At 40.5% G+C, this 72,089-nt stretch overlaps 1 long non-coding RNA gene across 2 annotated transcripts; it reads right to left on the reverse strand.

Moving 5' to 3' along the window:
- Positions 1-777: 777 nt before the first annotated feature.
- LOC137167505 (uncharacterized) lies at positions 778-30,196 on the reverse strand. 2 transcript variants are annotated; one of them, XR_010924126.1, is made up of 4 exons: positions 30,072-30,196; positions 28,962-29,022; positions 17,705-17,949; positions 16,931-17,065 (listed from the first exon to the last, which is right to left on the reverse strand). It is a non-coding gene; the product is annotated as an uncharacterized lncRNA (long non-coding RNA). The 2 variants fall into 2 exon arrangements; XR_010924125.1 differs by lacking the exons at positions 16,931-17,065; positions 17,705-17,949 and adding an exon at positions 778-1,070.
- Positions 30,197-72,089: the final 41,893 nt, after the last annotated feature.

Here is a 72,089-nt window from a genome sequence, read left to right on the forward strand (position 1 = left end):
GAGCAGAGACAGGCAACCTACTAGAATTTGGTCTCCGCTCCTTTCAAAAGTACTCAGCCTGACAGATAATTTTAAATTTGATTTAGAGAAAGCATATAGGTCCCTGGCTCCTAAGCTGCCCTCACATGCCAAACCCTGTGCACTGATTGCCAAATTTCTCAGATTTACTGTAAAATTAAAAACACCACCAACTCACGGAAAAAGAATTGTTTTTGGGGATGCCACAAAAGAAGAATGATTTTACAAGATTTTGCCAAAGATGTGGGTAAACAGTTATCAAGCCTTTAGAAGAGAAAGGGAACATGTCGAGCAGCAAGGGCTCCAAATATTTTATACAATTTCTAGCTCAGTTTTATGTCAAGGTTGGTGCGGAAGTGCATGTTTCAAAAGTCACAACAAACAGAATATTTTTTAAATAGCTTGCAGCAAACTGAGTGCCTTTTCTGTTTTATTTCTAGTTTTTGTCTGCCCTAACTGCATTTATGAACTTATCCAATCACTGTGACTAATTAACTTATTTATTTGGGCTCTCTCTTCTGCCTCATGCTTATACTTTATTAACTTTTGGGACACATATCAATTCTTAACAAATGGCTGAATGTGAAGCACCATAGCAGGAGAGTTAAGGGAACACCTGATCCAAAACTGATCTCAGGGGAGTGTACTGACGCTGGAAAGGATGTATTTAAATTGTGTATTAGCAATATTAAGTGTCTTTGCGCCTATATTTGTGCTAGGAAATTAATTAAACATTTCACAACATCCCTAACTGGACAGATCAACATGAAACATTTATTTGTGATCATACAAGGCCTGTGTTAGTTCAGCACTGACATATGCAAAAGAGACCACCAGGGGATGGTGCAGCTCTCTGCTGCTCTTTAGAAATGTGAGGGTTCCAATACCACTTTTTAAAATTGTTGCCAATGGGAGATCCTGCTGTGCTGCCACACTTTACTGCTGAAGATCCTCAAAGCGTGGCAACTTGACACCCTATGTGCTGGAAGTGCAAGAGATGGTTCTCCTCCATGCAAGACACCATGGAAAGCTGCACAGGAGCTGATCAACCTCTATGGAACAAAGGAGACCAATCTGGGTTGATGAGCTATTTGGACAATGATTTCTGCTCTCTTTATCACCTCCTATTTCCTCTCTCTCACCTTGACCCTTTATCTATAGCGCCAACATTTCTCCACCCCCTCCCTCCACCACCACTTTCTCTCTTTCACCACTGCTCTCCCTCCACCACCACTTTCCTAGTCTCTTTCCCCTTGTTGCCTCATCCCACCCCACAATGAACTCTCTCTCTCTCAACTTCTTCAGCCTCTCCCCTTTCCCAGCCTCAACACCATCTGTATGCTCAAACCGAGTACATAAACATAAAGTATGATGTTAATACAGAAGAGTCAATCATTCAATAGGATTGTTTGCTGTGATCTTTGGTGCAGTAATTTACAATTTGGGGGAGCAGTTGGAGCTCCCCTTTGTTAGCTAAATGTTTATTTAATATGCTGAATGGAACCCAAATGTTCTGGTGTTGGGTTTGGCAAACAGAAACAATTGCAAATTAGGAGCTAATACACAGGCACATCTTTGACCTAACAGATTAGGAAATATTTCATTTGTGGATGATGTGCTCCTTTTTTACCTCCTTATATAGTCACCGCTTTGAGGTATGGAAAAATAGGATGCCTATTAAAATAATAATAAAATAAATAATGGATAGGGGTGGAGCTCACATCCTGGATAACGTCTCCTCCACACAACTCTTATGCAATTTATGATGGGTTTAGTTTTGTTTATAGTGTTAAGGTGTTTTGTAATTGTTGCCTTTTCATTGTAATCTACTAGGCTTGGTATTAAGTTAAGACGTTATATGTACGTTAGGTGCTTTTATTTTAACTTGTCTTTTGTGCTCTTCTCCTCCCCCTTTCAAGAGCCCTCTCCTTCCTATTCCCTGGAATGTTGGCATATAGCAAAAATCTGGTAAGGTAATTCATAACCTATGGAATAAGTGTCAGACATTTTGTTCAGAGACTCCCTCATCCCCATAGGTTTCCGTGTGGTGAGTAGGAAGGGATATAATAAAGCAAATGACACAAGCAATCCATCACCTTCATTTCTAAGGCTACACATACAAAAATAATTTTGAATATAGCCACATGATCCTGAATTTGAATGTTATCTCCTGAAAAAAAAAAAGAAAGTCTCAACACTCCAATTAAAAGAATAAGTGGACACTCATCATTAAAGAAAGGTCAAAGGCAGGTGTAGTGCTTTTGCAAGAGAGACACTTGACTGCAAATAAGGCTGCTAAATTAGAACATGACTAGGTAGGAAAAGCAGTGTCTTTGCTGCTTTTCATCCAGAGAAGTAGCTGTCCTCTTCCATAAAAACACTGGCAGTAACAGGCTCAGAGTCAATTTCAGACAATCAGGGCAGATTTTTAATCCTTAAAGTCACTATAAATGGATCAGACCCTATTCTTGCTAATATGTATGGGCCTAACTTTGATGATCCTGAAACCTTAGTTGTTTTCTTAATACATTATATTACATGGAGAACCTCATATCTGTACTGTAATTGCTCGAGACAAACATACCCTCAACATCTTCTAGAAGCTGAAAGCATATTTCAGAAATTATAACCTGTGCACGGGTCAAGAAGAGAAAATAGGATAGCCCTTAAGAAAAAAGAAGAAAGCTTGAGTTGTCTTATGCCACAGCCTCATCTCCAGCTACGCTGCGATCCCTGATTAATTGTAGATTTGAATTCAATCAGCTGCACTTTGTACAGGCTGAGTTGGCCCTATTTTGCCTCAGACAGGGTTTCTGGGAATTGGGTGAAAAAGCTGGCAAGTTGCTGGCATACTTGCTAAAACAAAATATCTCTGCATGTAGAATCCTGGACATCCATCATAAACATGCTAAATTATGTACATCAGCTAAAGATATTAGGCGTTCTTTAATTTCTGTACAGATCTGTACAAATTGGACACAAACCCTCCACAGACGCTTTGGATCAATTTTCAAAAAAAAAAAAAATTACATTACTTCAAATTACTGCAGCCCAGTATAGAAACCTTGACATGCCCCAATTGAGGATGATTTAATTGAGGCAATTAAGAATATGAAAGTGGAGAAAGCTCCTGAAGCCAGATAATTTTCCAAGTGAATTCTATAGACACTTCCTTGACCTTCTGTCTGACTAGATGCTTAAAATGTTTAGTGAGTCACTCCTAGAGGGAACCTTTCCTCCTATATTAAGGGAAACTCTAATATCAGTTATTCCTAAACCAGCAAGAGATGCCACACTATATTCCAATTATAGGCCAATTTCAGTTAATACTGATGTCAAAACATTAGCAAACGTTCTGGCAATGAAGTGGAGAAAGTTTGGGGTTCTATCATACACCCAAATCAAGTCAGGTTTGTCAGAGGTCATCACGATATTGATATTACAGAACTGAAATAAGATGACCCCGACTCACAAGCCCTATTAACTTCAAATGCAGAAAAAACTTTTGATAGAGTGGGCTGGAGATGTGTTTTTCGCCCTACAAAAAATTGGATTTGAACCCGTATTTAGTTTCTGTGTCCAACCATTACCTCACCTATCAGCTCACAGCAAAACCTACAATATGACCTCCGATACCTTCAGTCTCCTCCAGGGTACTACACAAGGGTGGCCCACTGTCTCCATTATGGTTTGATTTTGCTATTGAGCCCATGGCAATAGCTATATGGGCTCATCCAGATATCCGAGCCAGAGTTTGGTTCCAAGGAATATAAATTGGTATTATATGCAGACAATGCCTTTTTCTACATCTCCTATTCTAGTCTTCCTATAGATAATTCAAAAATTCAACACAATACCTGCTTCCACAATAAACTGGGAAAGACTGGAACTTTTGGAAATCTCCTGTTGTCACTTAGCAGGGCTTTTTCCTTGGTGGAATTTCCATAGGCTAACTGATGCAATCAAGTACCAAGAAACAACTAACTAATTAGTGAAGAGAAATTTAGATCCTGTACAGTCTCAAATAACTAGTGATACAAATAGGGGGCATCCTTTTTCCCTGATCCTGTGGGGATGGGTTAATACAATAAAAACGAATGTTCTGCCTAAGCTCCTCTATATTCTAAGCAGGCTACCTATGTATATTCCTCCACCTTATTTTTAGAAAATTTTAAAATGTTAGTAGAGCCTTTCTGCTGGGTCCTGGTCAACACCCACAACTATCAATTAAAAAAAATCCAACTCTCCATAGCCAAGGGGAAGAGGGGGAGTTTGACTTCTAGACTTACAAAATTACTATTATGCTTTTAGCATATCACAGATGTCAAATTGGTTCTAGCATATCACCACACTTATACCCACATGGGTGAATAGGTTTTAATACACCCAATTCCCCTTTCACGTCTTCTCTTTTTTGTCCAATGGAGAAAAATAAGGTGCCTATAGCAGTAGCCATGTAAAGAGAATGAGCTGACCTAGATAAGATATAATAATTTCATCCTCACTGTCATACAAAAGCACTTACCTACTTATGGTAACCCAGACTTGCAAATTGGGGGGAAAAACATGTAATGACTGAACGATAGTATTATATGGATTTCCTAACAGGTTAGGAATAAAGTATTTGTTCCTTTCCTAACACTAAAGCAACAATATGACATGACATCCCCAGTTGAGTGGCAATACTTACCGCTCAAACACTTGCTAACATTTCAATTTGGTCTGGGTTCTCTAGGCCTGCCACAGGCCTCAGAGCTACTGAGAACCTTGGAACCTCAGGCACTCATCAACTATGTATGCTTTGCTAATGAAGAGGAGCTCCATTGGTCTGGAGTTCTTGGTACAAGCATGGAAGGGGAAGTTATCACAGCCCTTAAAAGAACCCAAGTGGCAGAGCATATCATGGAACATTAAAGATGTATCCGTTGATCTCAAGCTATGCCTGATGACACCAAAAACATACGCAAAATGCATTGGTCATGCAAGATGGGGGCCTTATCCTCTGATATTTGTTGGCTCTGTGATAAAGAAAAAGGAACACTGATGCATATACTATGGGACTGTCCAATATTCAGGCAGCTGTGGAAAGAGGTGGACACGAGTGAAAATAGGGTTTGGCTTCAACAACCAAACACCATCTGAAAATTATATTCAAGATTATGTACTTACTATGCTGGGTGCAACTTCACCACAGTGATTTTGGTTCTTGAGGGCTGCAATTACCACCAACCATATGATTTTACAAAAATGGAGGAGTAGGCCTATGCCTAGAATAGAGCAGTGGAAGCCGGAGTCATCGGAGTTAGCAGTCAAAAAAAGAATAGGTTATTGACAGAGCATTTATATCAGTGGTTCTCAATTTTTTTTGTATTGGTGACACCTTTCACATAGCAAGCCTCTGAGTGCGACACCCCCCTCACTCCTGTGGGTGCCCGGCCCTGGTGGGCACCTGAACCTGGCCACCATGGGCCCCTTCTCTCCCTTTGCCCCTAACCCCAGTAGGCTCCCCACTCCCCCTTCTCCTGTGCCCACCTGGGGAAATAGACCTGCAGGCACAGAGGAGCTGGTTTTGCTGCTTGCTCCCCCTTTGAAAGCGGCTTCTCCACATACCCTTAGAGGCGTCTGAGGGGGTGTAGCGAGGAGCAACGCCAGGGCTCCCTGCATCCAGGTCACTTTCCCCACCTGGACTGCCTAAGGGTAGGGCAGAGAGCAGCAGCTCCTGATGCTCGCCTCATAGCACAGCCCAGGTGGGGAAAGTGACCTGGATGCACGGAGCCCTGGCATTGCTTCTCACTTGCCCCAACACACACACAGTCCCTGGGGGAGGGGCACCATTTAGATATGGCAGAGGATGGCATTTGCCCTATTCTGATTTTTCATAACAGCTGGGAGGGACTACCCCCTTCCCTCCCCTCCCCAGCCAGGACTCAGAGCAATGCAATTATTTTGCTTGCTCCTCTTTCCCCCCCCCCTTCCCTCCCCGGTCTAGTCTTTGCTCAGCCAATAGGAATGCAGCATGTGGCAGAGCCAATAGCAGGGCTGGGAGCCTCACAGCACTTTTCAATCTTGAAAAAACAGGCTCAGCAGGATCAGTGCTTAGTCTGAAGATGTTGCAGATTTCAACATGATCTGCCCCCAGCTTCACATGGGCATGTTAAAAAGGCAGGAGCAAGCTCCTTGACCTTGTGACACCAATAGACAGCACAATAGCAGCAGCCTAGGCATATTCAAATGAATTATCCTCACAGACAGCCCAGCTTCGGAAGATTCAGGCTGCAAGAGCAGCACTGAAGAATGACCACCTGGAATCTTTCCCTGCTGTGAAGAAAGAAGTAAATGCTGTCACCACAAATATTGTTTAAATTACACTTAAAACTTTCCCATTTTTTCCAATGCTCTAATTTTTTAGTGAATATCAGTACTCCAGTGTGGCCATTTATTCTGCTATTTAATTCCATAGTGAGAATCTTTTCATTTCCTACAATGGGCTTTGGTTGGGTCAGGTCACCAGGTAGGTCCACATAGGCTGTTACACACAAATGCTGTGAATGCCTTGATCTTACCAAATCGCCCCAGGGTTGCATAGGGTTCTAGAAACTTTTTCCCAGAATACCTTCTGAGGAGTTGCTGGTCCTTTGTATGTGCAGATACAATCTCCTGCTACCCTCAAGCAGCCATTGTAGCTGTGTGTGGTGTGCTGTATGTCCTTGTCCTGGTAAGTAATCTTAGCTCCTCTTGTCTTGTACTTACTCTTTAATATTTCTGAGGGGGCCAGAGTCTCAAACTTGTGTATCACAGTGAATTTCATTGATGTTTGATGTTTACTCTCTCAAATCCTTACAGCTACACACTAGAAACTTCCTTTCAACTTAATCCTTTTTATTTATCATAATTATTTGTATAAAACCTTCAGTGCACATAAGCCCAAGCCTATATGAAAAATTTATAAGATTTGGCTGCCAAAATTTGTTCATTATAGATCCACGCTGCTAACATCCATGATTTAAATTACACTCTAGATCAGCGGTGGCCAACCAGTGAGACACAAAGAGCTGCAGTTATTTTGCCCTCAGGCAGCACATCAATTTCACTCCCCCTCCTCTCTCTACCCACCACCAACAGTTCCAGGACAGTTCCCACTGATCTGTCAATTTCGCCAGCAGCTCATCAATTTCACTCCACCTCTTTTCCAGGGCAAAGAGCCGCATTGGCCACCCCTGCTCTAGATAGTGATTTTTAAGAGTTTTTTTTTTTTTTAAGTTTGGTATCTCAGCTATTTTTGAGCCATCATTAATTTCACCCCCTCCTTCGTTTGTTAATTAATGCACATACTTTCTACTACTACTACTTACCCCCTTGACAAACTTTTAAATGTTCATCTTAACCCTGTAGTTTAGCGTCAGCTCACTTATGTTAGTGGTGAAAGATGACCAATTTACAACACAACCTGAAAATTTCTTTCATGATGGAAAGATCTCCAAAAATATCATGCCCAAGAATAATCTAGACATCATGCAGCTATTGGGCTGGCCCTGCATATAATGGAAGCCACTTCAAACCAGGAGATGATGACTCTTAGTTCCAGCACCTATGATTTTTTTTTTTAAGTTATAAAACCATAGATTACAAAAAAAAAGTCAAAACCTTTTGAAAAAGGCTATGTATCTGACTGCAAGTAGTTCTTAGACCAAGATTCCTGTGCAGTGTTTGCAACCCAAATATCGGAGCACTTACTAGGACACTGAAAGTGAAATGAATTACAAGTAGAAGAACTGATTTTTCCCCATTGTCTACACTTAGAGAAATGCAGAAAGTAAAGCGCATAAGTAGTTACCAACTACATTAAACGTTTTAAAATTCTTTCATTTGTACTGGCCAGTGTCGTCGTCATCTGTCTAGTCAGATTCGGGATTGGGAATTTTTTGCTGCATTATCTCCCAATTGTTCTAAATTTACAAATAAACTTAAAATATGGCTTAATTGGGGTATATTTTTCTTCTTTATATAGGAATTAGATACAGGGATCCTGTCAGCTAAATTGCTAACTTATTAGTTGCAAAAAACCCTAGAGTCTTCAGGTGCCTAAGTGGTCCCTGGGATCATGGTTAAAGTTGCCCCTCCTCCCAAAATCTGAAATGGTGCTTCTGGGGAGAGGGGCTCAGAGGAACGTGGGAGGGGTGGCTGAGCAGTATCTGTGTATCACCACTTGTCCCCTCCCCCCATGTTCCTCCGACTGGAGGAAGCAGCCAGGTTCACAGCCCCACGCCCTGGCCGGGATCGGGGCTCACAGCCCATGACCTCCACATAACCACCCCCATTTGAGAACCAAATGATTTATATAAATTTGAATAAATTTAGACCCCGTTGCTTGATACATTTGGATAAAGGATGCTGATATACTTGAAGTAATGTCAGACTTCTAGTCCAGCTGCCTTCTCTGCTTCTTCCCTCCCTCTTTTCAGCTTCCCTACACCCCCACTCCCAGTACCCTCCTCCTTTCCTTTACTGTGTATTTGTGTGTGGGCACAATCTTTTAGAGGGGTCTCTGAATGTAATAAGGGATGTTCTGTTCGGGAAGCTGCAATCCAGCCTTGAAGACTACAATTTTCATGGTGCCCTGGGGAAGAGAGAGAGAGAGACTTCCACTTCCAGGGGTGAGGGAAGCCTTATTTTAGATGCATAGGCAGCATGTGGTGGGTTCAATTTTTGTGGGGAGCCGAGATTGTTATTGAGCCCCTGGTCAGGGGACAGGAGACTGCTTTCTGGAGCTCTGTCCAAGCCAGAAGCTTCTGCAAAGCTCCTGCTAAATAGCTAGAAGCTGCAGATAAGAAACTGCTCAGGCTTTGACCAAGCAGGGAGCCAAGGAGGCTACTACAAGGATGATTTGGAGCCAAGGCAAAGACTCTGGCTGTGACCAGAAGTGACTGAGGTTGGCCTGCAGTAAAGGCAGTGAGTACCAACCATCTTTTTAGTTTGGAAAAGTGTTTTCAAGGGAAGGGGGAGAGCCACATGACAAAGTGCTTTCCTTGAGTCTGAGAAAAGAAGAAAGGGTCTTATTGTCTAACCAGGATCCAGGGTTACTGTCCTCTGGTTATAACAATACCCACCTTCAGAGGGGTTATGCATCTTGGACTGATCCCAAGTTAGAATCATTCTGCCCCTTGTTGCCCTGGCTGGACTATTTTACTGGACCAACAGTGTGCTGTCACCAGCTTCAAGATTTTCAAGCATGCCCACGCAAGCATCTAGAGTTCTGAAATTCAGAGGAGTACACACACAGGTGAGTTGATTGCAGACAGTGTAAATGTGAATTGGTTAAGTTTTATTTACTACTGTAAACAGTAAGTATTAATTTAGTGATGTGCCCTCTACAGTTCTAAAGTAATTTTGATAGATTAATTAATCTGAGCTTGTTATATCATGTTTTTCTAAATAGTTAAGTAAAGGTGTGTTAAGTCTAATCTAAGAACATATTGTTTATGACCAGTACTTTTTGTATCACTGCATAAATGAGCCCAGGTTTATTCCTGGAGGCTCCCAAGGCCTGCCAGTCAGAGTGTACAAGGCTGAGCAGATCGAGGCACTACCAAGATGAATTTCCTTACAAATAAAAGGACTGCAGTAGAGGGGTGTATGAGTTATCCCAGCTATCCAACGTAAGGACTGTGATACCCAGATCTCCTTTACTGACAACAACATCAAGTGCCTGGGCACAGAGGTGAACTTTGCCTGCTATTGAGAAATCCAGAAAGGAAAGAGGGGTTACTTATCTTTATTTATTTTAATTGCTATTCCCCCACCCTAAATGTTATGTCCTTGTAATATTGTCTGGTTTTGTATTGTCTGGTCTTCTAGCTTTGACAAGCTGTAAAGGTCTGTAATTGCATAATTTTATTAGATATCCTGTGAAATGTGCAGTATATACACGCTCTAAGTCATTTCCCCTTATTGTGTTTTTGTTTATTTCTTTATGAAGATTAATTTTAAAAAACCACCAAAAAAAGAGGGTTTTTTCTGTAAGATATGCTCCAGAAATGATTTTGGGAAAGTTCTATGGCCCGTGCTATACACGAGGTCAGACGAGATGTTCACAATGGTCCCTTCTGGTCTTGCAATCCATTAATCATTTTGACATCCTGTTTATGAATACATATTTAGAAATGGAGATCTGGAATAGTCTCTTATTTGGGATGTGAGATGTCCAGCAAGTTGTATGCTAAGCCCTGCAGGAAAACTCCAACCCCTCCCTAAAAGGACATACTGCAAGGACGAGGAAATATACCTGTTCTCTTATATTATTAAATCCTCAAACCACTCTTCTGGATCTCAAAAGAGTACCGCTTTGCTCGTGAAGGGCAGTAAATCAAAGAAGAAAGTCAAATGGCAATGATAACTTGCACTGCATGAGTGCTGCCCAGTCACTAGAATACTAGAAGCGCTGCTTCACTAAGAATGAGAAAATAAAATGAATAAAATAAATTTAACTGCATCCTTATGTGCACTTACAACAGAATCTTTCTTCTAGATGAAGGGTCCACACAAAACCAGTTGCTCCTGGTCATAGACTATGAAGTGCATTTTCCATTACTCGGCTAGCAGCAAACAGAAGCAGCAATACTAGAAGAGCCTAGGAACTGCAACTCAGGACTGACAAGCACTTTCAAAAGTACCCACAATTGATGAGCACATGTGCAGTATCTAAAACATTTAAAGAATCACTGATCTCCCCTCATTCCAGAATCCTACTGAAATCAAGTGAAATGCACAAATAGGCATTGTAAATTTAAAATGCTCTTAGCTAAAACACAGAACTTCAACTTCATTGAAAAAACAGCACCGTTTTAGAATTTGTCATTTCAGACGCATTTAACTTGAGTCTCCTTTTCTGCAATGGGAACTAATCTTGCAGAACCCTATTGTTCAGATACCAACTTTTTTTTTTTTTTTTTTTTAAAAAGGTTGCTGTGAGAAATTAACATGAAAAAAGTCTTGCCCTCAGTATTATATATTTTAGAACATAACTAATCTCTTTTCAGCCTCATATACATGTACTGACAAGTCACCAAATCCTTTCCCCCTTTTCTCACACAAAATATTCAAAATGTGAATGAAATTCAGCATTAGGATTTTCACACATCAAATTAGAAAGCTAATTCTCTACCTTAAGAAGCTGCTTGACTATACTTAGGAAACTGCTACCTAGCTTTATTTTAAACTCTAACACAATAAAATAATCTGGACTGTGTCAAACTATGCATACTTCATATAGTTTCACTCAACCCTAGGAGTAGTCACTTCAAATTAAAATTGAAATAGACTTGTTATAGTCTAGCTTTTTGTAACTGTTATGATTAATTTACATAACACTTCAAGGTATGCACACAAGCTGTGTTACATCCACTTACTTTGTCAGAGGTGACCTACACTGGACAAATTGAACAATCCAACAGCACAGTCCTAATAATTATAAATACAGGTGAATCAAAATCATTAGCCAAAAAGTGAAAACAAGTATGAGAAAAATTTGAGGCTTAGACCATCTTTTTATTCTGTGTTTGCATCTCAGACAATGGGGTCCTAGTCTATAACTGGGGCTCAGACAATATAGCAATACAAATAATTAATAAGTCATAATAGTATTAATAAAAGAACTCTGATTGGGGGCATTAAGGTGAACTGCAATACAGATTAATTTGAAGGGTGGTAGGGACACAGGGATCACTGCAAAGGAAGCAGACAACTCACTGGGAGAGGAAATGGTTCATATTTCTTAAGCTGCCTCCTTTGGCAGATTCAGGAATGGCACCAATAGGCTTTAATATCAGGTGTGTCCAGGAAAGATGGGTCAGTTTTCTACAGTATCTTTGGGTTGGGAAACAGGAATGTCACACAACCCTTTCTCCAAAACTGGAGAGTGATGGTAAATCCATACAAAAGTACTCCCAATTTAGAAAAAAAATTAAATATCAGCCAGGGTAGTCATCTTAGAAACTACAAAAGGGGGGCGGGGGAGGAAACAAGTTCTCATTGCAGGCCAAAAACAAGTAAGACCATCACCAATAGCTATAATAAAAAGGTGACTGCAAGTGGTCCTTTTGGTCAACTGCACATAAAGAGAGATAGGTAGGAAATATAGGATGGCCTCATGGATGGGAAGGGCAGTCTGGGAGGGTCCTCGCAGTTGGAGAATGTCCAGGTGCTTGTGGTGCATATCCTGGACCTCCTTCACTGGGAGGCTAAGATCCCCCGCCACCTGTTGAAGCAATTTGTTGTACTGCTTATTGTTATCAGGAGGGATGGAAGAAGATGGAATCAGTGCCTCATCCAGCCATGAGGCAGCACCAGTGGGGATTGGCAGAACCACCTCTTCCTTCCCTTCTTCCTAAGCTAAGAAGAGTGCGGTCCAGACCGGGGATGGTCAATACGATGCCACCAACTGTGTGCCACAATCCTAGTATGTGTCTCAGGGAGGTCAATGGAGCTAAGTGTAAGCATCTCTGGGCAGCAGTGGACCCCATGTGTACCAGTACCACAACTTCTCACAACAGGGTTGTGAGCCAGAGGATAAGGTGGTCTGCACCTGGGATCCAGACTGTGAGACTAAGTAGGTGAGAAGGGGGCACCTGGCTCTGAGAAGCCCTCTGCCACAGATGATGGGTCCGGCAGTGGTGGAGCCAATGATACCAGTGGGTTGAGGCGAATGGAAGGAGTGTGCCTCTCTAGGAGACGCAACAGAGGTTCATCTGCCGGAGAAGAAGGACTGAGGTGCTTGGGGGACCTGAAAGTAGCTATGAACCCAGGTATGGCAACAGCAGCTCTGCAGTGGGCAGCAGCAGTTCCAGGTGGCAGACCTGAAGGGCCCGGTAGTGTCAACAGTGCCAGTAGCACAAACAGCAGACATGGTGATGGAATGGTGACTGCGGCTGGTGGTGGCACTGGAGGATCCTTATGCTCCATCCGGGGCTTCTTGAGAGCTGGAGCAGACAGGTCAATGCATGACTTCTCACCCGACGTGCTCCATCTCATGGAGGCAATGCTGCATTTAGGAGTAGTCTTGGACGGGGATCTACCCTTATGCCCATGCTTATTATGCTTATCGCAGGACTAGTCAAGGTGTCCAGGTACTGATAGATCTGGCACCTGGGGGAAGACAGAGGGGCACTCACCAGCAGTGACGGATCCGTTCCAGAAGTTTGATGGTCCCGGATCTGGCTGCGTATGTGGGAAAATAGCCTTTTCAATCAAGAAAATATGGAGACAAAGTTCCCTAACTTCCTGCATTCAGGGTGGGAACGATCAGCAAATGGTGCAGTGGGTGACAATATGGGCTTCGCCAAGGCAGTATAGACACTGTTGGTGCTCGTCACTCTCAGGCGAGCATGGGCATAAAACAGTTTTTGAAGCCAACTTGCTGGAGCATAAACCCCAAGAAGGGAGGTCTCCCCAATTGGGGAAGAATTCCGAAAGCATACTCAACTACCTACAACACACATACTATAACAACAAGAAAAACACTAACTATATACAAGAAGAATGGACAACCAACTCTCTTAGCTAGCTAAGAGCCTGGAGAAACAGGGGTTCCAGTGAGAGAGAACTGGAGTGTCATCAACCAGCAGGGCTTCTTATAGTCTCAGCTGAGGACAGGAGGATGATGCACAATGCACAAGCAGGTCAATAAACACTGCTACTGTTCTGGCTCTGGCGTATGGTGCACACCCACGTTTGGAATCCATATAGGAATCAGCACTCGAAGAACCCAGCTATTACAGATGACAGAAGTAAGCATAAAGTAGTCATGCCACATATCTGAAGGCAAAAAATTAATTTAAATCCTTCAGCACCTTGCGTATAGTACCTATAAAATACAGTAACCCTTCCACAGGGAATTTCAATTTTTTTGGTTTTTAATCGGAAAGCAGAATAAAACCAGATTTTGAAATATTGAAAATCTCCATAACATAGAATTACCTTTCTCCACAGAGCTGTAATATTAAAACAGTATGCTGGTAATCAGCAGCATTACAAAGCATTATCTAGAGTTTTTATTATTAATCCTAAATTACCCTGTTCAAATCTTTGGGATAAGAAGTAAGGGAGGAAAAAATAATAGTTAACTTCTGAATGGTGAATTAGGATTGAAAGACTAGTATCTGACTCCCTGAGAATAGTCTCAAGAAACTGCAAGAGTAGACATCTTGCATTAAAAGCCTGATCACACACAAAGCAAGGCTTAAGGGCAATCTTTTTTTACTGGTACTTTCTGCCAATAGGTATTATAAAGAAGATGGTTCTCTAAAAAGCATAATCAGTATGATTATTTCTGATTGTGTGAAATGAGTTTGGTTTAATAGAAATAAGTATAGGCACTGTAATAAGCAATGGAAAAAATATAGTCCATGCTCCAAAAGTGAAATATATATAGCTAATTTTAAAAGTGTACACACCAAGAAACATGTTCAGTGAGAAATTTCTTGGTGTGTACACTTTTAAAATTAGCTATATATATATTTCACTTTCGGAGCATCGACTATATTTTCCCTCTCTTCTCTGTTAAATAGCAACTTATGCAATAAGACCAAATCAGCAATATGTCACATCATTGAAAACTGCAGAGAGCACATTCACTCATTCACTGATCATGTGCTTCACTGACTACTTAAGAGCATTTGATACAGTACAACATGACTGTCTTTGAAAGATATTGGCAGACCTGGGGATTCCAAAGCATCTGACTGAACTCATTACAATTCTCTACCACGCCCAACAGACCACGGTGTTAACAGGTGACAAAAGTGGTTTTTCCATTGGGTAGGATGAGACACAAAGGTGTATTTTGTCCCCATGCTCTAACTTATACACAGAAATTATAATAAAAAAGCCTTGGAAGATTTTGACAAAGTGGAAGGAGCTAGGATTTCATTTCGTGGACACCTCTTGACCAGCCTCAGATATGCTGATGACACAATGCTCTTTGCTGCAACCACCACTGCAATGGAACAAACAGAGTCTGTAAAAACCATTACGGAGGACTATTTATGAATGCATCGAAAACAAAATGCATGAACGTCGACACAACGACTAACAAAAGCAGGAGGCATCAGGACATCACAATTAACAGACAAACTGTAGAGGTTGTAGATGAATGTATCTATCTGAGATCATGTATATCCAACCAAGAAGGCTGTTCCAAAGAAATCAAAAGATGACTAGGAATGGTTCACTCAACTATGGCTCCATTAAGAAAGTGTGGAAAAACCATGGTATCTCAAAACGGACAAAGACGCAACTAGTAAAAAGCCTAATTGTTCCCATAGTGATTTATGAGTATGAACTGTGGAAAATTAATGCTGCTGACAAAAAGAAAACTAAAGCTTTTGAAATTTGCTGTTGGTAAAAATTCTTGCATATCTCCTGAACAGAAACCCTCCCCCAATGTCTTATTAGAAATATTGTTTGAGAGAAGCAGATCCTGGTGTCAGAAAACAACTGACAATCTTATGTACTTAGGTCATTGTCACATTCTGGGGTGCAATCCAGACCAGTGAGGAATTGTGTCTGACCTGCCCTGCAACCTTGGGTGCCTCACAATGGTTTGCTGTTGTAACTCCCACCCATGGCCACTCACAGCCAGCCTAACAGCATGCTGGGCACACCCTGAATGTCTCTATATAACTTCAGCCCTGGTCCAGCAACTCTGACCACAGCAACCTGTCAGCAACATTCTAATCACACTCTGGCTTCCACCAGCCATGGTTACTACTTGCAGGGTGACCCCAACACACACCTGGGTCCCAGATTTTTCCCCAAAACATGTGTTCTGGACAGTTCAGATAGTAAAAGGTCCATTGCCCCTTTTAAAGGGTCAATATTCAACAGTTTGACACTTTAAACTGTATTGTTGGGTAACTCCAGCTAAACACACAATACTGGATTAGTTTACATTAAAAACAAAACAAGTTTATTTAACTACAAAGAGACGGGTTTTAGGTGAGTACAAGTATAAGGTATTAAAACCAAAAATAGCTACAAGAAAAATGATAAAGTGCTTTCTAGTAGCTAGACTTGGTTCAAAGTAAAATATTTACTACAGGTTCCCAACAACCTGACTGACCAAATTCTCAGGTCAGAATCTCCCCTCAGAGTTAAAGGGCTGGTTCCTTTATCATCTTAGGTGACAGACAGGTAATCTGAGGTGTTTTTGCCCTTCACTTTTATAGTCCAGTCACCCTCTGAAATGCATTTTCCTGAGGAATACCACTAAATAAAGTTCATTCCAGCTGTGAGGAAGGAGACCTGCAATCTTGTGGTGAAAGAGGTTCCATATGGTTGTCTGCTAAAATGCAGATCCAAATGTTCCTGCCCCACCTCGTCGCCAGAGAATGGCCACTTGACAGATGATTGCCAATCAGCTTTGACAACTTCTGACTAGAGGCATCATGTTGTCCTTTGTCTTTGAGAAACAGGTTTACCACTTCCCCAGATTGGTCTGGCAAACATTTTACTCATAATTTCAGCTTCTATTCATAACTCTTAATATGCATTTTGTACATACATTCCCCAAGAACATTAATGTTTTAGTGCGTTAATTTTTAAATAATACTCACTATTAAATAATAGTTTGCACAAAGATTACTACAATATGTGTAGGGTATGAATAAAGGGGTGCTTTTGGTCACAGTCACATTAGGTGCAGAGATGGAAATAACCTTGAGAGAGGTGTTATGGAACAGGTGGTGTAGGATCATCATAGTAGGGGATAACCAATGAGGAAATGGATGGATATTACATGACAGAGATCACTAGATGGCCAGTTACTGACTGATCAAAGTTAACAATAGATCATGAAGACATCCAAAAATTCTGCTATTCACCGATATTCAGACATGAATAAAAGGATTTTACTTAATTAACCAATCTAATAATTTTACTTCTGATGCGGAATATGCAAAAGACTCATTGAAAGTAATCTTCATCTTTTATTTTGAAGGTTTGCCTTTCTCCTCCTAGGCCATACTGCAGCAGGTAACTCTTCATATAAAACTGGCTTCAAACAAACAGAGAATTTACTGTAGGGAATAATCCTTAACTGACAGAAGAACGGACCAGATGACCCAGTATAGATGGTCTATTTTTCATGTAATCTCTCATTTTTATAGTTCAGTCATAATTGAGGTGGTTTGGAGTAATATAACTATATAGTCATATACAGAAAAGTTAAGAAAAAACATGCTGCATTGTGGCACTTAATACTTTGTCAGCAATATTAAACAAACAATCCTGGCATGTGCCACACAAGGTCCCTTTTGTACTAATCCAGCAGCACAAAGGATTAAAGCTACCTTGAATCAAGAAAATACTATTTTGATGGTAAAATCTTCAGGGTAGGGACTCTCCAAATTCTGTATTTGTATGCTACCTACGACAATCTTTGTTAGGGTCATTATGTAGTACAGCAATACAAATATATAAAAGTAGTATACAGGAATACTTGGCAGATGGGGTTTGGAAAAGACAAAGTCTAAGATTCCCCTCTTTAGAACCTTTATGCCCCAACTCCTCCCTTTTTGTGACCTGGATGATCTTCCACCTGCAATCAGAACAGGGAAGCTTCTCCCTCAAAACCCCAGCCTAGCCCTTGCCCCTACTCCCTTACTTCAGAGAGTAGTAGTTCTTTCATCCTCACCCATTATTGGAGCTGTTGTCACAACCAGAGTTTTCTCCCTCTTCCTCTCCTAATGCCATCCAATCAGACAGAAGGGGAATTACTGTGCTGCAAGTTCTGAACAGGCATCCATCAGTTGGTCTCTGTGGTTACAACTGCTTTCTGTTCTTTTCAAATGGAGAACTAATAGTTCAATAGATCCAGTTTTAATTCCACAATCTGTTTGCCAAATGAAGTCAGCTGGAACATTTGTCATGAAATTTCCTCTAGGGTTGGTAGACAGAAAACAGAAATCTACTGGTAAACCACAGTAGTTGTAATAGCTCTTTACAAGCCCTAAATTAGATACATTTGTCAGGATGTACTCTTCTGATGATGTACCTAAACAAGAAATGGGTAGCTGTCCCTTAGACATTCAAAGTAATATGCACAATATTTCTAACTTGGGAAGGGGAAGGATGCTGCATAATGGCTTTCTTAGCTGCAACAGAGCTGCTAACTGGCAAAAATAAAATGCTTGTGGAAAGCAGGTATCATTCTGATCACGGATAGAACACCAATGCAAAGAGCAAAATATTGCCCAGCTGTAAATAGTGTTTTTAATGGGACTAGGACTGTATTTATGTGGTTCTTCAGAAGAATGTAATGTAATCATGAATCATTAGGTAGTCTCGTTTTGAATTTGTCAACCTGATAGAATGATTACTCCCAAATATTAAAATACGTAATACCAGGTCATGGACAGTCATGAGACATTGATTGCACTGTTAAGCTTTAGAACAAGTTATATGAACATACTACAATCAGTGTGAGTGCGCCATGTTAGACTTCAGTGCTTTAATTTAAGTTTATTTTCTTCAGCACTGTAGTCTACTGCTAGCCTTTGAACAAAATTTATACACGGTTAACATTTAACCATTTCTGAGTGCTGTATTATATTAGCATAAAAATTCAGTATATCATTATAAAAAGCAATACAATAGATTACAAGCGAGTTTCAACCACAGAGCTCTTAAAGCCTTTATCAGTACAGTGAACGTATGTGTTAATGACTTCAGTACAGTTCCTAGAATTCTTGCTCTAACTAGTAGTTTCTAACTAAGAGAGAAAAAGTAAAATAAAGCCTCTAAGAGCGCTCTTGAATTCCATCTTCTGAAGAGTCTTTATGAATGCTCTATTTAATTTATAGTGTTCATATGATGTGATATTAAGTACTATACTTTCTGTACTATATGAGGAAAATAATTTGTTGCATCTGCTGCAATCAATGCAAAGCATTCAAGATAACTTTTTAAAAAAAAATCCATTTAAGCTCATCTTCAAATTCACTACTATATCCATGCCACATTATTCAGTGAGATTGCACATGATGTTTTTTGTTTTGGATCTATAATTAGCAATGCTGAATCAATTGTACTATTTCCTGAGCTTTGTCATTTTCACCCAAACTGAATCTGATGTTCAGCTTAAAATAAGGAATAGCATAAATGATTTTTAAAATAATTTTTCTGATCGTCTGTAAAAACTAACACTGCATGAAAATGTTTTCATTGAGTAAGGGAATACTTACAGACAAGGCTTGAACTTATGCCCCATCTATCTGGCACAGACCCAGCTGTGCAAACTGATCCTAGAGATGCTTAATGCAAGGTTGAGATTTATCTGCTGATACAGAAGCTTCCTTGCATTCAAACACAACACCTGCTGTATAATCCTGTCACTTCTGGTAACCATTTCATTTTATTTCTGGTTTATAGAACATATGGCATAGAATAAAGGCGATATTTTCCTGAACTAAATGTATTCTTACATAAAAAGACAGACATTAAACAGTAGGACCATGGTGAATGGGACCAGTCATCTCCACAGGTGAAGAAGTAGGTGGCCTGAAGATGTTTGTGCTAATCTGCCCCGGAAGATAGAAGGCTGGATCCTCAAATAACGTGTATCAGCAAACTCACAGTGAAGTCAATGGAGCTATGCCTATTCAACACTAGCTAGTGATCTGGTCCACTGGAACGTTCAAAGAAAAGGAAGTTTTCTAAAGCCAGAGGCTGAACAATTATTAAAGAAAGGAAGCTAATAGTAGATGTCCATAGCTAATCAAGCAAAACCAGGGTGATTGTGGGCAAAAAGTAATTTGAATGGGGACATCCAGGAGTACTTCTCAGCAAACTCTGAATTACAAAGTAAACACTTCTAATATGAAATACATTGTAAGAACAAGATTTTAGCAGATATGGGATGTCTAGCAGTCAGTGGGAAATTATATTCTGTTAAAGGAATACTGTTAAATTAAATATCAGGGATTTTTTTTAAATTTCTATTTTCAAACAGCACCTGAGATTTATATTAACCAAAAAAATTACAAAACAATTATTATTCAGATGGTTTATTTTGTGGATTAGACAACATTTTGTGTATAGTCAGTTTCAGTCTCCCCCTAAAGTTAATTTAGGATTCAGTTATGCAAACACACACTTAAGTACCTAACTAGTCCTGTTGATGTCAATGGGACTACAACTTATATAAAGTCACGCATGTGCATGAGTGTTTGCAAAATCAGATAGTTAGTTTTCCCAGGTTATGCAAGTTTTTCTAAGCAGCAATCAGAAACAAAACATATTTTTATAGTCTCTATGAAATATGTAATGTCCCTTTCTACAATGTGAGACTCTGTCTAGAACAACTACTATGGGCTACCAGGAATTTGGGAAGAACAAAAGGAAACAAAATAGTTGGTTCTGATGAAGCCAATGATTGGTCACTTTAACTAGGGAGTTCAAGCAGAGGGAAAGTCATTGGTTCAAACTGTTAAATAAACAGGAGTAAAAAGTGAGTCCCTCCCCACACACATACACACACACACACACACCCACAGCCCTTCCTTGCAACTAAAAAAGATGATTGAACCATTTTTAATACTTTTTAAAAGAAGTTTTAATCTTGGGGCAGATATCAAATTAGAAAAATTTCAACTGAACACTGAATATTTCAGAAAGTAACTAAAAACAAAAGCTTGGAATAGAATCACTTCCTTAAACTTAATTACAGTAGTCACTGCCACTCCAGCCATGATCAACAAGTGTTCTTTGTATAGAGAAACTTTATTAAAAATGGAATTTACTGGAACATCAATATTACATATGCTGAGAGTGATGTGAAAGGCACTGCATGCTACTTAAATGGACCTTAATTGAGATTGTGTGTACTGTACAGCAAATATGAAAAACAAATATTCTAAAATAACTACTGCCACTTCATTATTACAACTGAAACTGGCTTCTTGTTGTAAGAAACATTTTCCAACACCAGCACGACCACATTTCTCCCAAAGGATACTAATTGCTCTGAAACGGCATATCTGTGGGTACTATAAACTGGGTAGGATGATACTGAAGGCATTTATCAGATTAAAAAGTACTAATTTATGGCTGCTATACATCGTATGAGTATGCCTAGATGAGAACTCTCACAATGCCTTCATGGGTACAGTTAAAGGTGTGTTGTCCCAGCAGTTTAATACAATTGATACTGGTGACAGTTGTTTGGGAAGGACTGGTGTGCTGTTATCTTTTTAGCATTATTTCAGTTGGAGCTGTCTCAGGCCAGTAGGGGAAACTGAATGCGGCCATGCAGGATCTTAAATAGCTGTGAATATTGCTTTTAGGTTACTGTACTACTTTTAGATGAAGGGGACACCCAAGTCACAAGTTGTAAATAAGTTGCACAATATAGATAATTACTACATAATTTCTAAAGCAAACACAGGAACAACTGGAATATACATAGTAAATAAAGTGGGAGGAAGGCATCTGAACACACTTTTGACACGTCTTGATAATGTTCACTGAGAAAGTTTGATAGCAGCTGATGAAGTATAAGCGCAGAACTTGCATTTAACAAGACAACTCAGGAATCACAGGGTAAGTGTTTCATGTGATGATGTGATGTTTTCTTAAAGAATCAATTAAATGATTTGATTAATTTTGGAATTGTTAAAATAGGATGTCAGTTCAGCATTCCTTCCACCTAGAAACAACGTATCCCAGAAGAAATCTAAACAGTTCTGAGAAATTAGATTTACGCATCTGCATGATTGATTTTTGTGCAAGAACAAAAACAAATCCCATCTGAACTAAAAGTAAAGGCCCCTAATGAACACCATGCCTGAAATATGGCTATGTTAGACTCCAGTAATTTTGAGAAACAAAACAAGGGTAATTTTAAGAATAGGACAAATATTTTGCTACTTGGTCTATCAGTCATAATAAGGGTTATATACAGTTCTGGAAGCTCCATATCTACCTCTAAGTGCATGGGAAAACAAGCAGAGTAGGGTGAAGGAGGAACTGTAAGCAGCATGTTCTCCTGGAGAAACAACTGTTACTTATCCTATGGTAACTGGGTTCTTGAAGATATTATAATCACTATGGATCCCACTGTAGGTGGGCAGGTGTCTCATTCATGTGAACCCCCCTTTAAAAAAAAAAAAAAAAAAAAAAAAAAGGGAGTAGTGTATCAGTGCAGCACAAGCAACCTGTGCCTTTGTCATGCTCCCACACAGAAAGCCTGTGTTTTAAGGACTCCAAAAGCAGGGAACAAAGAGCAGGTCATGGGATATCCACTGACTATTACATCTCAAAGAACTAGTTACAGTAGGGTAAATAACCATTCATTCTTCAAGTATGTCTCGGTGTGGTTACCCTGGATTCCAGTCTAAGTGAGTGGCAAACAGTACCCTCTTTGGAGGATGGGAATGAAGAGTTTCAGTAGCATTAGTCAAACAACAATTGAAGTACCACTCTCCTGAACTTGGCATCATTTCTGGCTGATACATCAAGGGTTTAATGTTTGTCAGGTGGGTTGATTGCCCCACATTGCAGATCTTGTAGATCTTAGATATTGACATGTTTCTTAAGCAGGTTGGCAGTGCTGCCTGTGCTTTGCCATTCACAGGAAAAGGTTTGCCATGTTCATGGCAGCAAGTGGAAATACACGCTGTGACCCATTTTACAGATTCTCTGACACAAAATGGCTTGGCCTTTTGATAGTCTGGATATGGTAACAAAGAGATGAGGAGACAGTCTCTAGGTATGTCTACACAAACAAGAAAAACCCACGCTGGCCTGTGCCAGATGACTTGGGATCAGGCTGTTTCTTTGCGGTGTAGAATTCCAGGTTCAGGCTAGGACTCTGAGGGATACGTAGACATACCCTAAAATGCTTTGCCCTGTTAATTTAACAGAGCAAGGCTCTGGAAATGTCCAAAATATGTAGCTTCTCTCCCAGTGTTATGTGTGGATTCAGGCAGAAGACTGGTAGGTTGATTGATTGATTGAAGTTAAATTCCAACACCACCTTAGGAGATGACTTTAGGGTCTTGCCTCAGCACATCCTTGTCCCTGTGAAAAGTTGTGGAGGTCAGTTCATGAGGCCTTAGAGTTCACTGACCATCTACTCTGAAGAAACAGATTCCAGAAAAAAAAAAATCTGGAGATTCAGACGATTTACTGATCAAAATGACAACATCTCAAAAGGAAGCTCCATGAGCTTTAGGAGAACCATACTGAAGTCCCAAATGGGAGTCAGGTATCTAGCATTTGAGCAAGTATGCAGGAAGCCCTTGAGGAACTTGGTCAGAGTCTGGTGGGAGAAGAATCAGGACAATTGTGCTGCTTGCCAATACTGCTACTAGCTGGACCTTGAAAGAACTAAATGCCAATAAAGTATGTTTCAAGTGCAGCATAGAGTTTAGGACTGTTGGTATTGGGGCCTCTCTACTTACTCCAGATTGTACTGAACTACCCATATGGGGAACCTTTTGCATTTTGAGGAGTACATCTTCATAGTAGATGGTCTTCTGCTCTACATGAGAATGTCAAACTTCTTGGGAGCAGTTTCTTCTGCCAGTAGTGCTCAACCAACCAAACATCCATAACTTCAAATGTAATGACTGTGGGACTGGGTGCATAATCTGACCATGATCCTGTGTTATTGTGTATGGGAACACTTGGAGAAGGATCTGAGGTCAACTGGACATTTACAATAAAGTCCCATAGTCAGAATTGCCTCAGCCAGTAAGGAACCATCAGGATCAGAATGGCCTTGTCCTGTCTGAAGTTTGGGTGTTTGGTGTTACCCCTGTGCTGAACATGTATACAGAGGTAGTCCCCAGTTGATGGAATATTGGATCTATGCTGGGACAGTGCAACCACTCACAGTTGGTTACAGCATATCCACTTTAGAAGTCCACCTGGTTGTTGCTGGATCCTAGGAGATGCACACCCAAAGGAGTTACCCCATAGGAATGAGTCCATATTCCTAGCCTGATGACTTCCTGGCAAAGGGGATAGTTTATGTAACTCATTGAGAATTGGTTGTTCTTCAAGATCTGCATGTTCAAGATGTAGGCATTTTTCCCTATCTGGTGTTGGTGGTCTGGCCAGGGATGTCCTGGGGGACTGAAACCTCTTCTATTCCTTGGAATGGGATGGAGATCAGATCCTGGAACTCTGCAAAGGCAGACCTCAGTTAACCCAACTGGAATACCATATGAATACAGCCAGTTTGTCTGATATTGGCCTGTCTAAAGTCATTCCTGGTGCTGTTGCGGCTGAGCCCTGTACAGATAGCTCCTGCTCTTTCCAGTCTCACCCATGGATCTCAGATGAGAGGGTTCTCTACACAAAGGAAACAAGAATGTGTAACCCGGGATGGACAAGAGCAGTAAATTTCCTCTAGAGGCAACACAAATACCGGTAACTGTCTCATTACCATAGTCATTCTAGAGTCTTCCAGGGACACATCCAGTGATATCAGAGACTGCACTGGTGGAGTCAATGTTGGGGAAGTCTCTCTAGGAGTTATGATGGAAGGCAGCTCCTTGTCATTAGCCCTCAATTCCATTTGGCTTTCTCCCTAGAGTCCTTGTATAGTCTTTCCTGATGGGTAGACATTGAACTTTGTCTCAAGCCTCTTGATCCTCCAGGCAGATCTCTCAGTGCCAGACTTTGGTACTGGAGATATTGGTGCTGGCTGTAGTACCAATGGTGTCTGCTTTGGCACTGTGCCTTTGTTCAGTGCTGAAGTCTTTGACACGTTGGTGTTGGTCATTGCTTGCCTGTTGGATGGAGCACTCACAGATGTTCTTGTGTCTGGCATCTGGTGGACTCTGTTGCCCATCTCGTTCGTGTCTGAAGATATCTTCACTGATTTTTCTAGCAAGTGAAGCACCAGTCAAGAATCCCACAACTTCCAAGTCCACAAGGAGAATGATGAGTAAGTATATAGAGCATCTATCTGGTATATGACACTTGTCTAAGCAAAAGAGGCATTTGTGACATTGTCTTCCTTTCAGGGATTAGCCCATAGTCTTCCATAGGAAAGTACCCTGTACTGGAGTGATGTACAGATGTTGACCATCAGAAATCAGTCCAGACAAGCCAAGTTCAATCACTGCAGATTTCTACAAGTGAAGAAGAGTTTTGCAGTATTCTGAAAAGTTTTAGCTGCAGCTAAAGAGTAGCAGGTCAGACACCCACTACATTGTATCTCACTGCGAGAGGAAACTGAGGGAGGATCATAGCTGTTGTGCCCTTGATGCCCTCATATAGCAGCATGAGTAGACAAAGGGCACATAGGTGGCCCTGAGGGATGTTGCTATTCAAAAAACTCCGATGCATCTACAGTGAGATTCTCCACACTGACACATACTTGAAGACGTTAATATTGATTGTGGAAATGCTAACTCCAAATGCTTTCTCTGATTCCTACATAGGGAACAGGGAGAATGCAAATGGAGTACGACAGGCAGTAAGAACCAAGACTAGCAGCTTAGCTATATTGCCATGGCTGAAGGAGAAGGGGCTGGAGATGAGTGCAGAAGTAGAGTAGCATTACACAATTGTCCAGGGATCCATAGAGTTGGGAATCCAGATTTCCAAGGAACTCTGGCCTACTATTCATTTTCTGGGTTTGACCCGTTGAACCAAGAAGAAAAAAGTGCAGATTCTATAAAGGCTTGTATTAATATGTCTCTTTTAGAAAGCTTTTGTGGAGACCTCGATTATGAATCATGTGGCTAAAAACTAATCAGTTGACACAAAAACCCACACAATACTGTAATGTGGAAGCACAAAAATAATCATAATGTGGAAGTTGAATTAGATAAGACAGGACTCAGTCCAACAGACAGGCAAACTTGTTCCACTTAAGTTTTGAATTTATTCAAGCATAGTGTGTTTGGATAGTTCAGTTTAAACATTATTGGGTTTTTGGTCTGCTTCAAGAGTTGCTAAGACAAAAAGTGTTTAATCTATTTATATTTATAAGGTGCCTATCACCTGGATATCTATGCAACTAAATGCTAAGAGGGAGAGAAAAAAAATGGAACAAAAATTGGGTAAAAAGGTAGCAGATGGTGGAAAGATTCTCTGAAGAAAAATAGACAGACCACCTGACATGTGCCAGCCTGGTTGCTGTGGAAGACAGCCTTTACCTAGAATAAAAAATAAGCTAAGTTATCTAATAAGGGAGAAAAATATAGGCTTAAAATACAGAAAAAGGAAAGAGGTTGCAGCTATGAACTAGTTTTGCACCCTAAAGCAGTGGTACTCAAACTCCATAAGGTTCCCTAACCCTTGCTCAACATGAAGAAGAATTGCATCTTTTAAGGCTAACATTTTAAAGAAATTAACTCTGGTTTCCATTATCCACAACAATACCAAATTTCTCCTTATGAAATCCAGATCACCTAAAATTTCATCCAAAATGAAGCACTTTGAACTGATTGTCACAGCCGCAGACAATGTCAACCGACAAAATTGTTTCTGGATAATGTTCTTTATTCCTTAAATAAATTGTATACACTTATCTCAGTCTACCAATTACTTGCTCTTTTCCCCTAATTGTGTTATGGAATCATTCCAGGAGCAATTCTAGTAAAGAAAAAAATAGCAGCAAAAGGTATTAGATAGAAAAACATTGATGTCTCATGAATAAATGTTAATATTCATTGAAGATCAATATCACTTTTAATATAACTCTAAAGAAACAGTTATACCTGCCCGTAGGAATTTAAATGTCTGTTGTTGAAATATTATTTGGTCTGTTGATTAATTTATTATTAGTTTACCACAAGCATTATGTATAATTGGGATTTCCCTAGTGTCTCCACTGTGAATATTAAGAGTTCAATATAGCCCTTTGTGGGTTGTGTTTTCTACAGAGATAAATCTCTCTTTCGTAGGTTTATTTAAATACTATCAGCATTCTGCTCAGAATATAACAAAACAGTTGAGTTACTGAAATATTTTGCTACCATTTCAGGCTGAGATCTTCCTTCCTATTTCTTCTTAAAGCGCATGATTCCACATTTAGTAACACTCCAAAGATTTACCCCATTAATAAAACTTTGGGGTTAATGTGTACTTCTAAATAAGGCATGCAAACCAAGGATCTCTAGTTAAGATTCAGAGGCTGTATCAAGAGCATTTATTATTATTGTGAACTATTGATGTGTGCCTCCAGCTGCTGCTTTTGCTTTCACTGTCAGTGAAACACTGGTATCTAATGAAGCATTATAATTATAAAGCATTTTGGTATTCTTTTCCTCAAATTTTGGCTTGTAAAGTATTGGTGATCAGTCAAGTGCAAAGCATATATTATTATTAGTGTTAAAAAGATTTCAAGTTAATTTCACAACTTTTTTTTTTTAAGGTTAGAACAACTAAAACAATGTAATGTGTCTACAAAATGTTAGTGAAGACAACAGGATAATTGTATCCTAAATACTTAACAGTACGAAGTCTTCAAAGATAACACTGCATTATTTTAAAATCAGCTCACATTTATAAGGTTATCTTCCCCAACCTACAGACAACCTGCAACAATGAAGAAGAGGTGGGACCTCCCAGCATGCTCTCCCCCACATTAATAGTATTTGAGTGCTATCTTCAGTAATAACATTGTAAACATCAGCATTAACTATTTAACTGCTGATTGTTTTCCTGGTTGGAATGGGGAAGAGTGTGGGAGTGCAGCGAGAACAAGTCATTCTTGAAAGGAAGGAAATGCTCAAGGGAAGACCAAAGACGACAGAGAGGGAAGAGGAAAGGAAACAGAGAGAGGAGAATGGGAAGGAAAAGAAACAAGGAAGAAAAATAACCAGACTTCCTTATGGTCAGCATATTTTTTATCACTAAGATGTTGAGCACAGCAAGGCGGTACTGAACAAATATATTCCTGATAGTTCAAAATCTAGTTACAGCCTCAAAGCCAGATTTACCTCTGATCTCTGGGCAAACCTCCTGCCAACATCAGAAGGAAATCCACTGTGAAGTGAGGGGATAACGTGGTCCTAAATTTGTGTGTCGGCCACAGACCATAATTAAAAATGGGATTCAGCCCCTTCCATAGAATGAGTTTGACACCCTTGACCCAAGGTACTTATAGAGTAGTGGTCAACACATTATCTTAACCATTGTGCTATAAGATGATTGCTACATGTCACACAAAAAAATGGCAAGAAATTGCAATGGTGGACAAAATGACTACTGTGGATCATTTGTGTATCTGACTGTGGAGTTTGTAATAGGCTCCTATAGTACTTGAGCTATAAAGGCAGGGGTTCTCAACCTTTTTCCCCCCCCGAGACCTCCCGTCCACCACCCCAAATGCTATAAAAACTCCATGGTCTACTTGTGCCTTTGGCTTTCTGCCCTGGGCCCCAGCACATCTAAACACTGGCCTTACTTTCTTGTTTGTTTTGGAGGACCCCCAGAAACTAGCTCGCAATCCCACAGGGGGCCCCAGACCTCTGGTTGAGAACGGCTGCTATAAGGCACTGTATATTGGTACACTGTATATATAAAATAGTTTATGTAGCACTCAAGCCACCTTGGTGTCATGAAGGGATGCAAACATATTATAAATAAAAAATATAATTATCATTAGTTCCAGTTTTCCACCAGCTGGTGAATAAAATCAATTGGTAAGTAGTTTTAGAACTACTTGTTAAATAACTATTAGCAATGTCATTCATGGACATATAGTTCATGTTATGAATCTGGCCTTTGCATTTTATACAGAAACTGCCTCCTCCAAACACACTAGACAACCTGGGAACCACTTGGTCAGTATATTGCAGTAAGACTATGAAACATTTAGTTAAATGCAGCTATTTTCTCAGTGGATTAGCACAAAGTTATTTAGCACAGGGTTTCTGCTGTTCTAACACAATGGGAAAATTCACAATACATAGTCACCTCAAACTTACCTTTCCCCCTGTTTAGTAGTGTGAGAAGCTTTATTTCTTCATCTGATTGATTGCATTTCACCTATAACAAAAGCAAAGTCAGAAAGACTAGCTCAGCCACAGGAAGATTGTAATATTGCTATATTGAATATTATCAAAAAAGTTGGTAGTTAAAATAATCAGGTTAAATAAGAAGAAATTAGAGTCCTGACTCAGCAATTCAAAGCTCGTATGATTTGTGAGCCACAGGATTTAAATTCAACTAATAAATATAAAGCAGAAATGTTTATCCACCGGCCTACTCAGGCTATAGATACCACCTATGGAAAACTGCACGTGTTAAATTAGATCAATGCACTCCCTCTTTGTTCCCTGATTGCATTAGAAAAAATATGGAGATTTTCAAGTAAACAATAAAATACTTAAACAGAATGAAACTCTTAAGAATTCACCCCCAATCCCTGGCATACCTTCACTAATATGGCCAGAATTGCAATTTTCACACTATGGTACATTGAAACCTAATCCAAAGTGGTTTAACTAAAACAATGAGTCGCTCTAGGCGAGTATCTAGACAGACCAATGATCTGGGACTTTCACTCTACTTCACTATAAACTGTTTACTATAAGCAAGACAAACTGTGTAAGGGCCAAAGAGGACAGAATAAAAGGTTCATTCTTATCAAGACCTCCATGCATGCAAAGTAAGAAGAAAATGTGATGCAAATATTATGTATTTAATTTTGGTTTTTAGAAAAATGTTTTTGCAGTGAAGTTACATTACTAAAAAAATCTGTCAGTTTGAATTAAAGAATAAAAGCTACACAGAAACTAAGAAACTTGAACTGACTCCCATAATTTGAAACAATGCTATTGGATTAGCCTTGAGAAAGATTTATTGTTCCCTTTGTTTATTTTCTAATATGAGATATGGCATGATGAACCAAAGGGTACCACCCATTTCTCAACAGTAACTACCCCTTTTCCTCGCCAACTCTTCCCCCTCCCCCCACAAATACTGCTCTATTTTTTTTTGCTTTAAAAACTTATCTGCATCAAGCTACCCCAGAGAGCATTGGCAGGGAAAATAATCAAGTAGAAAACAGATGCTAGAGCCAAGGGTCAGGTTACCTGGAGTGAGGCAAGGTTGGGGCCAAGGCAGGGAAGAAGTAGCCACAAGAGCCATCAGACATGGACAAATGCTTTGACTCTGAGCAGCTGCAGAGCTTACAAGCTAGTGTGTTACTGACTCTTCCCACCTATAAGGCAGTATAGTCAATCAGGCAACCTACTGCAGGCCAGCTGCGCTCATTAAGTGGCCTGGAGACTGGCTCTGCTGCAGGCCCTGCTTGCTAACAGTAGGAGAATCAGGGGAAAACATTTGGCTGTAAAGATGGTTGGGATAGTCCTGATCCCAATATAATTAAGCCAAATGCATGCTGATATTTGTGGTCACTTTAATAATCTTCAGTGGTTCTCAGAAAACAAGAAGCCTAGTTAATTTTTTTTTCCACTGGTGAGAATAGAGCTGCTCTTATTGAGACTGGCTGGGGAATTGGAGCTAGATTGTCTGTTAGACCTTGCAGATTAATTATGCTTTCTCCCCCTCCATATTTGTTTGTTTTGCACTCATCCTAAACTCCCGGAACTTACACCAATAAAATTCAACATTTCTTACAAGAAAATTAAGATATGACACACTTAACAGACTATAATATTAACCAAAAACAAACAAAATAAACCTTTTATCTATCAAGAGACCTGCCATAATTCAGCCCATTAACTTGCTTCCTCTCCCAATTCTTTTTCCTCCCACTCCAAGGAAGTGCAGAACTGCAGACTATAACCATGTTAAATCAGCTGGGTTATGATGGACCTGACAGGGGTAAGGCGATATCTCATGGCTAATAATTTAAAAGTTTACAGTTTTATAACCTTAAACTCCAACAAGAAACTTGCCTTCAGCCAGTGAAGATTGCTAAGCCCCACTGTAATATTTAGTCTGTGTGATGCCCTGTTTAATAAGCAGGCAAAAGATATTGTAAAAGATATTATGGTAATCTAATCTTGAGGTGGCAAAGACATAGCTAACTCTTGTAATCAGAGCTAGTCGAAACAATTCAAAAATAGAAATTTTTCAAAGAAAAGGGAGACGTTTTTTCACAATTTTCTCCCCTATTTTTCAATCTGATACAATGGTTAGATCTGCAACAGGAAAAGGTCACTGTCTCCAGATCTGCAGATAGAAAAAAAATTCTTGGCAACAGCTATTTCCTGGAGAAGTACACACACTAATGCCATGTGTAAATTGTGAATTAATGTTGTAGTCAGAGGTGCCAATATAATACTCACCAACTCTTCTGGTTGCTTTCGCCTAAGCCAATGCCACTCTATTTTGTCAGGACTTATCTGCAACCACCTAGCCTGCATTCAGCTATCAATGGGTAACCATTTATACTACACCAGCCAGATGAGATGGAGATACAGAGCTGTGCACCTGCAAACTCACTATACTATACTTACTATAGAGGTCTTGCCACTAACATTCTCAACAAGCTCAGATACACACTAAAAAGAAGAGCGATGAAAGACTAATGGGATACCCTGCATGAGAGAACTCTCAAAGCACAAGAGCCACTGCTCAGACCTACCCTACCAGATGCCTGAGAAGGGCATAAACTCAGCTGCTCAAGAATTGGTCCATCCACCCCTACTAAGAACCATAAAGGCCAGTGACACCAAAGGCAGCTGACAATACCATAGAATCCATGTGGACACTTGAATAATTCACCTAAATCTCATCTAATTTCTAATACTTTTCCTAGGAATCTATTACAGGGGGCTGTTTCTTCTGTAATTCATTCTTATACCTTTATCAACGGATAAAAGATTACTATAGGTTACAGTTGCTCTACCAGCCAGTAGATGTCACTAAAGAATAATATTCTAACAAAAGCTTTGTTTTGTTTTAACTTGGTTTTAAAAGATATACTTTATTTTATAAATATATAAAATTTATATTGCTATGTGTTTTAAGCTAGTTTATTTAGTGTGTGAATACACTGTAGGGGAAACTGCAGAAGCCCCACTAATATAAAGGAAAAATAGCAAAAAAAGTTCAAACAAAGTATGCAGCCACAATTCACAAAACGTGTTGAAAACATCATTCTCATTATTTAAAATAAACAAACATGTAATCAAGACTTCTGAAAAATCATCTAATATGGTGGGAAAATATTATAGTATAAATCAGAAATCCTTTATGCTTGGATAATAAAGCCATGGGCTTCTTACATATATTGTGAAAATGCCCTCCTTTTCCTCAGGAAAATATCTCCTTTTCCCCAGGCATGTGAATTTGCATAATAAAGAGTCAAATGTTGAGCGTTGTGTTGGCGATTTGCACACACACATCAGGCATTTCCAACCCCCACTGCCTCCATATTTCTTTCTTTCCTCGGCTCCTCAATCCCTTGTTAGGGTCTTGTTTAAGCAGAAACGACTGATAATTTGTTACTTTGTTTCCCTTCCTGCTATGAAGGGGTTGTGTAAAGGACCTCCCTCTTACTTCTCTAGTCTTAAACCCAGGAGTGGGGGTGATGGGGAGAAAGAGCCTTTTTTCTAATCCTACTTGCTAGTGAAAGCAGAGGAGAGGCCAGATGAGATTTTCTCCACCCGGGGAGGAGGAAACTAGGAAGCATTTCCTTCCTTACGTTCCCCACAAGAGGAGCAGTTCTTTCCTACATTCCCCATCTGAAAAGTCCATAAGGTAGTGTTTGTTTTGCTGCCTTCGTATCCAAGAGCAGAGAGAGAGAGTCCAGTGGGATAGTTCTCCATAGCCATCACCCCCTTAGGCAGAGGATGGACTACTACTTTTTAGTCTAACATGCAGGCGGAGTAGGGGGGATGAAGATAGACAAACTCCACTAAACCAGGCTGAGCCAGGGGTGGGAGATTCAGAGGATATGTACATTCTCTGTGGCTGAAATGGTCTTATATAACCTGTTACCCTTCGCACCCAAGGGGTTCACTGCAAGGTCCATTGTGGAGGGGCTGTGATATAACTTATATCACCTGTGTCGCGTATATGACATCACACAATGTGCCACGGTGAAATCCTTTCAAATTAAGCAAACTCACCAGCCCTGCAGAGTTGCAGGCAGCCACTTTTGCTCACCCCCCCAAAAACCCACGCCGTATTTGCTGGTATGAAAGCCTCCTGAGACATTGCTAGTTTAAAACAGCTATTTTATAACAAGGAGTCCCTATAACTAACGAATAAAGATGGGCCTGCACCGCGTTGTATCTCTGATTGCTGAGCTGCTACGCAAGTACATAATTAAGGCCAAATCATGTTCCCTCTGTGCGCAGGTTCCCCACTGCCTGGGTCAGGGATAATCTACCCCCACAGCTCTCCTACGGCAGTCTGAAGGGTTAAAGAACCCATATGTGCAGGAGAAGGGCATTGGGGTGCCCAGGCTGGTGCAGGAAACTGCTGGGAGGGTGATTAACATTATCCTCCATCAACGTCGTGCTGGGGAATTAACGCTGCTTTGAGGCTTAGACTCACGCTGCCAGGGAGCTGGAGAGCAGACCGAGATCCCTGCAGCTAATGCAGAGGCATAGAGCGATCCATTCCAACTGGACTTCCCTTCCAGCAGCTCCCTCAAAATCCACAGGTGCTGGTAATAATCTGTGATGTTCCCTCCACCTTCTGTCCCCTCCAGCAGTTCTTTACATGGAAAGGGGTGGTCTGCCGCGCATGGCTCACGTTGCACACTGCTCAGGTATTCACATTGCATGAAATCCCGCAGTCAGACCCAGAAGGGTCGGGTCGGGTCACAACATGCACAGACTGACCTGAATGTAAAATCTGGCATGGATTCTTTGGGGTCGGTCTCCACTTTGGTTGTTCCAAAATCCTGGTCAGGAGTTTACGCTCAATATCCCTAGGGCTTGGTTTTCAGGACTGATGAGAATCCACAAATCCACGTGAAGTTAATACAAATTGCAGCTGCTCAACTGCCCTGTGAAAGTCACAAAAACCACATCTGGGGTTGAGTCCTGGTTTTAAAAAACATCAAAATTATTGTTACTGATTTGAGCTATTCTGTAGCAAGGAATAACCTATCCAGTTTGTTGCTAGTCATCTTGGAGCATCTCATCATTTTGAATTTATAGCATTTTTATGGCCAGTTGTAACTTTAGACGAGACACCATGCAGCAAAGGACCCAGCTATGATAGAATTCTGTACCTCCTCCAGAATGAACAATGTCACCTTGGTAATGCACCAAAGGTTAATATCACAGCTGTTTCTAAAAGGCACTGGATTAAATTTTCCCATACAAGTTACCCAAATGAGATTTTTATTTGGAGATTTATTTATATGGTCTAGATATTACTTAGTCCTGCCATGAGTGCAGGGGACTGGACTACATGACCTCTCGAGCTCCCTTCCAGCCCTATGATTTAAAATGCTGAAATACATTAAGTAGTTTTTTTAGTTTATGGAGCATAAAAACATCATGATTTCTAGTCAGATTCCAATGAATAGCTGAGTCATACCAAAACTGTCTGAAAAACTAGAAAACAAAAACAACTTTAAAAATCTTTCTAAGTAGGACTGGCTGCAGCTGTGCAATAACTTTTGTAAAAAGATAAATCTTGCTTCCTAAGCAAACTGGGAAAATGTGAACCCCAGGTTCCTTTCTTTCATTAACTCTTTTTACTCAGTTGTAGCATCTCTTGCCTGAAGTAAATGATTCATTGTGTGTGGAATGTCTTTGAAGTGCTTTTCGGCATTGCTGAAGTAGTGATCTTAATGTGCAAGGCTTAATGTTAGTCACTTCAATGGAATTTAAATACAGCCACAAAGAACAGAAACACCACAGCTCAAATGCAGATATGGCAGAAAAGATCCAGTCCACCTAAAATTACAGCTGCAATGTCTTCCACTTAACTTTAAGTTTCTTGAGCCATATATCATGCAATTATTTTTTCTTTTCCCCTTATCCTAGTTCCAAGTTTGAACTTGTTTCAACAAAGGTAAGTAGGCTGGAAGAAAAGAAAATAGATAAAGCAGAAGAGAAGGAAAAGTATTAAGACCGTAACTAGCTTTCCAAACTTTCTTAGGGAGGATTCCCCCATTATGTCCAGATAAAATTTGGGCTTCAATTAAGGCAAATTCAATTTAATCTCTCTTCCTTCTTCTACATGATTCTAAATGTTAACTGCATTAATTATAACGGTGTTCTGTCTACATGGGTCAGGTTCTCTGAGCAGTTCATCACTACCAAAAACACAGTAATTTTAGCCTGGATGTCCCGGGCTGATCTGGGCTCTCACTGATCTTGCCTATTTCAGCTAAAGTAAGCATCACCTTAATTGGAAACCCTGAATACCAGCATGCTGATGGAGAGATCAATGTAGTGGATGCATCCAAAGTGAAACTTATACACAACATCTGTTTCAACAACTGGGCAACAGACAGGACACAGGTTTTGAAAGATTAGTGCTTTTATTTATTTATTTTGCTTCCCCCCAAATAGCAGCTCACCTGTGTAAGAACCCTAATTTACTAATTCCTCCAAGATGACACTCCCTTGATAAAGATGTATCATTAGACACAAGATGTCTGACAGGTGGACCCCAATCCTAAACTAAAATTCTGGGGTGCCAAGGCCAGATTGCTGTAATCAGAAGATCTCCCAAGAATATATATCTCAGAGTCTAATTGCAGAAGTGCCACTCTGACACTGTGGAGTCCCAGGAGTTCTGAATAGGAAGCTTATTCAGATATGAGCTTTCCCTCAGGGAAATTATCCACAACCTTCTATGAAGCAGTCATCCTGAATGATCATTTTCTCCCCAGCAAGTGAAAGCAGGTCCACGAAAGCTCTCCATTACACTGGTGCAAATTCAGCGTAACTCCACGAACATTAATGGAGGTACTCGGATGTAACCAAGAGCATGGGTGGTTGATAGAATGGGGCACTTAAACACTGGATCAAGGGCAGAAGCAGGAACATGCAGTCTTTTAAGAGAAGGGACGGTCTGTGTGAAAAGGAGCATGAACGTAAGAGGGGAGACTGAACAGCCTGATGTCTGAGGTTCTGGCAGCAGTAAAATGAGTCTTGGCTAGGAAAACGGGTTAAGGGATTCTGAGAGTTCTCCATGGTGGAGTAAAGAGGAATTAACAGTTGCAATAGCTAACAGATGACTTGCTGTGTCATGCAAGTCACAGAGAACCCTCTAGTATGAGAGGGAGGGCAGCAAAATACAGGGGAAATCTGACACTGAAGACTGTGGCCTATGAAAGATGAATTCCCCCATAGAGGACAAAAGGGAGGGGGGGGGGGCGAATTGTCCTTGTGGACTTTTGAAAAATTGTGGAATAAAGAGGGAGAAAGAGAAAGGTGGTAATGGAAGACAGAGCAGATTCAGCAAAGGATAGGTTAATACGGCGGTATCTGGCTAAGGAAAGCTACTTTTGATAGAAATTGGCATTCTGAGATCGCCAATGAAGGGGATTAAGGAAGTAGCAGATCTGCAGAAAAGAGCCACTGTCCTCCAGTTCAGTAGGAGCCTGAACTATGGATGGAGGGGCACCAGTGGAGGCACTGTTGTGTTTGTTTATGCTCCGCTGACAGCAATGGAACCTGATGATATTTGTGTTACTCTGCCAAAGAAGAATCCCTTTCTTGCTGAATAGGAGGAGCAGAACTGCTCTTACTGAATTCTATTATAGAAGGAACTAGACCACCAGGATATGCATGTTCTTTGTGTAGAGTGCAGCTTAATTGCTCTTTATGGAGTTCTATGCAGCAACATACCAGGGTGGAGGGAAAGAGCATAGACAGGCTAAAGATGTAGGCTCCCTCACACCATGTGGATCTTCCCCTTCTCTCCCTTTCTGCAGGGAAGTGGCATAACAGACCATGAAGGCTACTTCAAGCCATGAGGGTGGCTCAGGAGGGGGAGAAGTCCTCCACTCCTGAACCTGCCATAGGCTTAGACCAGTCTCCTTGAGAAGAGCTTAGAATTTTTCCCCTCAGGCATGGTTTCTGATGATACAAACTGTTGACAGCTCTTACTATTTATGTTGACATATAAGCAAAAAAAGCAGTTTCAAAACGCTCGTTATGCTAAGCCATAGATGGCAGAGGAAAAAATCTTTATAAATCCATTCTCTTGTCCTTTGGTTTATTGTCTTTCTGTAAATCACTGGACTATTTAATATATGACATCTGATTTGTATCAGTTTAACTTTAAGTGACCAAGGCTGGAAAAGGACATTTTAAACACCCCCCCCCCCCCCAATATGCCATAACTGTAAGGAATCAGGCCAAAGACACTATTTAATTAAATAATAAATGACTGATGTTATAGTCATGTAGAATTGCTGGATTCCTCAAAGAGCTGCACAGCATTGCGTCATCCACAGCAATTAGTTTCATGAAGCAATAAACCTTTCACCAGCAATATGGTGTACACTAAATTATGCTGGGAATGCAGCTTTTGAATGTGACAGGTTGACAGATATGGGGTGAAAATGAAACCCATTAATGTTTTAAGTGTGGTAGGGGGGAAGCATTTACTTCAACTTCATACACTTTATTCTTATTTAAAATTTTATATATGAGGTAGTATTATGTATGTACAATTAATATAACTTGACATGGCAATTTGGAAAAAAGAAAAAGATAAGCGGTATTATATGCAGCTGCTTTACTCCATTCTGTAATGTAACAATGCCCAGGCAGTTAGCGTGGCTGCCTGAATACTACACCAATACAGATTTTTTTTAAAATGTTACCATTGGCCCAAATTTTACTCTCCATTATACTGGTGCAAATCCAGAGTAACTCCATGAACACTGATGGACGTACTTTGATGTAACCAAGAGCAGAAGTGCCCAAATTCCCACTTAAATTTACAAAATAAAGAATTACAATAGTTTGTGTAATGATACTGTAGATAAACAGTGCACCTCTTATGAATTCTGCAACAGCTCATACACACCCCACTTTTATTTTGTTTTATGACAGCAGGTCTGGCAGCCAATTCTATACCTTTCAAATCTTCAGAAGAAGTATTGGTCACCATCTGCTATGTCAATGTCACCACGAAGAAGAGGAACCAAGTTGGACAACTCAGCAGAAATAGTATAAAACAGCCTGGTCTCCTTTAGGACATCACTTCCTGAACGCTGAAGACTCATGAAAGAGAATTGACTGAGGTTCTGGGCCAGCCACCTGGTGACACCAAGTACCTATCATGGATAGGCATCTTTGACTCTATTTTCCAGCAATTTTGGATTGCCCACTAGTGCATTGGGAAAAGAGTATACTCTTGTCTGCCCTTTTTAGGGTGACCAGATAGCAGGTGTGAAAAATCAGGACACTTTTTTTCCAGGAGGTAGGGGATATAGTTGGGTATATAAGACAAAGCCCGTAATATCAGGAGTTCTGGTCACCCTAGCTCTTTGCTCCATCTCTGTTTGCAGCATCAACTCCTGCCGTGAATGATAAGTGATCTGAAATCTGCACCCAGCAAAGATCTGGTGATAATTAACACACAGACTTTCTCTCTTGGAAGATGGACCAATCAGTCAATTGACCACTTCCGGAAACTGAGTACCTAATTAGTGAAAAAGTGTCCACACTTGTGAATGCATTTTTAAAAAGACTGTACAGTGTAAGGGTTCGTGTTTTTGCTTTGTGACAGGTTCCAATCAAGACTGTAGTGAAGTAGCATTAAAACTGAACAAGCTACTGTTCTTAACTATGATAATAGAACACACAACATATGTACCATCATTAATGGTTTAAAACTGCCTTTCAAGTTCTACGTGTATTTCAGCATAAAATGACACTAAGTGTGCAAGCTTTTTGAACTGCACTTAGCCTGTCCAGTCTGTCATCAATGTAGGAGGTTATGTTATATAGTTCGGAGTGTTAGTTAGATCCTGGGTCTAATATTATTCACTGGGAAATAGATACCAAGGCTGACTACTATAGATTCATTGGGAAGGAGACCTGGTGAACAGGCACAAGTGAGACCCTATTCTAAGGAAGTCAGTCAAAAAAATCTAAAATAGTTACATTCCCAAGATTGTAACTGAGGATGTTTTCTTTTCTTTTGTGGTTGTGTGATTTAATTATGAAAACCCAAATCATTATGTCAACCCATTTCTAATTTATTTAGCCAAATCATAGTCCAATACAATTTTTCCCTTCTTATATACTACACTATGAATTGCTGTTGTTAAGGATATTTAATAAACTCTGTAAAACTTATTTCAACTTTCGAGTCCTTTTACTTTCATTAAGCAATCAAACTTAAAAGAACACTAAGAAAGGTGGTACAGCTATTCAGTTAAACAGTTGCTTAACTAAGGTGTTTAATAAAGATTCAGTATTCTGCCCCTTCATTGAAGACTAGAGCTACAAATACAGAGAAGTTTTTGAGCAAAACAAGTGAAAAACGGACTTGACATACCTTACATTTCTAATCTAAATCTCAAGTAAATAAATAAATTAAAATCAAAATACCCTGATTTTTAAGGCTTTCTTTATACATAACAGAGAAACAAAAGAGGGTGCAAGCCCAAGTTTTAAAAAATCCTGTTCAGATAACCTGTACAACTGCATGCAGAACCTTAATGGTGCCTTCCTCTTCTGCTTATGTAGTACAACATAGTCTTTAATCACAGAGCTATAACTAGGGCATTTTAGTGCTCAAGGCAAGCAAGTACATTTGTGCCCCCTGCTGTTTTTTCCCATAATTTCTTCACCCCATTTTTCTGCCCCTGCAGCTTTGCGCCCTGGGCAGCTGCCCCACTTGCCCCACCCTGGTTACAGCTCTATTTAATTACATCATCATGAATTCTTTGCAAAACAAAATATACATTTTTTCTCTAACTTAAATATAGGTATAGTATCTTATAGTGCTAGGTATTAATCTGTATATGCCAGATGAACTGAGTCTATCAAAATTAATTATAGGACAAGTACACAGGAAGTAATATTTACCCAATATGCTACTTTGAGCATGAACTGGTATAAACTGGTTTCTCTCTACTGACTTCAGTGAAGCTACGTCCATTTACACCAGCCTAAGACCTGGCTTTAAGTATATAAAATATAGAGACATTGCAGAGGAGCAGAGGTGGAATTGTTGCCAAATTCACAGCTAAGTTGTTTTCATAGTTAGCTTCTTGTATTTGAAACTGCATAAAATAGACATCTATCATATCCTTGCTCAGGAATCTCTCCTGACTACCAAGGAATTTTAACCATTCTAAATCAACCAAGCTTGTTGGCATATAATACTTAAAATCATAGATTAGGGTTGGAAGGGACCTCAGGAGGTCATCTAGTCCAATCCCCTGCTCAAAGCAGGACCAATCCCAACTAAATCATTCCAAGCAATGGCTTTGTCAAGCTGATCCTTAAAAACCTCTAAGGATGGAGATTCCATCACCTCCCTAGGTAAACCATTCCAGTGCTTCACCATCCTCCTAGTGAAAAAGAGTTTCCTAAATATCAAACTTAGACCTCCATACTGCAACTTGAGACCATTGCTCCATGTTCTGTCATCTGCCACCGCTGAGAACAGCTTATTTCCATGTTCCCTAAAACCCCACTTCAGGTAGTTGAAGTCTGCTATCAAATCCCCCCTCACTCTTCTTTTCTGCAGATTAAACAAACCCAATTCCCTCAGTGTCTCCTCATAAATCATGTGCTCCAGGCCCCTAATCATTTTTATGCCCCCCGCTGGACTCTCTCCAATTTGTTCACATCTTTCCAGTAGTGGGGGGCCCAGAACTGGACACAATATTCCAAATGTGGCTTCACCGGTGCCGAATAGAGGGGAATAATCACTTTCCTTGATCTGCTGGCAATGCTCCTACTAATGCAGTCCAATATGTTGTTAGCCTTCTTGGCAATAAGGGCACACTGTTGACTCATGTTCAGCTTCTTGTCCACTGTAACCCCAGGTCCTTTTCTGCAGAACTGCTTCTTAGCCCATCAGTCCCCAGTCTATAGCCGTCCATGGGATTCTTCCATCTTAAGTGCAGGACTTTGCACTTGTTCTTGTTAAACCTCATCAGATTTCTTTTGGCCCAATCCTCCAGTTTGTCTAAGTCACTCTGTATCCTATCTCTACCCTCCAGCATATCTACCACTCCCCCCAGGGGTTGCTGAGGTTGCAATCCACTCCATCCTCCAGATCATTAATGAAGATGTTGAACAATATTGCCCCAGGACTGACCCCGGGGGTACTTCATTTGTTACCAGCTGCCAACTACACATCGAACCATTGATCACTACCAGTTGAGCCCAATGATTTAGCCAGCTTACTATCTACCTTATAGTCCATTCATCCAACCCATGCTTCTTTAACTTGCTGTTAAAAATACTGTGGGAGACCATATCAAAAGCTTTGCTAAAGTCAAGATGTATCAAGTCCACTGCTTTCCCCACATCCACAGAGCCAGTCACCTCTTCATAGAAGGCAATCAAGTTGGTCAGGCATGACTTGCCCTTGGTGAATCCATGCTGACTGTTCCTGATCACCTTCCTCTCTTCCACATGCCTCAAAATGGATTCCTTGAGGATCTGCTCCCATGATTTTTCTGGGGACTGAGGTGAGGCTGACTAATCTGTAGTTCCCAGGATCCTCCTCCTTCCCTTTGTTGAAGATGGGCACTATATTTGCCTTCTTCCAATCATCCGGGACCTCCCCCCGATCACCATGAATTTTCAAAGATAATGCCAATGGCTCTGCAATCACATCAACCAACTCCCTCCGCACCCTCGGATGCACTGCATTCTGCCCCATGGACTTGTGCGTGTCCAGCTTTTCTAAATAGTCCTGAACCTACTCTTTCACCACTGAAAGTAGTGAAGTAGTCTGGGAGCTGACCTTGTCTGTGAAGACAGAGGGAAAATAAACATTAAGTACTTCAGCTTTTTCCACATCATCTGTCACTAGATTGTCTTCCTCATTCAGTAAGGAGCCCATACTTTCCCTGACCTTCTTCTTGTTGCTAACATACCTGTAGAAACTCTCCTTGTTAACCTTCATGTCCCTTGCTAGCTGCAACTCCAATTGTGCTTTCGCCTTCCTGATTTCACTCCTGCATGCTTGTGCAGTATTTTTATACTCCTCCTTAATCATCTGACCAAGCTTCCACTTCTTGTAAGCTTCCTTTTTGCGTTTAAGATCACTGAAGATTTCTCTGTTAAGACAAGCTGGTCGCCTGCCATATTTGCTATTCTTTCTGCACATCGGGATGGTTTGTTCATGCGCCCTCAATTAAGTTTTTTTAATATACAGCCAGCTCTCTTGGACTTCTTTCCCCCTCATATTAGTGTCCTAGGGGATCCTGCCCATCAGGGAGTTAAAGTCTGCTTTTCTGAAGTCCAGGGTCCATATTCTGTTGTTCTCCTTTCTTCTTCTTGTCAGGATCCTGAACTCAACCATCTCATTGTCACTGCTGCCCAGGTTGCCACCCTCTTCTATTTCCCCCACCAATTCTAACCTGTTTGTGAGCAGCAGGTCAAGAGGAGCACAGCCCCTAGTAGGTTCCCCCAACACTTGCACCAGGAAGTCGTCTGCAACACTCTCCAGAAACTTCCTGGATTGTCTGTGCACTGCTGTACTTCTCTCCCAGCAGATGTCAGGGTGATTGAAGTCCACCATGAGAATCAGGTCCTGTGAACTGGAAACTTTCCCTAGTTGACTGAAGAAAGCCTCATCTACCTAATCCTCCTGGTCTGGTAGTCTATCACAGACACCCACCATGACATCACCCTTCTTGTCTTGCCTCTAAACTTAACTCAGAGACTCTCAACAGGCTTTTCTCCAATTTCATACCAGAGCAATGAACAGTCATATTGCTCTCTTACATACAGTGCAATTTCTCCACCTTCCCTGCCTGTCCTTCCTGAACAGTTTATACCCATCCATGATAGTGCTCCAATCATGTCAGTTACCTCACGAAGTCTCAGTTATTAAATACTTGAATCCTACACGCTAGTGCTTCTTCAGGCAGCTGGAGATCTTGTCCAGAAGCTGCTGATATTTTACTTCCAGGATTTTTGCTAAACCCTCATACAAAAACAACAAACCTAACCCAAACCAAACAAGAATCTTCACACTTGTTGCCATTAAATAGCTTCATCTCTGCTAGTGTAAAGCCAGATTTTCCTTTTAGTTTTCTAACCAGCAATAGTTTGACTGAAAAAGACATCACTATCCAAATGAAAGAGAGAAAAACTGATGTCAATTAGAATTGTATCAGTAATAGCAAAATGTTTATTGGCATAGCAATGAGCAGTCCTGCTGTTGGCCTTCAAGAGCAATGAATACAACACACCAGGAGCAAACTCGATTGTCAGATAAGTTAAATTCATTATTTGTTCCCACAGTACTGTGTGTTCAGCTGAAAAGCTTTGAATGCAGTTCTGTGTTGCCCTTTTTGTATATGCTGGTATCTTTCCTGGACATTGAGTGAGGTGAAATACAAAAATGGTTTGGAATGAAAATAGCCATTCAATCCACCCACACAAAAGGAGAGCTCCTTTTTTGCAAGAGTCCCCCCAGAAAGGGATCCCCATCTAATTAAGTGAATGATTTTATAAGTAGGTGCCAATGTGCTGGACTCTTCAGTTGCTGTAAACAAAACGGGCACTGTCAGAGTGAGATGCTGTAAGAAAGGGCCCATGAGACCGATTCTGTTTTGTTATAAACTAACCCCGCAGCACTGCATACCCCTACTGACCACTGTTACCAGTTCAGGGCTGTGTGCATGTATACACACCCTAGCTGAACTTTTTGGAACTAGTAAAATTGCCCCATATCACGTTAGTATTTCATTTACAATTAGACAACTATCATGACATATGTCAAAGACAGCATTCCTAAGGATTCATATATCTAACTGTCAAATACTAATACATCTATCAATGGCTCTTTGATGCATGGATTTTAAAGCTTCCTTTTTCCTATTTCCCCATGAACTACAGGTTTCCCAAGAGGGAAAGAAATGTATAGAAATCAGGTTCTGAACAGTAAAACCTCCAACTATCATCCATCCGTAGGGAGTTGACAAAGCACAGAGTACTAGATAAGGGCTCATGGGCAAGTAGATATTAGCAAAGCATTTGAATGGCTAACATGAAACTCTGTCACATAGGGACCACATGTACATATCACATTCAGAACAAAATGCAAACCTAACCTCTTCAAGTTGGCTTCACCTCAGGAAGTTTTTCACATGCCCATCTATACAAAACTAAACCCCAATCAAACATTTTTTCCTACAGGCTGGATATGAAGAAAAAGATTGTTATGGTTAGTTTTATTTTTAAATACTTGTGAGGCACTTGGATACTACAGTGATGGGGGCTGTTGATTAGACGGACCTCCATAGGCTCATGAGAAGACTATGGGGAAGGATATACAGTAGAGGACTATGCTGACTGGGTAGTTTCCATTTCTTTTATGCCACCTGAGTGGTACAAACTAATGGACCAGGGCAAAGAGCTTCTTTCAACATCAGCTGCAGCCCCTTGGTCTTTCCGAAAAATTATTTTCATATCTCAAGCTGAAAAGGCTGGGCACCTCTGAATATGGTTTGTAGCTTCTCTCTCTTGACTAATCATTCTAATTGTGGCCTGATAATATTCCTTTTTATTTTAATATTTCCAACAGCATATGATTATTGCAGGTACACAAATTAAGTCACCATATGATCAGGAATAAGGTAAGCAATAAGCTGTGGTTCACAGGATCTGTGGAACTCCTTGTGCTGCCTCTACACAGACTTTCTTCCAGCATAGTGGAACCGTGGTGTTTGCATTGCTTTTCAGACTTTGAGCACCACCACAAAATTTGTCTCTGTACTAGCTATGCATGCATTGCATGTGCATCTTTGCTTATTTTCACATCTTCAGATTTCAGAAAATATTTTACTATCCATGTTCAGGGTGTAATTTTCAAATGGTCGTGTCTTTAGTAAAACAGACTTTTGCCTCCAAACTAAGTGAAGGTACTAATCTGTACTTCTTTTAGACTGAGGGCAACATCCACGCAAATTTTTAAGCTGAAATCATATTTGCTGTAATCCTGTAAAAGAGAAATTTTTTGGGGGTGTTTGTTTTGTTTTACACTATGGGAACAGTGATTCTCCACTGCCCATTAAACCAAAACATCTAAAGGGATTTTGCTCATCTGGAGGCAGTAACCAAGTGTGAAAGATTTCAGCCTAAAACATGAAAGTTATAGAGGAAGCTTGGTCTTCTAAGATTTGGTTTCAATTTCCAACTCTGTTACAGATTTCCTATGTGACCCTGGATATGTTTCAATTTCTGTGCCTCAGTTCTCCATCAGTACAATGAGGATAGTAATACTTGCTCTCTCACATCTTCCATCTGTCTTGTATATTTAAATTGTGAGCTCAACAGGGCAGGGACTGTCTCTTACTATGCACAGTACACAGTTTCCTGAGGCCTCAATCTCAGGTGCACTACAAATTAATAATTAAGTTTCAGACAGTTATGTGCATGTGAAAACAGAATATTAAGATGTCCTCCATCATTATCTATAGCAGTTGTTACTAGCATGATCTTATGGAAGAATAATGAAAAGTAGTACTTTTATTACTGAACTTTCCTCGACTGTTTACTCAAGCATTAAGTAAAGGTTCAGTTCAGTTCTTAATTCAACCCGATTGCATGCTTCTCGGAAATTATGGTGAAAGAAACAGTGTTGTAAAATACTCTCAACCTGAAAGTTAAAATACTTTGAGCAAACTGTGATATAGCAAGGGCAGAAAGTAGTAGGAGAGTGATACTATTTGAGCATAAGGTGGGTGGGCGGACGCAAGCGGGTCAGACCCAGGGCGTCGATCTCCTCCATCAGGGAGGAGAAGTCCCCCCAGTCACCATGAGGTCCTCCCTGGTGGGAACCGAGGAGGCAGCGGCCTCGGCACCAGCGGGGGGTTCAGATGACAAGGGGATGGGGGGTTGCCGGCTGGGGACCTCTCGAGGAGGGACTCCAGGAGGGAGATGGTGCAGCTCATGTCTGCTGCCATGCCTTCCTTGTCCGGTGCCGCCCGCCGGGTTCCGGCAGGGGGCGCAGTGGAAGGCCCGGCTCCAGCAGCACCCTTTCTGGTCTTGCACGGTCTCCCGCTCCCCTCGGTGACGAGGGAGAGGGGGTGCCGGGCGCCAGCCTTGCGCTTGCCACACTTGCCCTGCATAAGCACCCAGCCCTCCGAGGCAGAGGGCCAGGCAGCGAGGACAGCACCAGGGGGAAAGAGCACAGAGGTCGGGGCACGGAGGAGCAAGGGCGGGGCAGCGGGGAGGCCTCCCCCCGGGGCGAGCCCGCTCTGATGCCCATCAGTGGCGGCCCTGGCTCCCTCTCCTCCACAGGCCCTGCTGGACTGCTCTGAACATCAGCAGGGCCCGCCCACACATCTGGGCATGCTGGAAGGGGGCGCCCCCGGGCCCCGAGCGAAAGTGGCAGCCAGAGATGGAGAAGGAGGCGTGACCACAGGGACCGAATGGCTGGGGGTGCCGACGCTGGCCTGGCTGGCGCCCCCCTGGGTTCCGGGGGTCCCAGGCCTCCCACCTTGCCGGGTCAGGGGGCAGTCCCTCCGGACGTGCCCCATAGTCCGGCAGAGGAAGCACCGGGCCTCCCCCATAGAGTAATGGGCCTGGTACTGGGCCCCTTGGTGGGGCACCAGGAACAACCCTCAAGCACCTCCCCGCCACACGCTGCCGGCGGCAGCTGCAGCTGCACCTGCCGGCGGAAGGAGAGGATGTGGCAGAGGGTGGGGTCCTTACAACTGAGGGGAAGCGGGCTGATGGTGGAGAGGAGCTTCCCCAGGGTGGAGAGGAAAGGCAGAAGGGCGGCGTTGGGGAGGAAGGGCGGAACAGAGGTGAGGACGACCCATACACCCAGGTCCTCCAGGAGCTCTGTGTGGACACGGACGCCCCCCACCACCAGGCCCATCTCCACCGCCTCCTGGGTGGTGGCCTCGGATGCCAGGAAGAACACCACTTCCCGTACATCTTGGAGGCCGCCACCATGGCCATGGGCCCCTCCCCCTGCTCCATCGCCCGCACATAGGTTTCCATGTGGGGCGAGGTGGGCACCAGGAGGCACCGGACCCCGTGCTTCCTGGTAAGGGTGGGAAAGCGAGAGCAGAAGGCAGTAGGAGAGTGCTTGAATGGAGGTATGCAAGCCTCAGAATGCTCAGGGCTTTGTTCCCTGCAGACTAGCTAAGAGTCATTAAGGGGCAGTTAGGAGCAACCGAGGCCATTTAAGGACCAGCCAGGTGCTTCATAAAAACCCTCTGCTCCAAACAGACAGGGCACGAGCTGGAGAAGTAGCAGTGTAGTGTAGTGTAGTGCAGTACAGTACAGTACAGTACAGTGCAGAGTTCTGTGGAGGAGCAGACAGGAGGAAGGTACCAGGCTCAAGAAGCCAGAAGGACAGAAGGAGGGGAAAAATCAACCCAGAGATTGCAGTTGGGAACATGGTGCCAGCAGCACATAGCTGCTTTTCATAAGGCCCCTGGGCTGGGACCTGGAGGAGTGGGTGGGACCAGGTCCCTACCCCCTCCTTGGGGAAGACGGGGTTACTGGAGACACCCTGGCCCACTACGAGTGGCGAGAGCGTGAGACCCACTAGGGTGGAGCCGGCCGTTTGCCACACGTGGTGTCAGGACTGGGATTTTCATGCAGTGGACTGAAACCAGGGTGGTCCTAACCAACCCCACTCCCAAGATGGAGGACGTGGTCAAAGCCCTGGAAATCTAGATTTTCAATTCCTGATTCATTGGCATTATATTTAGCAGCCTAACACCAATAGTCTGCATATCCTACATGAACATATGTAGTAACCATCACATAAATCATGTCCATGATGATCAAAATAGAAAATACTGGAGAAAAAGCACATTTCTCATGAAAAGAAAAAAAATCCCTCATATTTCTTAGTGAAATAATCCTCCTTTGCTCAAGGGGAATTGGCTTTTAGAGGTCATCATGAGTCTAATGACTAAATCAATATGGACTTTTCAGAGACTTAATAGAACAGATAGTGAAACATTATCCACATTTTGAAAAGCATCTCCAGCTATCCCCAGCATTTCAGAGCACATATAAAACCTGGGTATACAACAAACTTATTCTATTTATCAATCAAGGAATGGTTAATATTGTGAATAATGGATAAAGAGTGCCTGAAATGTGTCTTCGGTAATCAAAGCTTAAGAGGTGAATTATAACAATAATGAACAACTGTCTATAGGGTTATTGTTTTAATACACTGTTCAATAACATAGAACAACTGTTCAGTGTCTTTGGGTACATTGTCAAAGTTTATTTTGTGAAGGTTTGTGAAATTCATTCTAGAATTAACTTGTGACTGGCATAACTAATTAATTATTTCTAGGAAATTCACAAAGTAAATCATGCTATTTTATTCAACTCCATTAATTAAAGTTTTCAGCTGTCACTGTTCCCACTAAATCCAACAAAGTACTACATGACCTCTTGAGATCCCTTTCAGCCCTACATTTCTATGAATCTATGGGAGTATTGTTTTTGTTCTGCTTCTTGAAGTACAATCCACTATAATTTCTTCTAATGTCCATTATATTTATTAGCAATCATGAAAAAGAAAAGGTGGGAATGTTTAGGGAAAACTGCATCAGTTTATTTTAAGCTGCATTGTCATAAATTGAGCTCAAATGTTGAGGACTGTACAATATTCTTCATGACATTTTCTTCCTTATGTAAAGAATTAAAGCAATGTAATCAACCTGTCTTAGTTCTGTCATACCAAGCAACTATGTTACATCAAAAGAAGATGGAGAGCAGGCCTTGGTCAGACAGAAACTAAAAATCAATTATAATATTGTCATGATCTGTATTAACAGAACTCTAATTAGCTAATGTATTGCCTGTAATACTCATGATACTTGATTCTTGACAGTAGTCTCTTCAGTTCGTGCTGATTCAGAGCCCCAGTGCTGCAGTACTTACTAAGCCATATCTGCTATTAATTTCACAGAAAATTTTGCTTGATTAAGGACTTTAGGACTGCATTCTAAGTCAACAGGGTCTATATTAAGGAGTTGAGAAAACAGTGGAAGAAGAATATTCTGAGTCGGCATGCATCCATTGCAATGAATTGTTGAACTTTTCAAAGTAGAACTGGGATGGACCCAAGACATTTGTACACGCAGATTTATAGGCCTCGGGTTCTTAGAACAATACCCACAATAAAAGGTTTGCCATTGCAAAAATATAAGCCACAAGAGGGATGTTCTGCTTCCTCATAAAACTACTAGAACCCTCCACCTTCCTTAGCTCAAAAAAGCACCCCAGGATGAGAAAACACCCCTTCGTCCATACACTTTTTCCTACTGAAGATAGTGATTGGGCATTTTTGGTGGGGTAAAGCTCCGCTAGATCCTAATGAACAACCAATCCAGCTCAGGATAGGTTTAAGTTTTCATTTAAGAAGTATTTTAATAATCAATGCAGACAACACCTCTACATATAGATGGTGCTGTATCTTTATCTTGGTGTTAAGTTATCGTCTTGTTTTGATATTGTGTTATTGTGTTGGTTCAGAGCGGGCACTAGAAGGAAGTTAAATCTTGCCTGTTTTTGCTGGGGTTGTCATTTGCAGCATTCCAATAAATCCTTTGATTGCTATAAGCAAGTATTACAGTATTTTATGTTCTCTCTCTCAATTTAAAGCGTACTGCATATGGCTATACCTTTTTCCAACGCTGTAATGTATCTTTGTATTCCCTTTTTGTACATGTTCACATTGAATTGGTGAATAGGGAAGCCTACAATATATGCATCTGTCCAATCCACTGTGCATTGTGCTATTTGTTTTATCTGGTGCTGGCTGTTCTGCTGGGTGCTGCAATTAAATTGTTGTCATGCGGAAAGTCATTTTAAAATTCCTGTTTGCTAAGACATGATTTTTAGGCTTACATTGGAAACACTATTTCAGTCTTCCCACTGTCCCCCATCCTTTACAGTTCAGTGTTAAAACTTTGGCCCACAGTTTTGCAAGGACTCTACAAACGTTTGCTTTTAAATTTTCACTTTCATTAATTGCAAATCAAAAACAAATGCATTCTAATGTTCAATTTGTCTTCCATGAAAAGTGAAAGTATGAAGTGGTTCAAATACCCATTAAATGTATTTATGGTATGGGTGTAATTTTGGCATCCGGAGTCCTTGATACAAACTTTAAAGATATATTAATAAAAAACAATAGAAGATCACAGATTTAAAAGAGAATAATTCAGTATCAAAAACAATAGATACAAATATTTCTTTTTTAATTTAGCCATAATGATCAAGAGCCAGATCATTCCCTTGGGGATTAATGACTGGTTTGCCTGAGACACATAACCTGTGTCAAGGCATCTACTGCTATTATAAACTGAAAATTAATGAGAAACAAGCATATGGATTTTTTTCTTCTGGGTGATGCACTTAAAGTTAGTAGGGAGAGGGCATTTACAGAATTAATACCATGAAAATTAGCTAATGAAATTGACTGAATCAGCCCTCAACATTCCAAACAACTTCTAATATTAAAGGAGAAATGTCCTGAATGTTTGCCAAATATTTTTAAAACATAAAAGATATTCTAATGTCAAAGTGTGACATGTAAATAATTTCCAAATGCCTTGAAAATGGAAAGAAATTGATGTGCTTGCTGGAGCATAAGCAATATGCTGACATTCAGTCCATTATTTTAGACAAAAATACCACATCTACTGAAAAAAATAATGTGATATTGAGTAATAAAATTTAAAAATAATGACAGTAAGTGGTCACTAGACGTTTGACTAACAGTTGTTCATCTTGAAGTATAAAGTAGAAATATCATTTAGCAAATATTGGCAGTATGTCTGCCACTCAGCAACACCTTTGGGATGTAAGCAAAACAAGGTCAGTACATCTGTAATGTACAATGGAGTTAGCACATACCATAGAAATCTGAGGCATAATAAACCTATGTTACCTAATGGGGGAATAGCAGCTTTCTTAAATGAAAATAGAAAAGTAAAGGGAGAGGATTGGTTTATTATCTCAATCCAACCCACCAAAACTAGCATAATGGACTTTCTACCTTTTAGATTTAAAAAAAATATATTTTATATGTCAGCCACTCAGTGATGTCCTTAATTCTATGCAGATCCAGGTTTTTTTCTTCTGTTTGTACTTAACTTTTAAAAAAATATTATTCCTAATGGTCACCAAAATGACTTTTACCTCTCCTGTCATAAAAAATAGAAATCTATTAGGAGAAACAGGAGATAATTGTGGTATTTTTACAAACACACACACACACACACACACACACACACGCTCATATAAACATGAGCTAGAGGACTGTACACATATAAACAAAAATATTCCAGAGAATTTTGATTGAATCAAGTAACAACAAGAGTGAGGCTCAGAGGATCATTGGGATTCTCCCAAAACTAATGTCTCACTTTTTTTTTTGTAAAAAACATGGAGGTTTTAAGAAACACAAAACAGATGCTGAACTATTTGATTAACTTGGTAAGCTTGAACCTTAAACAGCTTGAACCTGAAACATAAAAAGATATTCTCCAGAATAAAACCTTGTAATGTTGAAAGTAAAACACAAGAACAAAATAATCAACTTCCCAAACTACTAACTGGTTAGGCTTAATATTTTCTGTATTTACCCTTAGATGTAAACAAATGGTAAGACACACTAACCAATTTAACTGCTTTTTCAGTATCTAGTATATTACAAAATTCTGACCAGGCCAATCTAAAGATACCAAAAGTATAACTGATGGCTGAGGTTTCTGGACTGGCATGTAGGTCTTTTAAAAACTGACAAAACTGTGAATTCAATTGTCCAGCCTTTTATAACTTAACTTACACAATTTCTCACCATTTTAATGCAATAAACTGTGGTACAGCCTCCTTCGCAAACAGATTTGGGGTAGAAATCTGGGCCTCTAATTCTGAATATAAATGACAGGAAGATAGCAAAATATATTTCATTAACCTTAATCACTTTATTTAATTTAATTAATTAATTAACCTCTTCATTTAGAATCAGTTATGTTAGCTAGACAGCGAGAGTCCTGTTAAGTACACCTTAAATACTAACAAATTTATTTGAACATAAGCTTTTGTGGGCAGGAACCCACTTTGTCAGATGCATGAAGTGGAAACTTCAGTTTGGCAGGTATACATACACATGCAAAGATGGGTGAGTTACATCACAATGGGGAGGGCAAGTGTTAAAGAGGTTAATTCAATCAGGGTGGATGAGACCATTCACAACAGTTGATGAGAAGATGTGAATGTCAGAAAAGGGAACATTATTTTCTGTAGTGAGCTAGCCACTCTCAGTCTCTATTCAGACATAGTCTGATAGTGTCAAGTTATGTTAGCTATGAAATGGACAGGTTACATAGCTTCTCTGAATCATTTTTCAGATTTGTTTTAATATAATTCCATTTCTTTGTTGGGAATTAAATCAAGCCACATTTCCACTGAAATTGCAACAGTAGCATCATCAGCTGGTAATTGTTTCAATGGTTTTATTAAGTTTAATGCCTCTCTATGGAGACCCTCCTTGCTATGTTTTCAACAAAGTCTTCCAAAGTGCTCAGATACCATTGAGATGGATGTAATGGAAGAACTAGAAACTTTAAACAATAAAGATTTCAATACACTTATCAGTTATGTAAACCAGATACCAGAAAAAGATCCCCATGGGTCAACAGGCCATTTTCTTTCTCTCTTTTCTGTAAATATGCATAGTATATAAAGGGATGTGATTCTGAGGGCTGACTGGAAGAGTCCAATGCTGTTGGCTGCTCCCCAGACTTGTTTTCTGTGTATAACTTTCCCATCTGTCTTGTGCTGTGTAAATCTTTGATGAATAATCTTTGATTAATACCATCCAAATAAGTCAGTTAGCTCACAGCTTGCATTATTATTATTAAAATTGAAACATAACATTCTGTATAATTGACCTGTTCTCATTATTTATAGCTCTACCAATTGTTGTGTCATCTGAAAACTTTTAGTCCCATCCTATCCTTCCTTGTACAGCTTCATAACCAGTGATTTTATATTGTTTTTCCAGATGATTACTGAAGATATTGAATATCACTAAGCCAAAATCAGATCTCTGTGGGACCCTATTAAAAAGATTCTGTTTAGATTATGTTTACCTTTACCATTATTTTGAGATCTATCAAATTGCCAGTTTTAAATCCATTTAATATGAGCTATATGAATTTTGTATAATTATTTTTATTCAGATTAATTAATTAATTACTTTTATATAATATATTACATTATATTATGTAAAATGACTTACAGAAGGTAAGAATTTCAAAAGTGCCTAGGTCTCATTTTCAAAAGACACTTAGGATCCTAAATCCTGGTGATTTTCAATAAGGTTTAGGGTAATATTTTCAAAAGCATCTATGTAACTTAAAAGCTTAAATCCCATTTACAAAAGTGACTTTGGAAGTCTAAGTACCTAAGTTATTTTTGAAAAATAGACAAACTCATAAGTGATTTATGAGCTTTTGAAAATGTTACCTAAATATAGTCTGTCACCTATTACCTTTGTCAATCAAACTTGTAATCTCATAAACGTATACATTGAGCTTCACAAGTCCTTCTTTTCACAAAACCATTCTGATTGGTATTACTTATAGAATCACAGAATCATAGGGCTGGAAGGGAGCTCAAGATATCATCTAATTCAGCCCGCTGCTATCTTGACCATCCCTGGCATCTAACCTGCTCTTAAAAATCTCCAATGATTCCACAACCTCCCTAGGTAATTTATTCCAGTGCTCAAGTATCCTGCCAGTTAGGAAGTTTTTTCTAATGTCCAACCTAAACTGCCCTTGCTGCAATTTAAGGCCATTTTCTCTTGTTCTATCCTCAGAGGTTAATGAGAACAATTTACCTCCCTCCTCTTTGATACAACCTTTTATGTACTTGAAAACTGTTGTCATGTCCTCCCTCTGTCTTCTCTTCTCCAGATTAAACAAACCTAATTTTTTCAATCTTCCCGCATAAGTCCTGTTTTCAAGACCTTTAATCATTTTTGTTGCTCTTTTCTGGACTTTCTCCAGTTTGTCCACATCTTTCCTGAAATGTGGCACCCAAAACTGAACACAACACTCCAGTTGAGGGCTAATCAGCAAGAATTACTTCTCGAGTCTTGCTTACAACATTGTTGCTAATACATCCCAGAATAATGTTTGCTTTTTTTTTTTTACAGCAGTGTTACACTGTTGACTCATATTTTGTTTGTGATCCACTATGACCCAAGAATCCCTTTCCTTAGTACTCCTTCCTAGGCAGTCATTTCCCATTTTGTATGTGTGCAACTGATTGTTCCTTCCCAAGTGGAGTACTTTGCATTTGTCCTTATTGAATTTCATCCTATTTACTTCAGACCATTTCTCCAGTTTGTCCAAATCATTTTGAATTTTAATCCTAATCTCCAAAGCACTTGCAATCCCTCTCACTCTCTATGCCATTATCTACATCATTGATGAAGATATTGAACAGAATCAGACCCAGAACTGATCCATGTGGGACCCCACTCAATATGTCCTTCAAGCTTGTCTAGATATGTATTTCCATCTTGACAGTGAACCACTCATAACTACTCTCTGGGAACGGTTTTCCAAATAGTTCTGCACCCACCTTATTGTAGCTCCATCTAGGTTGTATTTCCCTAGTTTGTTTATAAGAAGGTCATGCGAGACAGTATGAAAAACCTTACTAAAGTCAAGATATATTACATCTATCACTTCCCCCTTATCCATAAGGCTTGTTATCTTGTCAAAGAAAGCTATCAGGTTGATTTGACAGGATTTGTTCTTGACAAAACCATGCTGACTGTTACTTATCACTTCCTTATCTCTTAGGTGTTTGCAAATTGATTGCTTAATTATTTGCTCTGTTATCTTTCTGGGTACTGAAATTAAGCTGACTGGTTTGTAATTCCCCAGGTTGTCCTTATTTCCTTTTTTTATAGATTGGCACTATATTTGCCCTTTTCTGGTCCCCTGCAATCTCTTCCATCTTCCATGACTTTTCAAAGATAATTACTAATGTGTCAGATATCTCCTCAGCTAGCTCCTTGAGTATTCTAGATGTATTTCATCAGATCCTGGTGACTTGAAGACAGCTAATTTGTCTAAGTAATTTTTAACTTCTTCTTTCTCTATTTTAGCCTCTGATCCTACTTCATTTTCACTGGCATTCACTATGTTAGATGTCTAATTGCTACTAACCTTTTTAGTGAAAACTGAAACAAAAAAGTCATTTAACACTTCTGCCATTTCCACATCTTTTGTTATTGTTTTTCTCTCCTCATTAAATAATGGGCCTGCCCTGTCCTTGGTCTTCCTCGTGCTTCTAATGAATTTGTAGAATGTTTTCTTTGTACCCTTTATGTTTCTAGCGGGTTGAATCTCATTTTGTGCCTTGGTCTTTCTAATTTTGTCCCTACATATTTGTGTTATTAGTTTATATTAATCCTTTGTAATTTGACCTAGTTTCCATTTTTTGGAGTTTCAGATCATTTAAGATCTCCTGCTTAAACCAGCGCAGTTTCTTGCCATACTTCCTATGTATTCTATGCAGTGGGATAGTACGCTCTTGTGCCCTTAATAATGTGTCTTTGAAAAACTGCCAACTCTCTTGAACTGTTTTTCCCCTTAGACTTGCTTCCCATGGGATCTAACTACCAACTCACTGAGTTTGCTAAAGCCTGCCTTCTTGAAATCCATTGTCCTTATTATGCTGTTTTCCCTCCTACCATTTCTTAGAATCAGGAACTGTACTATTTCATGATCACTTTCATCCAAGCTGCCTTCCACTTTCAAAATCTCAACCAGTTGCTCCCTATTTGTCTAAGTCAAATCTAGAACAGCCTCCCACGTAGTAACTTTCTTCATCTTCTGAAAAAAATTGTCTCCAATACATTCCAAAAACTGCTGTGTTATTTTCTCAACAAATGTCTGGGTAGTTGAAGTCCCCCATCACCACCAAGTCCTGTGCCTTGGATGATTTTGTTAGTTGTTTAAAAATCCCCTCATCTACCTCTTCTTCCTGGTTAGGTAGTCTGTAGTAGACTCCTACCATGACATCATCCTTGTTTTTACCTCTTTTATCTTTACCCAGAGACTTTCAGCAAGTCTGTCTTCTATTTCCATCTCAACCTCAGTCCAAGTGTATACCTTTTTAATATATAAGGCAACACCCCTTCCCGTTTTTCCCTGCCTTTCCCTTCTGAGCAAGATGTACCCTTCTATACAAATATTCCAGTCATGCATATTATCTCACCATGTCTCTGTGATGCCAATTATGTGATAGTTGTGTTTATTGACTAGCAGTTCAAGTTCTTGGTTCTTATTTCCCCATACTTCTCAATTAGTATACAAACACCTAAGGTACTGATTTAATTCCCCTCCCCCCATGTTCTCTGTCTCCTCTCTCTTATTCCTGCTATAATGGCCCATGCTCCCCCCAGATTTTGGACTTACCTGTGGACCTTTGTCATCTGCCTCCATCGAACTTAGTTTAAAGTCCTCCTCACTAAATTAGCCAATCTGTATCCAAATATGCTCTTCCCCTTCTTTGAAAGGTGGACCCCATCTCTGATTAGCAATCCTTCCTGGAACAATATCCTGTGGTCAAGGAAGCCAAAGGCCACCTGGCAACACCATCCTCGCAGCCAGGCATTCAGCGACAGGATGCATCTGTCTGTGCCTGGGTCCCTATCTTTGACTTGAAAGATTGATGAGAACACCACCTGCACCTCCCAGCTCCTTCACCCTTACTCCCAGAACCCTGTAGTCATTTCTGATCTGCTCACAGTCAGACCTCACAATATCATCAGTGCCCACATGGGACACTATGTTGATAGTACTATGTTGCTGTCTTAATTCTTTACTGATTGTATTCTGTATCAACCTTTCCATAATTTTGCTCAGGATCTATAGTTGACAAGATCAACTGGTCTATAGTTGCCCATTTACCCTTTTTAAATATTAGCATAGCTTTAGTGGTAATATAGTGTTGTTATATGGAAATGAATATGCTAATGCTTGGGTTAAGCCTCTGAATGCGGTCACTATTTCTAGACAAAAACTAGTTGTTTCCAAAAGCCTGAGCAGACTCAGACAAAGCTGAATGCTCATGCAGTTAACATAAATATTTTCTTTTCTGAAACACCAGACTTTTGAGTGCTTGTTAAACATTAAAAAAATGTCATGTTATATTGAACCAGAGTTTGAGCAATTACCTCCTTGCAAAAGACTAGCATCAATATAAGCAATTATTTTACATTTTTTTAGTCATGAAGGGGCTGCAGAGAGGGCATCTAAAGCGCTGTCTCTCAAATTTCTCAACACAGATGCAGAATAGTTTCAGTTATTTTATTTTTTTACATGGGAAGAAAGAGAAGACAGAAATAATTTATCATAGTGGATGGTTAAATTCAAGAGGTAGGGTAACCCCCAAAAGTTAATTTTTAGAACCTTGGGTTTTTTTATTCATAACAAGAGCATTACAAACAAGTAGATGTATGAGTTAGAGCTCAAGTGTGTGACTTTGGGTAACCATGTGCATCTTTAATAAAAGATAGGCTCAAACGTGGAATACAAAATGAACTTGTGAGGTGCAGAAGGCTGCAGGAAGCTGTTTTAGCCTTACTCCAAGTCACTGACATTTTTAAAGACCGTGAAATTAATTAAATGAAGATGTGTGCTTTAAGTGACATGGTACAAAATGAATAGCTATCTGTTAGGATTAGTAGTATAAGTATTTAGGCCTGTGTATCTGCCTGAGAAGATATACGGGGCTTTTTTTTTTTGGAGCCTACTTGCCTGCATGAATGTTAAGGTATTTAAGATACACATGTAAGCAAAGAACAAAGACAGTGTGTTACTCTTGCTTACCCACAACCAGATAGGTTTTCTTTATTAGTGTGAGAAAAGATAAGGGATGTAGTTAAAATGTTTTGTGGTGTAGTGGGGGTTTGATATATGAACACAAATGAAGACAGATCTTCAAGACAGATACCAGAGCAAGGTCAATCAATTGGGAGGAGTGAGGGGAGTAAAGGAAGGTGTGAAAAAGAAACACTAAAGGGCCATAAAATGACCATAGCCATAATGTAAGCTTGCTCCATACCCCTCCCATGAGGTACAAAAGAAGTGGTACCCAAGCCCCCAGACTCAAGACCCTCCAAAATGGAACATGACCATAAATTGGAAGGAGTGGTACTGGGTGGGGGGCACTATAGATATATTTAAGTCTTCTATAATTAAGAAGAAGGTGGTGGGGAGGGAACTCTGTCATCATATAGAGTTATGGTTCGGGGAAGAGGGAACTCTATGGGCATATAGAGCTATGGTTTGGGGAATGAAACTCTTTCAGCGTATAGAGATACAGTTATGGGAAGGGAAGCCTGACTGGTGTAAAGGGCTATAGTTTTATGCTTGCTCATTTGGCCTCAATAAACCAATAGCATTGCCTGCAGATTGGACTCTGGCCTGCTGCTTTCTGTCTGGGAACGTGCCTGGGAACTGGGAGATATGGGGTAGGGAAGCCCTAACGCTATCTAATGTTGTATCATTTCAAAGAGGGAAAACTGAAAATGGAGAAAATTAAAATATCAGACTAGGGATAAAATGTTTTCTAACAGGCAAAAATTCCAAGTCATTATAGAAAATAAAAGCCAAGAAATTACCCAACAGTTGGTTGAATATGTTATGAATACAATGGATTTTTTTCCCAAACATATGTTGCTCAGTTAAAGCCAAGAGTATGCATTTGATTGGAATACAACAAAACAGTGATATAGATTTTCATATTTAAATGAAAAACTCCTCCGATATACACTAAAGGATTTCCAATTCTAATTGATAAATACAAATTCACTCTAGGCAGTTTCTTCTCTAACCATAGCAGAAAACACAATTCCTGCTAGTTTGGAGCTAAATTCTACAGTCAGGAACTGAGGTTTCAATGTCTGGGAGAGCAAAAACAGCAGATGTATGTGTCATGGAAAAGAAAGATTTAATTGTAGAAGAGAAACATAGTAGACAGTATTTAATTTGTATAGCTTTTAGATAGGCTTGGCAGAATTCAATTTATGTATTTTTAATAATTTTGTTGAATAATATTGATGTTTATTTTTAAGCATTTTTTTCTATTTTTATCAATTACAATTTTCATAGCTACAGGTAACTATGTGGGTCAGACAATAGAGGTGGGGGCCAGACAATGATTTAATGTCAGTAGAGGTTGAGATTCATAAAGTTAAAGTTTTATTGTTATTAAAGCACAAATTGACATAATCACATGTCAAAATATACAAAATAAATATCCTTAAATCAAACACTAGTAAGTTCTCAAGCAGCGTTTTTGTTGTTTTATTTTGCCTGTCTGTAAATTTCAATTAACATCAACAGAAATATTTTAATTGGTTTGTGTACATGGCATAATTGATGTTTACTGACATTTACCCAGATATATCTAAGCCTTCCAAGGCCAGTTTTAGAGTAACTATACCAGTTATTACTGGAAAGCCTGCCAACTCTATCACTGAAATGTTTTGTTCAAGGCAAATGTTGAACTGCTAGAGCCTGTACAAAAAAATTAAACTTGTCTGTTCCAAATGTCTCTCCCTCAGTTCAAATGTGGAAGATGAGAGAGATATAGCAGAGAAATGGAGAGAGAAGAAGTTAGAATGCTGGTTCAACCAGGAGTGAATTTTAAACAGGGTAACTACTTCTTTGCTCATCTGCTGCATAAGTATGCCCTGGTTGCCTGATCAATTTCCAAAACTGAGCCAAATGCATGAAAATGCCTACCTAAAATCTGAGCTATACAGAGCTCTTCTTCAGTCCTGAAAAAGAAGAGCTTTGAGTAGTTTGAAGGCTCATCCCCTTCACCAACAGAAGTTGGTTCAATAAAAGATATTACCTCACCCAACTTGTCTCTCTAATATCTTGGGACCAACATGGTTAGAACAACACTGCAAACAGCTACTTGAAATCTATTAGACAGATGTCAAGAGAATTATTGATTTAATTAAATGCATAGAAATATTTGTTACAAATAGTTGAAATGCCTAACATGCTAGGGACTCTGGTGGTATCAGTTCTATTTACATTTGCAGACAAAATACACAATAAGCAGAGTCATATCATCATTAAGAATATGATTTGGTCACAGAAGTCTTGGAGGTCTTGGATTCCATGACTTTCCGGGACCTCCATGACTTCTGGGGCAGGGTGGGAACAGCTGTCAGCCCTGAGACTACAGCCAGCCAGGTTTGGGGCTGCCACCGAAAAGCTGATCAGCCAGCCAGACTGCTGGAGCAGTGGGGCAGGAGCAGCTGCAAGCCCCAGGAGATCTGTTTTCCCTCCTCCCACAGGGTATTTTTAGTAACAGTCAGAGACAGGTTGCATCTTCTGTGAATTTTTGTTTATTGCCCGTGACTTGTCCTTGTCTTTTACTAAAAATATCTGTGACAGAATTTTAACTTTAAACATCACAGCTGATATGGCTGATATGTTCCAACTGTAGCACTGCTACAGAAAGTTTTCAATAAAAATTCCCAGAACTTGGAAGATGTTTGCATCTGCAGCAACTCATGAGGGTGATTTCCGAGGACCTAAACAATGCCTTTGAACTCTTTCTGCTGAGCAATCCAAGTCACCTGCTGGATGACATTGTTAAGGCTGCACTGCGGTGATTTCCAGTTTCTCAAATTGCACTCGCCTTAGTCATAAATTCTGGTGAACTGTTTAAGTAGGTATGTGAGCTCAGACACAAATACTGTGCTTTGTGAATGCAGCAGGGAGTAAAACAAAAAGTCACACCATCTGTGGCAATAAGCAGATGGTTTTTCATGCTGCAAGAAGTAAACACATTACATACTATGTGGAGACCATTTTCTGGGGTTTTATTAAGTGAGGCTGCCCCCCAGGAAAGAAATGTGAAGACCTGTGTTCTCAGGAGGCTTCATCCAATGTCAGGTGAAGTCAATGAATCTTTCTATTGTCTTCAACAGAAATTGGACCAGGGCTGTAAAGAGAAAGGTAAAGAAATGCGCTATGTACTGATGTCCTGATGTTTTAAAACAGATGACTCAGGTCCAATATTATCATTATATTATATAAATCTAATATTGCTGATTTTATAAATGTCCAGAACCAGAAAACATATTTGAACACCTACGCCCAAATTCTATGTTTCGCCAATCTTGTGCTAGGTCCAAACACAAGTGGTGGGGAAAGGTGGCCTTAACCCCAGGGCTACTCTACGGCAGTGGTACTGGAACAGTTTTTATAGTAGAGGTACTGAGAGCCATTGAACCAAACGGTAAACCCTATATAATGAAAACCACTTCAAACCAGCACTCCCAGCACCCCTAGTTCCAGAACCTATGCTCTATGGGGTTGTATTCACTGCAGTGTTAGCTTGAGGCATAATTTAAGTGTTGCCCCTAACCTGCCTCCCAGGCGCACACAAAAATCTCTAGTTTGTGTTAAGTTATGTTTTAACTAGGGCTAACTGGCCTGTGAACAGGTGTGGGTTGAAGTTTGGGTGCTACTGATGCTCGAACTAGCACTTCTGTGGGGACCTAGCTACTCTGTGCTGCTAATATAAATCTCTGTGCAGCTCAGCTAATTCGAGTGTAGATAAGTTGAGCTAACATTACAGTGAAGATGAGCCCTGTTTGTAATGACCTTCTGTAGGCTATTATGTGAACATAGTGCAATCAGCGATCACTGTGCTCCATCTATGATCCTCCTAAATCCCTGGCGCACACACCCTCCACCATAAGGAAAGGGATGAGAAGCTGGAGTAGGGAAGTTCTGAAGCCAACTATAGAACCCCTTTATGATGGGGTGGAGGGGAAGAATGCTACAGAGGCTGTTTAAATCCTTTTATGTTGCCAGAGCAACTTCCTTTTTGAAAGAAGTCAGATGTTTGAGCAAAATACCATGGTGAGATTCTATTAACATCAAGGCCATGGTAGTGAATGTAATGTATATTTCTATGTATTATTGCTTGCCATTTCTCATGTGTTGTTTGAACAAATAGCAAAAATTAGCCTTTAAGAGCTGCTGCTTTTCAACTGGCAACCAGACCATTACAGAATAAGCTTCAGGGATCCAACGCACAAAAATTGTCCTCAAGTCTATTATTCAGTAATAGTTTGTTATCTACAGATGCAATGCTAAAACACGTGGCCCATATTCTGCCTTGTTCTGTAGCACCTTTACATATTTCAATGTTAACATTTTATTGTGTTATTTTCTCTGTTTTTTACTGACTGTGATAGCCACTTCTGCCCAAAGGTACATTGCTATCTGTTAGGAATTTTTTTAAAAATAAAAGTAAGTTTTTTTATTTTTATTTGCCCCTTGGGGATCTGTCTTGGGCCTTGTACTATTCAACATTTTCATTAATGACTTGGATAACGGAGTGGAGAATATGCTTAAACAATTTGTGGATAAACCAAGCTAAGAGGAGTTGCTAGCACTTTGGAGGACAGGATAAGGATTAAAAATGACTGACAAATTAGAGAATTGGTCTGAATTCAACAAGATGAAAATCAATAAAGACAAGTGCAAAGTACTACACTTAGGAAGGAATAATCAATTCCACAACTACAAAATGGAGAATAACTGGGTAGGTTGTAGTGCAGATGAAAAGCATCTGAGGGTTATAGTGGAGGACAAATTGAATATGAGTCAATAATATGATACAGTTGTGAAAAAGGCTAATATAATTCTGGTGTGTATAAACAGGAGTGTCATATGTAACACTCAGGAGATAATTGTCATTTTCTATTTAGCACTAGTGAGTCCTCAGCTAGAGTAGAGTAGTGTGATGAGTTCTGGGGGGCCACACTTTAAGAAAGATTTGGACAAACTAGAGTCCAGAGGAGAGCAAAAAAAAAAAAAAAAGATAAAAGGTTTAGAAAAATTGACTTATCAGGAAAAGTTTAAAAAAAAAAAAAAAAAAAAAAAGGGGGAAGTTTATTCTTGAGAAAGGGGGGCTTTTCTGCCTTCTCTCTGCAGCTTGCCCCAGAAACCTCCTCCAATCTCCTGACTCCCAGGCAGCAATCACATACCCTTTTTCCTGACTGACTCTCACCTTCTGCTCCTCACCTGTTCACTTCCCTCTCAGATTCTCTCTGAGCCTTTATAGCCACGGATGCTGCTTTGTGCTCTTAATTGGCCAAACAAGAAGCATCTCTTCTGGCACAGGGGAATTGGGCCTGCTTCATTTACAGGGGCTACCGCCCTGTAACAGGTGACAATTATCCGTTGTGGTGCTGATTTCTCTGATGTATATCAGTCCAGTTACCAGTGGACAGACCCACCAACTCATTTTATATACACTCAGTTTTGCTAACTCCATGAATTCAAAAACCATGAGATTGGCTTGGAATCATAAGATTTTAAAAATCATACATTTTGTGTTCCTTTTATATGCCTTGAGTCTTTAGGATTAACATTTTCAAGCTTTCCTCCACAATCATGAAAACTATAAACTTACTTTAAAAACAACAATAAAAGCCCTGAGGCTCTCATATAATCACCTTACCCCACAAGCGGTGGCTTTAAGAAAAACAGCAAACTTCATGTAAGTGACAATCGATCAGATGGTGACCTTCCAATTACACTAAATTAGAATGAATTTAAACTAGAGATACAGAGATGGCCATCTTATCACACATCCAGTCAGTCCCCATTTTTCTCATTTTAAAAAGCACATAAATGACTTCATACAGTACATAGACATGTTTATTGATGCAGTTAAGTAGAATGCTAAGAAACTGATTCTGTTTTTGTATTGTGATTTAAGAGTGAGCAAAGACTTTCCCAAGTTTGAAATTATTTTTGTTCAAATATCATTTAGAGAACAAAGCTCCAAAAACTGTATTTGATCAGCTTGTTAAAATATGCTGTGCTATTAACACTAAATATTACTGTAAAATATCTTTGTTAAATGGATGCTAAAGTTGCATTAATGCCATTACTGAAATATAACTGTTAGACTTTACAAGAGTGTCAGCTTTTATCTATAGCATGTTCAATTTATGCTTCAGAAAAATATTATTAGAGTCAGAGCGCTGAGAGGCTAATGGAAAGAGCCATCTGCACAGACGTGGTTTTCATTTTAAAGGAGATCAGACAGATGACAACCACTGAAGAGGCTTTGTATGCATCAAGAGTTTTTGCAGACATGTTCAATCATGCTCTGTGGTACAGGAAAATTGACTCATTTTTATATGAAATAGTTTAAGTTCTCTGGCTTGTGTTTAGCTCTCATTTAAAAAGGTACTAAAATGGAGCCAATCATTATACATAAGACAAAAGGGCAGTTTATGAAGATAATTTGATGAAATAGTAACAAAAAAGACCATTTACCAAAAAAAAAAAAACACAAAAAAAACAAAAAACAAAAAACACCCACAACCTGGTAAAAAATAATTGAACAAGAAACCTGAGATCAAATTGCCAAAGGTAAATTACAAAGGCAGTTGAAATGGAAAATTGTATACATGGCTGCTGGTGCATGTGCAAAGATGTTCGGGAAAACAAGGTACCCTACTGAGACCATGCCTACACTACAAAATTGTGTCAAAATAGATTACATCAACATACAGCTGCTGCAGTTATAACATCGCTTGTGCGTGTGCACGCTTTGTTCCTTGTGTTGGTAATGCGTGTCCTCACAATGTAGAATGCAGTGAACCATGGGTAGATATCCCATTGTACAACGCAGCACCATTCAGAACAGGGCGTTTTGGAAGTTTTTGCAATGCTTGATGGGACTGAAATGAATCACACGGATGTGACTGAGAGCATGGGGTCAAATTCCCATAATACAGTATTCTCCATCCCATAATTTCATCTGCAGCACATAATATTTCATGCCTTCTTTTCAAAACTCACACAAACCCACGTGTCCCTCTTCACTGTCCATCATCTCTGACAGAAGCATGGAATCTACACATCTCTATTCTATTGTCATGAGTGTTGCACAGAGAGCCTGATCTTGCAGTATTTGCAGAGCCACGCGGAACATGATGATTCCTTGGAGGCTTGATTGCTGTGGGACATAGAAAGAAACAATTAACGGTATTGGTGTCATTCATGGAGCAGCTGGAGATAGTGGAGAGCTTGTTCTGAGCCAGAGAAACAAGCACTGACTAGTGGGAGAGCATTGCCATGTAGGTTTGGGATGACGAGCAGTGGCTGCAGAACTTTTGGATGTGCAAGGCTATATTTCTGAATCTCTGTGCCAAACTTGCCCCATCCCTTCATCTCAGGAACAACAAAATGGGAGTCTTACTGAGAGGTGAGAAACAAGTGGTGATTGCAATGTGGCAACTTGCAATGTCAGATTACTAACCGTCAGTCAGGAATCAATTTCGAATCAAGAAATCAACCACGAGGGTTGTTGTCATGTAAGTGCGCAGGGCCATTAATTGCCTCCTGCCACTCAGGATTGTGAATCTGGGCAATGTGTAGGACTTAGTGGATGGTTTTGCAGTAATGGGATGATAGATGACATGCATATCCCTATTTTAGCACCAAACCATCTTTCCACAGAGTACATCAACAGAAAGGGCTACTTTTCTATGGTAATGGGAGCATGATCATCAGGGATGCTTTACCAACATCAGAGTGGGCTGGTCAGAGAAGGTGCATGACGCGACCATCTTTAAGAATACAGGGCTGTTCAGAAAGCTGCAAGCAGGGACTTTCTTTCCCAACTGGTGGATTACCACTAAGAATGTTGAAATGTCAGTAGTGATTCTGGGAGACCAAGCCTACCCCTTACTCCCTTGGCTCATGAAGCTGTGCACCAGCAACCCTGAGAGCACCAAAGAGCACCTCAGCTATAGGCTCAGAAGGTGCAGAATGACAGCTGAATGTGCTTTTGGTCATTTGAAGAATCACTGGCATTATTTGCTTACAAGATTGGACCTCAGTGAGAAAAATATCCCAGTGGTTATAGCTGCCTGCTTTGTCCTGCATAATATCTGTGAATCAAAGGGGGGGGGGGGAATTTCCACCAGAGAGGAGTGCAGAGGTGGAGTGGCTGTCTGCTAAATTTGAACCAAATTTAAGTGAAGACACATCCACAGCTAGGTCAGTGTAAACTGCTTTATGTTGACCTAACCATTTTGTGTAGACCAGACCTTGAACTACTGGAGTTATGCCAAAAGTTTCACTTTTTTAGCAATGTAGTAAATGAAGTTTCACTGTTCAGTGCATCATCACTGGAGAGAGTAGGAAGATGAAGTAGTAAATTCAAACCTCTCGAATAGCTTTCTTCTGGTTACCATATAAGCTTACTAACCTGATCAAGGATAGATTGTAGTGAGCAGCTTGTTGTGGCTAAAACATAGCACCAAGGAGTCAGAAAATAGGTTTTATTTCCAGCACTGCCACAAACTTCCCCTATGATCTTGGGCAAATCACTTACGCCTTTTGTGCCTTGTATTCTCCATTCCAAACATGGGATCAAAAATGTTTCTCTATTCAAAGCTGATTCCACAGATCCCTACACTGTAGGGAGTGAGCATCTTGAGCTCCCAAAATCGTATAGAAAACCAAACCATAAACACTCCAAATATTCAGTGCTAGACTGTATAAGCATTGTTGCCCCAAATATTATCAGTTCCTTATAAAATATAAAACACAGGTTTTTGGACTATTATTTCATTTCACTCCAGCGCTTCTCCACTACATGGTCTTTCACAATTTTTTTTCCTGACTAATTCTTAGTCATTCTGCCAATTAATATGCACAAGTTGATACTCAGTCTAGTAGATTCAGACAGTTGAATAATCAACTCAGGTAGGAAACTTCTCCCTGAGAATAGATCCACCATAGCAACTGCAACACAGTTCCACCCTTTCTATTTTGGCTGGGGGAAATTGATAGGGGTGGCAAGGTTTCCTTGTGCCCCAGCAATTCCCAACTTCTGGAACAGCTCTTAGCTGTTGTCAGTCACCTTAAATTAGAGCCATCCTGAGGGATGTTGTTCTTTGCAAAGCATAACTGATCAGGATCAGGGGGTGATGTAAAGATGGCTTAAAGACAAGTTCTTCCCAACCCTTCATGAAGTGTACTGAGCAGCACTTGGATGCAGCCCAGTAAGTGACATGTAAGTCTCTCCTTGTCACCTGTTACACTACAAAAACTATTTATAAAATTAATTATGAATTACTTTTAAAACAATTTTAATCATTATTCAATTAATTGATGGTAAATGTGCTAAGCTGGTTAAATTTTGGCACTGTTTCACAAAGGGATTCTTCTATGTACTCTCCAATCCTGTTAAACAGTTATCTTTTAAATACCTGTGTCACATTCATTTGTTTGCTATCAAGATACCTGTGGTTATTCCAAATTTCCTGGAGCTTTATGCCTTTGATTTAGAGAGGGGTCACATTTACTCTTAATAAGAAATTGGATATGAAACATTATAAGCTTTAAACAAATAAAATCTCCTCTAAACAATTTTTTGCACTAAATATTGTAAAACCTTACAGGAATTATATATAGCTAAAGACTTCTTCTGCAACTGCTTTCTGATCCTGAAAGTGAAGTCATTTCTAGATATCACTGAACTCTCATAATATTGATCTATTTCCCTTTCCTTTGCATCTGGTGATTTAGATGGAAGGTCATTGTCATTGGCGGCAACCCCTTGGAGTCGAGAATAATATCTTTCACAGGTTTTATTTTATATGGTTCCTTTGGTGACTGAGGAATCTAGTATATTACCTGAGCTCCCATGTTAAGGATTACCCCTCCTTCCTGAGCTTGGTGGACCATTGATTTGTAATTGGCATATGCAAGTATGGTCTAATGATTTGATGGGCCTCATATGCAATAGATGAATCTTTAATGCTGTGTGCACAAAGTTTGGTATCGTGGAAAAACCACAGGACTGTTAAAAAAAACACAGAGTGCCATGTGCAAAGGCGGGATGGAAAAGCACTCTGATTGGCTTGAATTGTTATACTTAAGACTTTGGTGACTGTGGATGGACGCTGTCCTCCTGGGTGGTAGCCCACAGACAACTCCTGGTTGTCCTTGTTAGATCAAAGACTTACCTTTGTTGCTCCTTCATCATGGTTCCAGGCAAGCTCCAGTGTCTTTCTTCGTCATGGTTCCGGTCGTCGTCTTTGTTATGGTTCCGTCTTCCTGTGTCCTCATCAGTTTCTGTTTTCCTGACCTGTCTACTGTGCTCCAGTTCCAGAATCCTCTTGTCTCACCTGATCCTCATGTACTCACCTTGTCCCACCTTTAGATAGTCTTTAACTGACTCGTTCTGGCTATTTAGTCTTTTATTATTAACCAGAACTGCCAACATTTGGGTCCTGAGCTTAAGGCTCTGCTTGTATCTCTGGTTTTATGTTTCATAAATGTTTTATGGTTTACTTTATGTGTTTTGTTTACTTCTGAGGTGAATCCTGGTTGACAGATACCAGAAGAGGCGAGAGCCTGCAGGGGTCCATAATATAAAATTTGGATCTATTTTGTTTGATTTGGGTAGGGAGGGCTACAGGCTCATCAGCTCTGGGAGGGTGTTGGGATCTGTCATTACTCTGCCCTATGTTTCATTTCTCCAACAGATCCTTGAGCTGCAGACATGTTGGCAGACGTTACAGGTAGTGTTGGAAGGCAGGGTTGGGCCACGATTACTGCATGACAATTGTCTGTCCTTTTCTGGCATTTTTCTGTGACCAAGGTGAGGCGATTTTCTTCAAAAGTGGTCATTCCTTCTCTGACAAGTCTTGGCCATTTAGGCCTGCCTTGGGATACAGTCTCCCAGTGTATAGTGTTGATGCCACATCTCTTGATGTTTGTCTTGAGGGTGTCTTTGAAGCATTTCTTTTGGCCTCCCAGTTTCCTTTCTCCTTTGGTTACTTAGGTGCACAATTGTTTTGGTAGGTGTGCATCAAGCATGCACACACAGTGCCTGCTTCACCTCAGCCAGTGCTGGAAAATCAGGGCCTCAACACCAAAGATGTTGGCTTCTGTGAGGACACTTACATTAGTGCAGCAATCCTACCACTTTATGTTAGGATCTTCGGGAGAAAGCGCTAGTGCTAGCATTCCAGGTTTTTCAGGTGTTTTTTGTAGGTCACCCAAGTCTTGCAGCTGTAAACTGAGACTGGCAAAACCATCCATCATCCAGTCAAAAACAGAGCTCTTTCCATCAGCTCAAAGCTGAGGCTCAAAGGAAGATCAGAGAATTCAAAAACAAATGGTGGGAGGACAAAGCAAAAGAAATCCAAGCATTCGCTTACAGATATGATATGCGGAGCTTTTTCTATGAGACAAAGACCTTGTATGCACTAAGCTCATGTGGCCTCACACTGCTGAGAACTGAAGATGGTGTTACCCTTCTTAAAGACAGTGAACCCAATAAAGAGCGCTGGAAGGAACATTACCAAAAGCTTCTAAACTGAGAATTGTTTGTGACCGATGACACCATTGAGTCCATCCCTCAGCAACCAGTCTGGGAAACTCTGGCCTGAGGAGGTCTGCAAAGCAATTAAGCAAGCGAAGAACAATAAAGCATCAGGTCCTGATGGCATGCCAACTGAAATACTGAAAGTAGGGGAAGAAACACTGACAAACAATCTCCATTTGCTGCTCCTCAAAATCTGGCACATCAAAGAAATCCCCACTGACTTACTCAATGCTAACATTGTCACCATTTTCAAAACAGGAGATAGGGCCGACTGTGGCAACTATTGAGGCACTGTCCTACTCGCCATCACTGGGAAGATTCTTGCTAGAATCTTACCGAATCATCTGCTCCCTCTTGCAGAGGAAGTACTCCCAGAGATCCAGTGTGGCTTCAGACTGTCATGAGGCACCCCTGACGTGATTTTCACAGCCAGGCAGATCCAGATGAAAGGTATAGTGCATGGGACATGGCTAAAGAAAAATATGGTCTGATGTTAAAAGCTTTCAAATCTGGATATAAAACTCTTTGAAAGTGAATTTTGCACATACATCGAAGAACCACATCTTAAACTGCAAGAAACCATTGACCCTGAGAAGCTATAAAAACTCAAGCCTGTATTTTCTCTATTCACATTGCGTAATCCACCGAAGAACCAAAGACAGCATTAGGAATTGATCTTCACTTCTGATGTTGTTGAAGGAAAACCTAAGTCTTTAAGAATAAAATGTCCCACAACATATTTTTGAAAAACCATTCCTTGTAAAGAGTTCCTTCTTCGGAATTATTATTTATCTTTGTGAAAATACTTTATATATCTCCAGAGATAATTATTAGACTCTTACTAACTCTTCACTGTTAGTTATACTACTAATTCAAACACTCGTATTACTAGACAGAGGTTCAGATTTACCCCTTTTGTAACTCTATTGACTTTAACAGAGTTATAACAGCGATACATGTGACAGAATCTCTGTGGAGACTTACAGAGCTAGTCTTTGGACTGCTGTATCTGCACATATTTCTGATCAACTTGAATGTTCTCCCTAAAATATAAGGAAATGGAACATCACTACTACGGAACATATGTCTTTTCAATTTCTGTTTCTTTTTTTGGCCATCTAACATTTGTGGAATCAAAGAATTAATCATAGAATTGATTATAGAATGCCTGGCCTGAAACTGGGTAGCCTGAACTGTGATGGAAGCCCTCAGGTTAAATCATTGACAGGATGCCCCAAACAGACTGAGATAAAGATGCTAAAATCCCACAGGATGTCTCAGGACCACAATTTAAATGCAAACTCCTTTTGTGAACTCTAGCCCTTTTGAAGTCTGTTCACAAACATCTCCTGTTCTGGTAAGTATTGGTACGTGCCCTCCTGTCTTCCTGGCCACATAGGAACTTACTCCATACAGATTAGCATTTTAACATGTATTGTGTAGCCACCCATATTCAAAATGCCACTTAGGATTTGTAAACAGACCTTTATATGAAATACTATTGTCAAAAAGCTCAAACATGTTAGTCTTCTATTAAAAAAACTTCAGTACCTAAGGGAGATAAAGCCTATTTCCTGTATATGTCATGATTTTAAAAAACATTTACTCTTAAAGGCTTTACATGACATCATAGAGCTGTATGTATGTGTAAGCGTGTTGTCTCCATGGGAGGCCACAGCGGCTTCCTACAGACAGGGAATAGCTCGCGCTTGGAGAGTGAGTAGTCCTAATAACCCACCCTTAGGCAGGGTGAGCAGCAGTTAATCGCTCAGGCCCTCAGTCAGGGCGAGCGAACAAGGAGTCTATTGCTCCAACCCCTAGGCAGGGTGAGCAGAGGTGGCAACGGCTTCAGGCGGGGTCAGGAGAGCAATTCTCCTGGGGTGGCTAGGGAAAAGGGGAAGGGGAGGGGGACACAGGCCCACCTGTCTCCACTGCGTCCCAGCCCAGGGCCCTAGCAGTGGCAGAAGCTGCTGCCACTGTGTCGGCGGGGCTCCCGCCGCAACACACCGACTATAATGCGGTTTCAGCCACAGGCCGTGGCTGTCCCTGGGCTACTTCCTCCCCACTAACCCTAGTACCTGCCTCCTCCGTGTCGTGAGGATAGTCCACCTGGGGTAGTGCCGTTAGTCCTTCCTCATCGACCAGGGGTAAGGCAGGAAGCTCCTCTTCAGGGGGCAGCTCCTCCAGGTCGTTGTATGTTGGGAGCGGCTCGGCCTCGGGCAGCTCCTCCAAGTCCTGCCCCGCTGCAGGGAGGGGCTCGGCGGCCGGCAGTTCCTCCAAATCCGGCCCGGCCTCCGGGGGTGCCCGCCACTCGGGCTGCTCTGGGGTCTCAGCCCAGTCTGGCGGTTCCAGAGCACGGTCCCGGGCTCGGGGTAACTCGGCCCAGTCATCCTGGCCGGGTTGCCTAGTCCAGCTTCTCGAGGGCCCTATCCAATCCCCGCGCCCAGGTGGGGCCGGGGTTCGGCAGCGGCGGCTAGGTTCTGGCCTAGGCCTCTGCTGGCGGGGCAGCACGTCTGCCTCTAG

Source organism: Emydura macquarii, unplaced genomic scaffold, assembly GCF_026122565.2.
Source record: "Emydura macquarii macquarii isolate MOO-44397 ecotype Brisbane River unplaced genomic scaffold, CSIRO-AGI_Emac_v2 contig_320, whole genome shotgun sequence".
In the NCBI taxonomy this organism is placed as follows: Eukaryota; Metazoa; Chordata; order Testudines; family Chelidae; genus Emydura; species Emydura macquarii.